The following is a 72089-nucleotide window of genomic DNA, read 5'->3' on the forward strand; positions in this document are numbered from 1 at the left end:
CCGTGATCTTCAGCATGATTGATCACCTGAAGCTTGAATCGGCAGGTGTAGTTTGCGTACTTGCCCATTCTGGATGCTGTTATGGCCGCATGAACCGAATGGAAACTAACACACCAGCACGTGCTTCTTCTCAGGCAGAGCAACTGTTCATGAGAGGAGGAATCCAGAGAGGGCTCTCCTCACTCTCTCCTTGCCTCCTTCCTTTTTGTGTAATCTGCGATCTTCTCACCACTTTTGACCTCTCCCTCGTCCCCCTTCACGTGGTGATGCGTGTTGTGCCGCGTCGTTCGACAGCTGTTATTCGCGGCTGTGTCAGGCCAAACTCAGGGTGCGACAAATATGTGAGAAAAAAAAAATGCTGGTATACTAGCGCCAAAGTTGGGGTGCGACAATTTCCCGAGTAAATACAGTAATAAGTGAGAGTAATAACGGAGATCTAGTATCACAGAAATCTCACATTATGATGGATATTGTTGATGTGCCAAAAATCCAAATAATCATAGTCACCGTATCGGAACTGTGCGACTGAGGTCCACCACAGAATTCTCAGACGTACCTAGTCCATGATCGTGGAAAGTGTCCTTTTTCGAATAGGTGATGGAATTATACATCACACCACCTGTTCCATTCAAGAGAAAATTTTTTAGGCCAACAGGATTAGGTTTCCCTGGCACATACTGCTTGAGGTGGGCCTTGCAGAAAAATGGCATCATCTGGTCGTCAGTACAGAATACCCTGGGCCGAGACAGGCTTTGGCACGCTTCTGTCATACTGTCAGTGACTGGACAGCACCACAGCAACTTGTCCTTCATGTTGTTCTCATCACACCTGACGTTCATCAACCAATGTTACACTGCTTCTAATTGAGAAGTATCTCTCCCTGCTGATATTGTCCCCAGTGACGAGTACAGCTGTGCCCCGCTTGCAGATATACTGTATAAGTCATTTCTTTGGCGTGGAAATATTTTTGCCCCCAGAATTGCGAATTCGCGAAAAATCGCGAATAAGTTCACGCGAACATGCAACCTATATGATGCTCAGAACGGAGAAGAAAGTAAGGACAACGGTAGCGGCATTTGTTTGGCACTTACAAGGGATTAAAATAACTGATTATTGAATTGATTATTGAAGTTTGGGATCTGGCACATGTGTACTGTACAAAATAGTTCTCCAAGCTGGTCAAGTGGGCATAATGCTGATGATTGGCATCTGCCACATTTAGTGCTCCCCTAAGTGTGTCCAATGCTGGCATGACTGCATATCGTGAGGGGCGGGGTTCAGGTTCTTTTTCATCATGTTTATCAGTTTCATCTTCCACGGGGTTTTACCTAGGTAAAACTTGCAGTAGTATTTGGCGCATGATTGCCTTAGTAGCTAATACGCCAGAAAAACCCAAATCAAATCAAAACCTTCCACAGGGGCCTCTTGCCTCGCTTGGATGTCATGCCAGATCTCTTGCTCTGTGAGCTCACCAGATGTGGCAACATCATGATCCCATTCCAGGAGCTCTTCACAACTTATCTGACTAGCCGCACTCAGCCTTTGGACACGACCAGCTGCAAAAGGCAGTTGTCATCTTCAGTTGCAGTGTCTTGAAGAGGGCGCTTAGGATCAGATGAAATCTGGACACCCACCTTCTTGAAGCAAGCAGCAATTGTCTTTTTAGACACAAGGTTCCATGGTGCAGACATGTAGTCCAATGCCTTCACCAGGTCCACATCCACCAGTTTTGTGTTATCTACATTTTTCTGTCTGAAAAGGACAAACTGTGCGGCCATCCTTCTATAGTGAACCTTATGGAGAACTTTCTCACTCTCTGGGTTTTACCCACCCACCCACCCGTCCGCCCAGCCCGCGAAGGGACAGAGACATTCAGCGAATTCAACAAACAACCAAAGTTTATTTCACCTGTGCTTATGTGCTCCCAGCAACCACAAATACTCGGCCAGACTCCCAAGGAACGGCCTTTCTAGGGAAAAGACACTCCCCTGTCCTTGACGTGCCTTTTTATGTACATCATGCATCAACAACTGCGCCCTCCCGCGTTAACATGGATAACCATACAGTACATAGTACGTGGCGCCTCCTGCCGAGTGTACCCACGACCTTCATCAATCTTATAAATGTTTTTGAAGCACTTGGGATTTTGAAACTTGCCAATGACAAGGCGTGTCCATTTTTCTGTCCCATCCGTGTTGCAACAAAGCATGGCAGTGACCCGTTCCTCCCTTGGTTTCCCAGCCACGCACTTGGTTGCTTTGAACTTATAGGTGTGATTGGGAAGCATCTTGTAAAATATAACATTCTTGTCACAGTTGAAGATGTCTTGTGGTTCATAATGGGAGCAGTTCCTCGGTCCATTCTTCAACAGTACTATCTGAAACTGCACTTTGAAGCACTCAAACCATCCATTTGATGCCTTGAACTCTCACATTTGCGGCATGCGCTTGACGAAACCACTCCAGCAATGCTGCTTCAGCATCCTTGTTTTTGCACCCTCTCAGCTTTTTCTCTTTTCCCGCTTGGGCCGTCGGATATCACGTCCTCGATCCGCTTCCTGTTCTCAAGAACATACACAGTAGCTGCGACACACCAAACTCGTTCGCAATCTCTTTCCAGTTTCCGCATTCCCTGGTTGCTGTCCACCATTTTCAATAGACTTGCTTTTTAGACAAGGGTTAAAGCACTCCGCTTTCTGTGAGGGCTCTTGTCACTCATGTTTTTGTTGTTGATATGGTGTAGGGAAGGTTAGCTTTCCTAATAGAGGCTTGCTATAAAAAAAAAGTTGTCTATGGGGCTTGGCCGATGGCGAGCCAAGCGTTTCGGTTCGGGATTGGTTGCTTCCCATCGGGCTGCTGAGGTGTTTGGCTCGCTGGAGGTACGCAGAATGCCAGGTGCCCTTCAAGCTTTGGACGTTGTGCTGGCCTCCGGCTTTTCCGCGACTGGGAGGCTGTGGGCAGCCTCGCCTCTCTTCTGGCAATGCTTGTGGCCTGATTGGGTTTCCGGGACAGCCGGCGCTTGCTGTAGTCCGTGGCCCTGGCTGCTTTCCCCCGGCGGTCCTCGAAGACATTCTTCTTTCTCCATTGAAGCACTGCCTTTCTGGTAGGACAGCTCCCATAGGTCGCTGCGTGGTGACCACCGCAGTTTGCGCATTTCGTCTGAGTGGGGTTTGGACAAACCTTGTGAGTGTGCTGTGCACTGCAGCGCACATCACAGTGTTGGGCGATGTGCCCGTACCTTTGGCAGTTAAAACACAGTCAGTGGGATATGTCGTAAACCCTGTAGCAGTTGAATCGGAGTGTAATCCTGTCTTGCATATGCACATCCAGATGAAAGGTCAGCAACACGTTGCTGGTGGGGGTCTTGTTTTGGGCGCCATCCCGTCCAGGTCGCTAGCAGAAGAGGCACTGCACTTCCACGACGCTGTCCTGACGTAGAAGCTCCAGCAGCTGGTTATCTGTGTAATTGTATGCCATGCCACTGATTCGGCCGATGTTCCGAGTGTACGACACAGGGACCTGGCATGTCAGTTTTATACCAACGAGGATGTCGATGATGCAGATGGCTTTTGCTGCTGCTGGGTAGGCCACGTTGATGATCATGGTTCTAACGGCATGGATATTACGTGGAAGCACTTATGAATCCGTAAAAGTGTGCATGTTCTTAGCGATTTGATTTGGGTTCACTTGGAGGAGCGACCCAAACAGGTTGACTGGCCGGATGGTTACGGGGATGCTGGACTTGCATCCTTTCTTGTATTGAGAGGGGGTAGCGCTGTCCATGAACCTCAGTGGATGGCAATCAGTGGTAATGGTGCCTGCAGGCCGCAGGAGATATGGCGGATATTCACGACCGCAGCGCCATTGCGCCTCCAAAAAGTAATACACAAGCGGCAAGGAACATGACATGATGGCAGGATCCGACAATCCGGCGTACGTAAACTTACATTTTAAATGTCCATTCTTTACTATAAGCAGTACCCTGGATTTTTTGTTTACTATATCAGAAAATTAAACCCATACTACACTACGTGTAGTACGTACACTGATGCTGGCGCCATATATTGGTAGTTTACAAACACAAGTGCCTACAATTCCCCTGCCTTTAACAATGGTACAAATATTCGTTGACTAGAAATCTCCCATATCCAGGCACTAAGAAAGACCCACTACGCAAGAGCACTATGATGTAGCAGTTCAGTTATTCCTGTATTCAGACTGCATCCAGTCTGACCAACATACAAAAAGCCACACACCAAAGCAATAGACTGTAACATTTAGGCACTCCACAAACTTAGCTCTGCAGTTCACTCCGCATTAAGCTACAGCATGCTATGTAAACCAGGTTAATCAGGACAACCTGAATGCATTGCAAAAAAACAATTTGCACATTAAATTTCTTAGCAACGGCCATTATATTATGGGGGACGACATGGTAATAGCAGGTGGTGGGGAAGGTTATCATCTTTTTTTGACTTTGGTATGAATAAGGAAACTCTGTTGACGGCAGATTTGCCCAAGGGTTCATGAAAAGTACAGGGGGTGATTTCTCTTTTGAAAGTGACGTCATTCGTTGGGCGTGTTTTCTGAAGTCGTTCTCATCAGAACGAATCTGTTGGGACTGAGGAACCTGCCAGAGATATGCTGTATTTACTCTTGTATAGGACACACATTTTTTTATCAAAACACAGAGCCATTGAGGGTGTGCATTTAATATGTGGGGGGATTGGAACCCAACAGACTTAACTCTACTTTTAATCCAAAAGATCTGCAAATAGCTCCCTCTGCGTCGATTCTCACTTGTGTCATGATTGTTCCTTGTCATCTTGATTCTCCTACAGCAAATCCTCTTTTGTTCCATCAAATGTGAACGAAGTACTCCTCTATATCCATCACATTTGTCGGTCATTATTCTGGTGGCAGGCACTCGTTGTCGTTGGCTCAGTGGCTGCACGAGAGGCTGGCCAGCATTGTGCGAGATGCCAGTTGTCTTCGTCAGTCCACACCTATAGCGCTTCGCTTCGTAACATTTTAGGAACATCTTCTGGAACGGCGGTCACACGTGGTCGCTTATGCTCCGCGGCTGGTCGTGCTCAACCAGAAAACACGTGAAAAGGCATGTATGAGGAACACGTGGAGGTATTTCTTCTGTATGGTGAGTGCCATCAGAGGAGAGTAAACTACTGTACGAGACTGAATTGATTGTAGAGCAATAGTGAGTCTTCTCGAGAAACACTGATACAATGAAACACACAATCTGCTGCGACCTCCATCCATGGATGGTCATGCCACGAAACACATGTTACGGGTTGTCTAATTCTTCAGGAATATGTGCTTGCTTACATTACATGGCTGAAAGGGAAAACAAAGCTTTCCATTCTCACGTCCTTGGAAATCACGTTATAGCTGTGCATTGCTTTGGCTTGGCTGTTCGCCAACAACCAAATGCTTGGGTGAGTAGTATTTTAGGATACAAGATGTTTTCAGTGTTGCAGCAGTGGATGTCCTAGCACAAAGGTATACTGCGGTGAGGGCTGAAAGTGCAGTGTGGTTGGCTTATGATGCGTCTTGTGTTCAATACATTGGGCAAAGAGAAGCCATAGATTGGGAGTCTCCAATATTTCGAACAGGAGACTGTTCCACTCGGCATCGTCCTTATCACTTGCATTGTATTCAGGGGCATGGGCATTATACATTAGAAAAGCATGGTTTGCTTCGAGACACGCACTATGTACGTAATGCAGAAAGATATGGAGCTCATTGCCTGCTAATGCAACTACGTGGAGTTGCGAAATTAATACATGAAAGTAGAATTTTACAGCCACTTTGGAGAGCCATCAGTAGACTAGGAGAGCCAGGTTGTGCACATATTCACGTCACATAAGATTAGGAAACCAAGTCCACATAACATCTGATCACGTGGAGAAGCAGTGTTTTGCAAGAATAGGATGAGAGGCATGAAAACTTCGAGTTATCTAAGGTTCTGGAGACTAGAGGGCTGTAATCCCGAGTCATGCAACAAAAAAGGGTACTGATGCTGCTAAATTTAGGACCAGTGTTGGATGATGATGATGATGATGCTTCTTTCACCGCTTGAAGGTCCTACATTCTCTAGTGATATAGCCAGTAGTCTTCTCAGCCGCAGTCCCTGTCCTCCTGTTGTGCAGTGATTGCAGTGTCGGATTCGTGGCCTTGAGAACCTGTGTACTGCATGTAGCTCACGCTTAATAAAAGGAAATAATTATCTATGGAGCTGCATGGATCACCTACATGCACAAACACATACAAGACTGACAGCAGAATAGGGCACAGTACCTGGCTGAAGAACCATAGTGAGGCTAGAGGGCTCGTTGGAAACAGAAGGCTAGACGGGCAATCTCCGGTCCGCGGCTCACATGGTAGCCATCATGGGCCAACAACGAAGGTATCATTGCCCTGTTTACTTGTTTATCATCACTTGTTAGACAAAACAGCTAAGTTGAAACGAGTTGAATTATATGACCATGAAGCCAAGAATTACCTCCGTGGTGATAACCCTAGCTCTAGTGTTCGCCTCTTTCTTGACGAGGGAGAGGACCTTGCAGTTCAGCACTCTGCTTCGCTGTGAGGGTTGCGTTGGCGCAAGGCATCAGTTGGAAGATGAACACCGTGCCGCAGAAATCGAGCAGATGCTTGGCGAAGTCCTAGAGGCAATGAAATATTAAAAATGGACAGTGTATGCACATAGCATGACTCTTCACACGCGATTGCTCAACAAATAGCACACTGTTTGTTTACCGTTGTTGCCTCAGCGACGATCCTTTCGTCCTCTCATTTGTCAACGTTGTTGCCTCCGTAGTGCAAGTCTATGAAGTCCAGACCAGACGCTGCCTGGAGGTCCAAAAATCTCTCGATGAGGTCTCTTATAGTCGCACCACCGATGGGAAAACATGCATACCTTGACAGACTGCGGCAAAAAAGCCTTTCACTTGACGACAACTTGGTTTGACTGTTGCCAAGGACGATTCCCTTCATAGTGCTGCTGCTGCAGTTAGCTTCTAAATCAGGCAACAGAAGCTGCGGTTTACGTACCTTCCAGAATGCATTTGAAAAGCCCAAGGATGTCAGACTCTTTTACAATGTGCCTCCGGGCCTGACACAAAGCGTGTGAGCCTTTTGAAGTGCAGCAATGACGTCTTTGATGACATATCATGTACTATGACTTTGTACTGGGGCATATTGTTGGGGTTCAACCACCCAGTGGAGTTCAAATGTACCATCCTTCAGCAGAGCCTGTTGTTGGACAAAGCCGTTGGAGGTTGTCTCTAACCACTTTCTCCAACTTTATATTTTTGCACCTTTCATATATATAAATATATATAAGTGAAAGGGAAGGGGACACAGAGAGGGATTAGGGGTGTTAATAGAATATAAAGAAAGGTTTATTTTACACAAAATTAAAACATTATTTAGGAAATGGGGAAGAGTCGATGTTTCAGAGGGAAGCTCCTCCTCCTTCGGGACAGGATGCCTGTCCCGAAGAAGGAGGTGCTTCCCTCCGAAACGTCGACTCTTCCCCATTTCCTAAATAATGTTTTAATTATGTAAAATAAACCTTTCTTTGTATTCTCACCTCACATCCGTCACTGTGTCCCCTTCCCTTTCGTTCATATTCCACGTTGCGACTGTTTGATTTTTCATCTTCTGCAATTTAAATATATATACAGATATATGAAATGAAATGGGGTTATAAACCATTCGTTACATATTTTCTATATATTTCTATTATTATTTTGTGGCTGTTTGTAATTCTGGCCTTATAAAAATCTTTTTGGTCCATCTACTGAAGTCGGCCAAATTTCTATTTCCTGCCTTTTGGTAGGAGTTACCTGGCAATAATGCATCGTTGGCACTGTGCCGCTGTCACTGACGATCCAGTGTTCTCTTACGATCCAGTTTTTGCAATTTGGTAACATGTAACTAAGCCAAACAAACCAACTGTAACTAAACTACAACTCCCTTTAAGTCAAGATAGGGCTTACATATGAAAAAATTGGAAGCCCTACCTAGTATTAAAGGGAGTTGTAGTTTAGTTGTAGTGGGTTGTTACGTTAAGTTACTTGTTTGTAGCTACTTTGTCAGAAAGTTGTAAGCTGTTGCAATGAAAGAGTGCAAAGATATGTGAAGGGCTATATTGAGGAGGGAGAAGTGTTATGAGGGCAACCTGCTGGTGATAGTCATATTGACATCGGTAAGGAGCGCTGAAGCGTGTGGATGTATGCATGTTCAGTTTGCGTGTGTCTTTTGGAATAAACTAGTGTTCTTTTGGTGATGTGACGTGATCCTTCGTATCATTTCGTTGTAGGCCTACCTCAGCACCATATTGATTAATATTGATTTCAAGAATATCGAGCGAGGCACTAGAAAGGTTGAATACTATTCTGGTGGTTGCGGTGGAAGAGCCAACTCTTAACACCATACTAATGTCAGTTCCGACTATTGTTACATTGTAATATTATCATGCTTACATTTGTGGAAATTTGTGTGATGTAGTACCTTAAACCTGTCAGAAGAAAATGTGGACGGGGTAAATTGATCATGTGGTCAAATATTACTGGCCAGCTGCTTGAGTTTATTGTTTGTGTTCATCATAATCTATGAGCTTTCATGTCACAAGATTCTACTAAGTTGAAGTGATGCATTTTTCAAGTAGTTGTCCTATTTGAGAACGCTGCCAGATGCCAACCCTTTGGGAACACTTGACCAAATGGAAAAAGACACATACAAAAACTAACACACACTTTCGACTGTTTTATTATCGGACAGACACAGCTCACAACAACATCCCTTTCCCCGCAATAACGGATGCCGCAAAAGTCTCCCATTCGCTCTTTTTCGAATGCTTCATCCTAGCTACAGTTCCTTAGGATAACCTGTTGCACTTGTGCCATGGTTGCTGGAACATCGACAAGGTCGCGACCATATCAAACATTGCATCCATCTTTACAGCAGCAGTATATGCTATAGTCCTTGCACTGAATTACATTCTCGACGGCTGCATAAAATCAGCAGTTGTATTGCGGGGCATTGTCGCAGCGGCAGTAAAATCATCGTTGTTTAACTCGTGCCACCATGAACTTTACCTAGGACTGTCGCTGTGGTACCCTACATGCATTGTTATTCCCACCATATGATCCAGAATGCTCGGAGGTTCTCCGAACAGCTGCCAATTCTTTCAGCAGTATATCAGGGAGTGAAATGTTGCTCCCCGAAAGGTTGCTTTTGGTTTTTCTTTGGGGTTTGGGGCTCACGCTTGGGAACGACCCTTGCGAACCCATGTTGTCATCATAATCCATGGAGCTAGGCTCCGAGTTATGACCTGTGTTGTCACTGCGCTACAAAACCCCCAATCATTATCATCATCATCAGCTAGGCTCCGAGACTAGTGGTGCCTGTGAAGAAGATGCCACCGAGCCCGTCCATCTGTTTTAAAAATACTAGATCCTGTACACCATCAAGGACTTTGTCTGATAACTGGCACTTTCAGAACTTCACCAGTTGAAAGTTTGTATGTTGGATCTCATGAATACTCCTTGGCGAGATGGAGATTTTACCTTGGGGCATCTTATGCATTAAGAATAAGAGTCAGAAGAGGGGGGGGGGGATCATGTACCAGATGATCGGGATGTGTCAGATCGATCTTTTCAAAAATGTTATGTCTGCACATTCAATTTGGTGTACTATTTATGTTTAAGTGTGTTTCTTGAAGACAAACAGGCTGCACTGTACTTGTCGAAAAGATGATTGACATAATCTAAATTCAAAAGTAGCCCACGGCAGTTTCATTGAAGGATCTTCCCACCCATGATTATAGCAGTATTAAGGATAAATAATATGTGTACAATAAACTTCTGCTGGCTAGGAAAACTATACTTCATTATCAATTTGTTTAGGGCTGTTCAAACAAGAACATTTCTTCTTTGGGCCTTTTATGGGCTGCTTGAAATGGTCTACCGAGAATGGTTTTAAGTTCTCACCAGAGAAAGCTGTACGTGTTCCTTTCTCGAGACTTAGAAACATAACAGAAACGGAATGGCCATGACATTCTTGTAAGAAATGAACACAAATTCCTTGGTGTTACATTTGACAAAAAGCTCACTTTTTTGCCACATTTTAAAAACTTAAAAGTCTAATGCATGAAATCAAATAAAATACTTAAAATCCTTTCTCACAAGTCCTGGGGTGAAGATCAAGAGAGGTCCAGTAGGGACTGCAGACGCTACATGTTTTCAGACGCTTATGGCGCCCCTGCCTGTTTCGCGTTTTCAAAGCTCGCTCTTTGTGAATTGCTTGTACTCGAGTCTAACTTGCATGCGGTTCTAGACTGATTTTTTCTGAAAAAGTGCACGTTAGAATCTGGAAAATACGGTATGTACTTCCGTATTCTCAAACACAAGAAAACATTTGCTTCTTGAAGTATGCTCTTCTAACTGATACTATTGAATTGAACCATTTGCGTACTCTCGAAGTCGTCTATTAAGCACCTAAATGTCTGCCTGATATATACTTTTTTTACAAGATAAAGGAATTTCATAAACTACATTAGTATTACATTTCACATACTGTATTTATTTCTTGGAACAAATGCACACCACTTTCTTCTGCATATACATGTATATTCCCGTCATTTTCAATGAAGGTTGAATCTATGTACTTCCTGAACAGCTAACTGAACGGGTCTACAGTCCACCCTGTAGAATTCTGGAACCAGACGTATCCAAACTCCACGATGTGCTCTTTCAAATCTTGTTCACTGGCAAATTGTAATAAAAGTCTGGGATGGTCAAGGGAGAGGAAGTACCACATCCCATGCTGACCGACTGTAGGTAACTAACCACTTCTCCAGAATTCCTCACTAGAAACTGGTCGTCAAGGAGGATAACTTCAAGTCAGTCCTGTAGTGCCCTACTAACTGAGAAACCGTTGCCGTGTGCGATGTTCAGAAACCATTGCCCAAAATGCTGTGCTTTTCTTGAGGGTCTTGACAGAGTAGGCAATTTCTAGGTGAAGGCTGCTAGCTTCCTCAATTGTTTTTTCCACCTTAGTGGGGCTTAATAAGCCACACCACTTCCGGACTTCAGCTGCCATTGAGCACGACAGTTTACTTTTCTTCTTCATAAAATCCTTCAAGGCCTCAGCTGCTCTTTCATTGAAGAAGCCCCAGTCCAGTATACAAAAGTTCTGTAATTTATTCATTTGAAGAATCTTCAGTTCCTTTGAACTCGGATCTTGTACTGTGGATGATCTGTGCAGAGGTTGTTTTTTCGGGTTTCCATCGAAGAACGTTCAGCGCAAACGAGATGAATCTGTCCCAGCTATATCAGTAATGCAACTTTATGCACTGAACCATCAACTGTTATTGATGTAATACCATTTATGTATAAATTATATATACATAGGTGATATTGCATGATGTACATGATCCGGTGTATAAAGTTTCTACTGATACTGCTGTCCCGGTGTCGGTAGAGTGTAATCAAATTAGTTCGAACTCGTTTCACTTTACGACCTCTCACTTTTAACACTTGATGTGCGTATGTAGTTCAAACTTGTGAGGAAGGCAGAGATTCCACTGACATTTGACACTGTCTATTTGCATAATTTCTGGAATCCTATATATAATATATTGTACAAGTAATTACCCTCATGTCGCATTCACGTAAAGTACTAGTCCTCTAGTGGGCTGGAAACATTGCCCCATGTCTCGCATGTATGAACATATCTGTTTATATTCAAAACCACCAGCTCCCGTGGCATAGTGGTTAGGATGATCGCTTTCCACGCCGAGACTGGGAGGTGACACGGGTTCGAATCCTGTCACCGGCTGTGCTGTCTGAGGTTTTCCCTGGGTTTCCCGAATACTTTCCAGACGAATATCGGCACAGTTCCCTCTGAAGTCTGCCCAGGACGCATACTAACTCCCCTGTACCCCACTCCTTCCTGCTGTTCTCTCTCCATCTGTCCTCATCTGTACGCCGCTCATAGCCACAGTTGCTTCGCGGCTAACCCGGAATATAAAAAAAATAATTAAAAAAATTCAAAACATAAGAAAGTTGCAGTGTTGAAATTACTGCAGGGAAAAGTTGGCTTTACAGCATCAAAGTGCGTTACCTGGTTTTTGTATTCATGCCATAATCACGTGAAGCATTTAATGTAGGTGGAAGTTAGGGTGCGTAGTGCCACAGGGGGATTTAGCGTTACTGAGTAATGCATTGGGCATTGTGTACACTTGTGAGCATACTGACTGTATGCAAACTGTGCAACTCGTTGTTTTTATATCATCTTGTATAGAAACTCTGTGACATAGAAGAGAACGACATTTCCTGAAGTGTACCCAGTGTGTCTTCTCTATTACTAGATGCCTGTCTGCTTGTCAGCTGACCCCTCTGAGCATGCGAGAGATAAAGGCAAGCAGCGGCTGCTTCGGCATGGCACCACATCTTGATACTCATCACTACCAGCCCGTCTCAGATTGAGTACGAATAGGGCGCATTTACGGAGACACTCAACTTCAATCAGAATTGCATTCAATGTGACAGTGTTTTACAAATTGGTTGAGCGACTGTACTGAGAACCTGCACTCTGCGTGAAGGTGGCTTGTGGTGGTACATCTTCATGGTGCTATTCCTGTCTGTAATACCTGCAGAATATGCATGAGTGTGAACGAGTTCATGTAGGATGTGCATTTGTAAACGTTTGTTTAGAGGCTTTGTCAATAATTGAACACTGTTGTCAGTGTGGATCTTGATGGTTGGTGGTGTGCAATATATGCAAGATTTCATACTCACATGAGCCATTTAGAAACGAAACATTCCCTCTTCCACTGTTATTGGAGAATGAAGTGAGCAGAGGCCACCACTGGGATCCAGTTTGGTTTCACCTGTCTTGCTGATGGATGAGCACTTCGTGTCCTCAGGCCAGGTGTTCGCTGTGCGTTTACACTGCTTTTTCATATCGTGTGATATTTCGACACCGTGCACTAAAGAGGGTTCTGTCGCGCTTTCAGAATGGCATCTGTTGACCGTTGGAGCTCATCAGTGCCGTGTAGCGGGATATTGTGGGTGCTAAGAAAGCAAGAAAGTGCCATGTACAACATATATACAGATATTTACAAAGTATTTACAAATGTCTTTCAGTGATAGGTTGGCAATGTTCATGAGAAGTCTTTCGAGCTCTTTTGCAGTTTGCTCTCCACATGTACTCGGCGAGGTGTTCTGCCATGTGGCCGTTTCAGATACCGCTTGTTTACCTGTGGCATAGAGGACATCATTGGCTTTCACTGTGGTTGGCAGCATTTTTGCCACAACATGTGATCCCTTGCCCATCCAACACTGAGGAAAGTTTGCATCAGGCTACTCATGCACATAGCTTGAGAAACGTGCTGGTGCATCGTTGTGCATAAACACACACACCTTTCATTGCATGTGACGTTGTTCTGGACTCCCCTCAATTCCAGACTTGAACATAGGGTTGAATGGATTAATCCCAGCATGCACCTGGCACTTGTCCATAGCGCCGCCCCCCCCCCCCCCCCCCCCCGTCAGGAAAATCCTAGATCCGCCCCTGCCTCTCTCCTCAGATAACTGGAGGAAGAGAAAAACTAGATTTATTTAGATGTATATCATTTAGATAGTTAAATTAAATCGCTGATTAAATAAGCAACGGTTCATTAGTGACTAAGAAAAACGGAACGCCGACACGGGTTGACCGACTGGTGTAGGTATTGATAATAGCGTGGTTGTCGACCGCTTGTCCACTTCTCAAGTGGATACTGACAAGTATTCACTTGAGAAGTTACATTGAGTCAATGAAAGCCACGCGTCTTTCTTTCATTTTTCTTTTCTTTTCTTTTCTCTTCTCTCTCTCTCCCTCGCTTTTCTCTCTTTTCTGTTAGATATGCCGGAGCAGCACGAATAACTTGTTTAGTTTTAGTTTAGGTAAATTTAGTTAGGTTCCTTAATGATTTATTGCAGTTCACCCTTGGAAATTTGGTGTTAGACTATACCTGTAATTTGCTCATTTTAAGGCGGAAAAGTTGCAACGAGAATTTCGCGACCGGGAGTACCGAAGTACACCCGTCTTCACAGTTGCACGATAATGCGAGAGCTTGCGCACTCATTGTAGCACGATTCCTTGTGAAACACAGTGTGTTTCCAACATTCCCGCGGTACATCTCAACGTGGTATTTTTCCGTTTCCACATTTGCAGAAACACTTAAAGGAGCTTGATATGTTTAAAACGAGTGAGACACATGACACATGTACTTCTTACACAATCTGTATTTCGCTTTAATGTTTTACACGTTGCTGGCTTGTTTCGGGTCCGCGGCTTCATTCTCCAGGGCCTCTGCTGCCTGCAGAAGGGCCTCGATGAGACACTTGCCACGGAGATGCACCATGTGGCTGGCGATGTGCCCCCAGCATGTTTTGCACACTGGAAGTCCGTTTGCCATGGGGGCATCAAATCTTGTGACGAATCTTGTGACGGGGTCCGGGGTTGATGGTGAGAAGAGATGGAGGGGACACCAAAAGGGGTGGCTCCCCAGCCACCCCTTTTGGTGTCTCACCCCACGTCTTCTCCCACGATAGCACAGTTATGGCCCCAGCATCGTGTACGACGAGCGTTCATGCGTCCCTTGTTCTTGGTTTTGGTCTGTTGTGATCTCGTCTCCACCTTTGGGAACATTGTGTTGGCGGCATCTGAAACAAACAGTTAATTTGAATACGACAGAAAGTTCGTGTCAGCAGAAAAAAGGAATCATTGCTTAGGATTGACAAAACCCTCAGTGCAGGGGCAAGTACCTCTCATGTGTCTCCCCCCCCCCCTCTAAAAGGGGGGAAGTTAAGTGTCATTTTTTAAGCGGTCAAACATGTTGGCAATGCTAGAATAAAGCTTCACTTCGTAGCAAAACGTCACTGTGATAGATTGACGAATACAGAAACCCCCTCCAAAATTTTTGCAACTCCCCCTGTGCTTGCTATTCTGGATCACTCTTAAAAAGAAGGGTGTACTTTAAGTCCTTTCCTTGCGGCATATATCACTCCCCTTTTGGAGAGTACATTTACTCACAAAAAGGAGACTCCTTTTTGAGAGGAAATGTACTCTCCAAAGGGGGAGTGATATATGTCGCAAGGGAAGGAGTTAAAGTACACCCTGGAAAAAACACTAGATTCCCCACATCCAGAGCGAAAGAATTGATTTTACTCACGTTCGGGGCCTGTGGAAGTGCTCTCACGATGTTTTCGTTCCCCGAAACGTCCTCGCTTTATATAGTCCGTGCTTGTGGAGGAGAGGAGTGCCACACAAAAGTCAAGCAGGTGAAGGAGAGGGGTCCTACTCTACGAGAGCTTGTTCTCTCCCGTGCGCATTTCGTGTGGGTTTCCACGTGTTTCGGGACATTTCATTGAATGCCATTTCGTCAAAAAATAGGTGGTTTATCAAACGCCAAGTCATCGAAATGCGTTTCATGATCATGGCGACATCCTTGGTGTAGCAACGCAGGGCGGACTTCACAATGGAGATACCATACAGAGAGCAGACAGCCAGACCTGGAAAGGAAGCAGATTGCTCACATCCCACGCAACCACAAAGCAACATTGCACTGGACAGTTATTGCTGTACGTAAAGAACAGAAAAATGATTTGCTTAGAGCCACCGAGAAGGATTCCAGAAAGAAGGTGAAGGACCGCCACAGGCTTGTGGGTAGACTTCGTCAATGTGAAATACAAAAGAAAGTAAAAAATGACACATTAAAGGGACCATGAAAGGATATTTGACAAGTCCACGATCATTTTTAATTTGTTTCCCTGTACTAACGCATTCACTCTGAAATATCAAGTTAAAAATGGTTCAAATAGCGAAGATAATCTATATTAACCACGGCCGTGAACGGCAGCTGCTACGGCCGGCCTCCGAGGCGATCTGGCTGTGACATCATACACAGAACATGTTGCCGATTCGTGAACAGGCTTTCGCGAGCAAACTGCAAAATTTGCAAACAAGCTTGCATACTTCGCCATGAACTATGTTTTAATTTGACCTGGAGACAAGATTGTATCTAACCGTTGACACAGAATCCTACGAAAAATGTAATATAGCCGTTGACTGTCAGCATGGTTATCGGAGCACGTTTTCCCTCTTTGAACTTCTTCTTCGTCATAACATAGCTCCGTCGGTGACATTTTACGAGCTGCTGAGTACCGTACGATCCACAGACACTGTGTGTGTTGCATAATCTCTTCCTCCATTGCTGACAATTTGCCTTTCGCCATATTTCGAGTGATTTCGACGGCAGATATACAACGTCGTCGTTGTCCAAACCGAAACCATGCACCCACGTGGTCCCGCGGGGTGTGTCCTCCTCATCGTTCACGGTTGAATGAGAGAATTGGATGGCGATGACGTAAGCCCGCTTCGAAGGCATATATCCAGCGGTCACGCCCTGCTATTTTTGTCTGATAACTGCGCCCCCGTTGTACTGAATACAGTAAAAAGTCGATGTGTGTACGATAGTGAGAGATCATGAGAACGGTTTCCTGCAGAATACTCGGAATTCGCAAAAATCATTTCATGGTCCCTTTAACCTCAGTATGAACTAAGCCCTCAAGTGAGACATGAGTGGCTGCGGAGCTTCTGAGAGGAGGAATGTGGAACAGTTCTCAGCATGTTGGACACTCGTACCCCTGTCACACGGTCAACGGAAAATGACAATCGACTAGAAGGCCTTCGGGATTTTATATCGCCTTTGAACTCAAATGGATTTTCTCGGTGCCACACGGGAAGTTTTTGATGGCCGTTGAAAGCTTCCGCATTTGGCCTTCAAAATGCTGCAGCGTGCCAATCGCGATGTAGCTCCTTCAGCTTCTTTTCGTCTGGCCACATTGTTTGTTGTTTATTGTTATTGTATTGTTTTGTTATTGTTATATCTTTGTGCTGTGGTTTGACGCCGCGTATCCTCTCGCAGGCGCCGGTGAAAAAAGCAGGGAAATGCATAATATGCAGACTAAATACAAACGTACCTTGAAAAAAAAAAAAGAATATGAAGCTTCCAATAAATACAAAAGCAGAAACTGCGTCAGGAAGTGTCGTCTGATGCAAAGAAATCTCGTTTACAGCGCATTTAAGGCGAAGACAATGTACCCGAGAGTGCAGGGATCCTCGTCCCGACGGCCTTCGAGACTTCGAGGGAGTTCTGTGGCTCTCCCTTGACCCACTTGACAGTCCGGCCGAGGGCCATCCCGAAACGCCGTGTGGAAGCGCACAATTGGCAGCTGAGTCAATTGATAACAGCCCCAAAGGCCTTCGAGATGCCCGTGTGACAGGGGTATCACCCACCGATCTGATGTACTCAAACTGAGAAGGCGCAGAACGCAACCAAACATGCAGGAACTGCCTCCGACAGGAGTGGTCAACACTAGGGGGCAGACTGCCGCCCCAGCTGCAGTGAGTCAAAAACTAAGAAGGCGGTGTAAAATGCGTGGTGGCCATGAGTGATGCGTTAATGCGATCAGTCACAATACACTCAAGTGCTCTCCGTAAATAGGAGGTGGTGTGAATGCTCCCAGACAATGTGCAGGGCATCATAAAGAATATTGTGACACACACTAGACATACTTGTACTGATTCCTTTGTAGAGAAGTGTAGCGAGCACTATAGTATACATGCATTACACATGAGAGCAGAAATTTTGAAACACTTAAGCAAAGCACGGATTGGCCATTTCCTGCAGCGATTACTGCTGTCCTTCTTGAAGACACTGGCAAGAATATGGAAGCAAAGCACGTTGTTATGAACACAAAAGCTCAGCAAATGAGGGCAAAGATTCAATCAGAAGTCACCAGAAATGCACTGATGGGATGAAGATGGGCTCTTCGACACTACAAGGTCATCTAGTTAAACGGAAACCTGTAAGTGGAAAACTTGTTATGGCAGTATCACATAGAATACTCAAGGCAATTAACATCAGTTGAATTGCACTTTTCGTTTCCTCTTGGCTGCAAACAGGTAAAGCAATGTGAAAGCATATGCTGTAGAATACAAAATGCTTTTAAAATGCTCTGCACAGCACCATGAGCAAGACTGTCGATTCGCTGCTTATGCACAGGTCAGCAGGGGTAGACTGCACACAAAAAAGTCATCTTCCTGCCCAATAAACACATAAGCACGTAATAGAGAGCAAATGTGACAAATGGAGTCCCTTACCTACTCTGTGCTGTGGTAATTGTATAAAATTCTAGGATTCTAAACATTTTGTAACTTCTTGTTCTTGCCGACCAGTGTGGGATCGTGTTTAGTATTACCCAGACAGAAGAGCAAGCACAGCAACAGCAGTGGTGTTTACCAAGGAACAAGGGTGCACAATGTGCAACTCCTCAGAATTGATGTAGTTAATTAACTTAATACATTAATCTATTTATTGTTAGCAGTATACACACAGGGTTACAAAGAAAGGAATATGGGCTTGGTTATGCATTAAGGAGGTGGAGATCAGTGAGAAGTACAGTTCGGTCATATTTCTTGCTCCTTTCCAACTCGCAAGGTGAAAGTAATTGAACAATCATGGAGAAACGTTGACAATCTAACGTAGGACAAATATTGTGGTGCAAAGCTAGACTTATGAGCTTACAAAGCAATATGGTGGGTCAAATTGTGCAGGTCTGTTTCAGTGAACCAGTAAGCTCCAGATTGAGGTATAAAAAGGTTGTGGTATTAGCCAATAGCAAAGAAAGCAACATCAGAGGGTAACGTCTTTCCTGTCTGGAAGTATAAAGTGCTATCTAGAAGCAAGAATACCCTTATTGTGCGACAGAATCCCTAATAACAGCTGGTGGTCCGTATACAAGGTAAAGGGCCTACCGTACAAGTACCTGTGGAAACGTTTTTGCCCAAACACTATAGCAAATGCTTCCTTTTCTCCTTGGGCATATTTCCGCTCAGTTTCCGACAGCATTCGTGACACAAAAGCTTTTGGACGTTCAGTGCTGTCTTCAGCAATATGAAAAATAACAGCACCTAGTCCATACACGGACGAATCGCAGGGAATCCCAAGCGATTTGTTCACATTATAATAGCATAGAACACTACTGTTCCCAAGCAAGTCTTTCGTTGCCTCGAACGCCCTTTCGCACTTAGAGTTCCACATCCATTTCTGACCTTTCTTTAAAAGTTTATGCAAGAGTGCAGCATATTCTTCAGAAACCTTCCATAAAAATTCAGCATTCCAAAGTATGCCTTTAGCTTGGTAATACCCCTGTCACACAGGCATTTTCGATCCTGTTCGACCGAACCTGCTTGAACCCAATGCAGATCGGATGGTGCTACACGGCCGCTTCCAAGCAGGATCGAACTTTGATTCTGCTTGACTCAAGACAGTTCCCATAACAGGATTGAGAATTTCAAGACTGCTCAACGGCCGCCATTTGCATCCTCGACCCCGGTGAACTGTCATAACTTAAGACGGACATGCGCGCGAAGCTACAAATGATGCTTACATCGGTATACGATAAATTACCACTAATATCGCTGTTATATAGGAAGCGCGAAATTAATGAGTTCCGTTTATTCATTTGCACAAGTCAACCATTCAATGCGCATTGAAAGTGGCCGTGTAGCAGCTTCAAAACTCGAGCGTGCTCGGGAAGTTCGATGCAGATGGGATTCGAGAAGGATCGAAATGCCCGTGTGACAGGGGTATAACATTTGTTGGCTTTGGTCCTTTCGTGGGCCTTCACCTTAGTATCAGTGGGATAGATACCCTTCGTGGTTATCTTGTGGCCTAAGCACACCACACTAATCTTCAAAAAATTGGCACTTTGATTTCTTGATTCTGATGTTATACCGGCTAAGCCTTTCCTGAACAGTCTCAAGAAGCTTACTACACTCTTCGATATCCTTTCCGGCAATAATGACGTTGTGGATGTAAATCAAAAAGCAATGATTGCAAAGTCTCAGCTGATGCTGTTTTTTTGGACAGGATGTACAACAGGGGCTGCAACCAATTTTTTTGAAATGCCAGCAAGCACAGCAACAAGTGCTGAGTGTGCAAACTCTGGCAATCTCTCAGTTCCAGAATCAGCATAGCTATAAACCACGTCGGAGCCTCTATCATACTGCAGATGTTGTTTGATAGACGTATCGTGAAACATTATGATGCAGGCTCTGTCCGTCAGTGGTGTGCCCTTGAGCTGTGTCTGCAGTGAGTCTAGAGCACAGCAGGCACAACTCCAGGTTGCATGGCTACCTCCTTAAACCAGCACTTGACAATAGCAAGTAGTTACTGAGGAACCCGTACGCTTTTTGGGCCTGTGAAATACAACTTCAGACCAAAGCGGCTGTACCGTGGGGCCCTCTCCTGCCAAATTTGCATAGAGGCTGCAGTACAGCATTGTCCAGAATATCTCCAGGGCCTCCCTGGAAAGTTGCTGTGACGCTGCCTGAATAATCTGCGTATGAGAGAGGTTGCCACTGGGACTGCTTGGACGCCTGGCTATGCGCCTTGAATAAGGTCCTCCGCAAGCTGTCCCTTCTCCACCTCAGATGGGCAATTTCAGCCAAAGTCCTTGGGGTGCACTTGCTCGGAGGCCTACCACTTTTGTATGGCCGAGGAGGTGTACATTCTAAAATAGGAATTACATGGTTTAGGAAAAGAAACAAGTACCATAATGAATGTACTTTACATTGCCCTCAGATGGTACTTTTCCATTGGGTATCCAGCATACCAAGGACAGTTTGTGCATAACTCAATGAAGACGTGTACAATCCTATATGGCACGCCTAAATATTGAGGGATCTTAGAGACATGTAGAGACAACAACAATCTGTAGTAGTAGAACAAAGCTGATAAAATAAGCCAAGTTGTAAACCTATTTGAATATCAGATACCAAAGGTGTGTTGATTGTGTCAATGAAGCTTTACAGCAAACATTAACGTGAACCTGCTTTGAGTAGACCACAGAGCTGCTTCCAAATTTCATCTTACTGCATGAAAAGTATACAAGTCAGATGTGAGCTTTGGTCTCATTTGCTACACAGGCGATTACTTTGCATAGGAAAACTTCATGGTTTGGGGTACGACCTGTTGTAAAAATGCATACTAGAAAGTAGAAATTTGTGATAAATGTAGGAGCCACTGTTTGGTTTGGAACACCATCATGTCATCGACTCTTATTATTTGGACTCAGTTGTTATGAGACAATCATTTAGTCACTGTCTTGGGTCTGCTACTTGACAGTTCTGTAAACTTCCACTCACATGTAAAAAATATTATCAGCCCTGCTATGCATAAACTTATTATCTCACTTAGTTAATCTATCTTGGCTCTTTTGGTAGTATTTACTCTTCTGAGTAGTAGCTCCATTCTTGAATTTGCATCTGCTGCAGGGACAGTTTGCATAACACCTTGCAAACAATGCCTCATCTCAGTGTGTACACATTCGTCACCTTCGAAGTACTGCATAGCAATACACAAAATACGGATGGAACATCATGGAAATAATATTTCATCGACGAGTTTATAGCCTTAGTTGCTCATGCGCCATAAAAACCCGAATCATCATCATCATCATCGACGAGCTTCCATGTAGAAGCTACACATAATCAGGTAACAACAAATATCATTAGCATTGAATATGTACCCTACTTCCAGCGATGAGGTGTCAGATGCCTACTGGGAGGAAAGAGAGAGAAAGAGGTTGAGGATGGGTAAACAGCAATGTGAGACCAGAGCTGCAAATTTTTCCTTATCACTAATGTTTATATCTGTTGCTACACACTATGTACACTTTTGTCCAATATTTGCTGTCACTATATTTTTAACATATTACATTACGTTTCAGTTTAATTATGTATTGAGATGCACCAGTCAGAAGATCCTATGGTGGTTTTTGGCCACAGTGGCATAACTAAAATTATTATTGCTGTTATCTGCTGAAACATAAATATGCATACTTTTGATCGTTTTAAGGAACGCAGAAGTTAGTTCCATGAGAAAGTAAGGATTTTCACAGCACAGTTATGCAAGTGCTCATTAATAGTATGATGTGCATGGACCTGATATTTAACTTTGTGGGACCCATGCCTGCCGCGACATGTTTACCACCTTCGGAGCCCCAGACTCGCTCGCATCAACCGCGCATGGGAAAAGCCACAAAACTGGTTTACTCACGACCAACCTCGTTTATTTGCCGACATCCTGGACAACTCCGCCAGCGCAGTGGAACGGGTTATCTCCCCAGGGCTGCGTGGCAGCAACTCCCCGCTTCCCTGCTGCGCCCGCGCTTCAATCCCCGCGAACCAACAAACAACTAGTGCCCCCAAGGTGCTACATCCACAGGGCTACCAGCGCCCCCACAACTTGAATGTGAGAGTAGTCTGATACATTTATGCAAGTGAACACACATGTAATGTGCTGGCCATCCAGTGGTGAAGTAGCACTCTCAGGGTAGCCATGGGGGGTAACCCATCAAAGAAAGCTATCAGGAATGCACCTGTTCAGGGGCCAACAAGTATAAGGCCTCTCACAGAGGAGCCAGAGGGTGTTGGAACCTGTGGGGCGGGTGTTGTGTGCCTGCCGGGCCACAGCTGTGACTCTGTGGAAAAGAGGGCCACAAACATGGCTGTCAAAAGCAAACATTTGTCAGGTTCTGCGTGGTTCCGTAGGTTCTCCAACGTTATTTATTCCGTCTGGTTCAGCAACATGCCCGAAAATACACAGTCAAGGCGACTAATAGCAACAAAATGGGTACACAGCACGATACACATTCATAAAAACAGTCCCACAGGCTACCTTCAAACGTCGCGGCTGCCCGCCGCCCAAGAGTCCTGTCTTCCGCCTTTTCCCGTCTCTTCACGCCACCCTCACGCCATCTCTCTGCGCCCTCCGAAGCTCCGTCTTTCCTCACAACTCCCCACCCTCAAGCTGTGACGTATCGTAACGGACACCTATGTGCCAGTGCTATTGGCTCCACGACGCAGGATGTAACGTTTCAGATGCTTGACATGGAAACGTCCAATAGGCTGATCACCAACGAGGAGACCATAAATATTGTTCCCACCTATTCACCACGGTTGCAGGACAGTCCCATGATTTGGACAGTCATGAAGTGATACCCTTTGCTTGGTCAGAGATGATGTGACCGATACAATATGTTGTCACCAACGTTGAATGATGCCTGTCCTCGTGAGGTGTCGTAGTAATGCTTCCTCTGCGTAACCTGGTTCTCCATCTCGACTCGTGCTCTGTTGAATCGCTCCTCAACTGCACCTCTTGGGTGACCTGGGCATAGTCCAACTGGCAAAAGTGGGTCTCCCAGTGCACGTGGCATCTGGGTGAGAACCAAAGAATATGGTGCAGGTCCTGTGGATCGGTTCTTGGCTGACCGCAATGCAAAAAGAAGTTCTGGTAGATGTTCATCCCACCTTCTGTGATTTCCTTCAATGTAGCTCTTCATCATGGTTTTAAGCGTCTGATTATAACGCTCCGTTTGATTGGCTTGGGGGTGATAGAGGGGTGTGAAGTACTGCTGTACACCCCACATGTGACACAAGCGCTTGAGCTGAGGTTGCATGCTTGCAAAATTTTGCCTCATCTCTGCTCACTTCTCTTGTGCTCCCTTTGCATTTCCAGAATGCTCCATCCATCTCCCTGTTGCCAGATATGCTAGGAGTGACAGGGCACTGGAACGGCTTGTCACATTTTCACACAGTTGAATATTTTACTCCTACGCAGTCACAGTGATACCACTGCATGCACGTGTCGCACTGTACCCATGTGCGGTGCTTTTCTTTGTTCTCACAGATGATACACTCCTCATCCTCCATGTGGCTGCATTTCAAGCAGCCACCGACAGTGGTGTGAAAGATGTGGTGGCGCATCTTTATGGTGTCGCATGCTCAGAGTCCCTGTCCACATCTGTTGCCTGCAGCCACCTATACTGTCATGCCTGGCAGCTTGCATGATGGAGGTCGCTCCTGAGGGCGTGGCACGCATCTACTGCGTACCTTGTGAATGTGCTTGCATAAGGGGTTTACATCATTACAGTTGCAAGAATGCATGTGTGCACAGATGTCAGTGCACACAGTGCTCGAGCAACGCTGGTAACAAAGGTCCTCTGTACACGGCCCAACGTCCTCGTGTGCCACTACTTCATAGTGGTCACTCCCTGTTTGGGATTCCACGCACCACGCAGAATGACCTATTCTAGTGACATCATCATCAGGAATTTGCATTCCCCGTTTGTGGCATGCATTATCTCTCCTTCCTGGGCCTCCACGTTGTTGTGGGAGGTCAGATACTAAATGCCTCATGTGCTCATGATACCAATCCCGTTCAACATCCAGTAGTGCTGCAACCAGCCTTTCAATTCTTACGTTGGTTTTCCTCTCGAAGTACTTTCACTTCAGCACACTGTGGAAGCTCTCTGTGTGATTATTCATGTCCGTGCAAGTGTGTGGTTACATCCTCTGGCACATAGCCCACTCGTCTACTCTGCTTAGGTATTCACACTCAAAGTAGTTGGCAGAGTTTTCGTCCACTTGCCGCACATCGTGGAGAAACGACATAGAAAGTTCCGCAAACTTTTCTTCATTTTTTTCTCGCAAGAGAACATCTAGCAGTCTCAAGATTTCACCTTTTGTACCTTTGCTCTTGTGCTTCCTTGCTGTGACATTCAGCTTTCTGTGCCATGCATTTTTAATGTGGTAGTGGCACAAAATGTGCTTTATTTCCTGACCCTTGAAAGCACTTCTGAGTGCCTTCATGTAGCTGCGCTCATCGTCAGTCATCACGGCATTGAAGACAAGACTTGGGCACTTCCTTTTCAGAGCGGCAAAAAACATGCCCGTAGTTTTTGTTGTCATTCTGTTGCTACTAAGATATGAGCTATGGGGTATCCTCTTCCCCGCTCGTCAAGTACAACAACGTTTACCAGGTGAAATTTGTACATATGGGTTCCATGTGTGTAATCCATGCACACAATGGGGATTGGCACAACTCATCAGAATGTCTCGCTGTTCGTTTGACATTCCCAGTAGGAACAGGTCCCTGTTACGTGAATGGAACTTCACTTACTTGATGCCACAGATATCAGCTGTATCATTCCCTTGTGCTTTATACAGGATGATGGGATTGTGGTCCTGCTGACTGAAGAACTTTACTGAGAGGGCAAGTGACTGTGCATCTTCTCGATGTCACTGCGCTGCAAGGCGTGCATGGTACGCAGCCTGGTTAATCTGTTTCTGTGTTATGTACACACGTCTGTCACGGCTTCATACAGGCTGCCTGGACCCCAGTGATGACACCGACAGAGTCACTTTCTTGAACACCACTCTTGAAGGAACTCATACAGCAGTTTGAGTTTTTATCCACCTTTGTACCCCACGTGATTGGCGCAGGTGTTCCCTGTTTGTATCACTCAGTTTGTGACTGTGTGTCACAATGTACTTAACTCTAATGCCATGTCTTGTCACATTCTTGTCTAATGTCTTGTCACATTCATCTTGGATATGCATGGGATGCCACTAGCAACTGTTCCTTTTACATTCCTGCGCATTGTTTTTCGCTCAGTCACACAAGCTTGTGTCTGTCAGACATAATGCAGGTAACGTACCTGTGGCTTATGCCCTTCTGAGGCCTGTGCTGTGGCAGACTGCCTCAGGAAAGCGGCACGCACCTCTAAGGCTTGTGTTAGGGAAGAGTGCTTCAGGGAAGCAGTATGCCCTTTTGAAGCATAAAGCTCCAGGCAAGCGGCGTGCCCATCTGAAGCACGAGGCTCCAGGCAACCAGCGTGCCCATCTGAAGCATGAGGCTCCAGGCAAGTGGTGTGCCCATCTGAAGCATCAGGCTCCAGGCAAGCAGCGTGCCCATCTGAAGCATCAGGCTCCAGGCAAGCAGCGTGCCCATCTGAAGCACGAGGCTCCAGGCAAGCGACGTGCCCACCTGAAGCATCAGGCTCCAGGCAAGCGGCGTGCCCATCTGAAGCACGAGGCTCCAGGCAAGCGGCGTGCCCATCTGAAGCATGAGGCTCCAGGCAAGCGGCGTGCCCATCTGAAGCATGAGGCTCCAGGCAAGCGGCGTGCCCATCTGAAGCACGAGGCTCCAGGCAAGCGGCGTGCCCATCTGAAGCACGAGGCTCCAGGCAAGCGGCGTGCCCATCTGCAGCACGAGGCTCCAGGCAAGCGGCGTGCCCATCTGCAGCACGAGGCTCCAGGCAAGCGGCGTGCCCATCTGCAGCACAAGGCTCCAGGCAAGCGGCGTGCCCATCTGAAGCACGAGACTTCAGGCAAGCGGCGTGCCCATCTGAAGCATGGGGCATCAGGCAAGCTGTGTGTCCCTCCGAAGCACGTTTTGTAGTACGCTGCTTCCGGTAAGCACTATTCCTTTTGGTGTCATGTTTCTTTATGGACTGCTTAACGTAGGCATAACCACACTTATCTTCCTTGCTTTCCTTCCATTTCTCGAAGGCTGCAAGGCTATCAAAGTGGTGGGTTTCGGTTTTTACGCTCAACTTATGACAACGCAAGGCATGTTCTGCCAGCCTGCTTGCATGGTAGAATTTCATATTGCATTCCGATACTGTACATTGCCACTTTCCCACCTTACTGTGTTCTTTCCTTTTGCAGACTCTGTTGAGATGTCTCTGAAGATTGTGCTTAGAGGCAAACTTGCCTTGGCAGCGTGGACAATTGTTCAGTCACATTCTGGGCAATCAAACGTCTGAAACTAGAGCTTATTTCAATGCAAAGTGTTTGATCACAGAGAAGAAAACAGACATTAATTCCAGAACTTTGACAGAGTAACTTTATTGCACCTTTACTGCTCCCTTTTCAGCACCTCTGAATCTCCCAGAGCTTCTGTGCCAGCTCCAGCAGTATCTGAAAAGAAAGAATCAAGTGATCTCATAATCTGGAATTGTGAGACTGCGCAACAGCTAATGCAAAGCACATTTCTCTGTCGTTTGTGCAGGAGTGCAAGCTCAGGTTGACCCATGCAACCATGTTTGATGAATGTGTTCCAAAACTAATTAGTTCCTGCTGCATAAAGATAACCATTTTAACATCACCCAGATCATATAAATACCTAGGTCTTCTGGCACACCCTCACATGGGTGACTCCATAGGTCGGCGAATTCACTCATGATGTCCATCACAGACATCATTCACCATCACATCACTCAGAATGATGTGATGTTGAGTGATGGGCAATGATGTTATGTGATGTTGAATGATGGGCAATGACGTGATGTGATGTTGAGTTTGATGTTGAATGATTCAATGATGTGATGTTGAATGATTCAATGATGTGATGTTGAATGATGGGTAATGATGTAATGTGAATTTGAATTTTATGTTGAATTATGAGCAATGATGTGATGGTGAGTTTGATGTTGATCTATGTGCGAAGATGAGATATTGAATTTGAAAACCCTTTGATGGGTTTTTCAAGTTGAAATCTGCGGTGTAGGGTGTGGGGTTGACATCAGTCGTGGGTGGGTGGGTGGATGGGTGCATACAACTGCCCATAGAAGTATGCATTGCAAGTATGCATTACTAGACATGAATATGGTACCCCATTTTCAGCGTACCTGTTCTCGTGCCCTGTGATAATCTGAGCTTAATGGTAGTGGCGGGAAGGCTTTCTAATTGAACAGCATTATCTTCACACACTGGTAAGAAATTTTTACAACTAGAAAATTTTCCCCGTAATAGATGCAAGTTTAGAGCAAACATAATTAACACGATCATCCCAGAAAAGCGACTCTTAAAAAGAAACGCCAAGAAACTTGACCTTATCCACAATCTCTACCCCCTGGTTACATATTTCCAAAGGTACCAAATCGAGATCCTTGTTGTCAATGCGCCATTAAACTCCCAATCATCATCATCATCACCAAAGCGATATGTTCCTGGTGTTTCCTGGTCTAAACATGATTGCCTTACTTTACTTGGCTTTTTACGAATCATATTACGTTTTATACGTCCTACGCCTAGGTGCAGTTATTTATCCAGACCCTCACTACACCTGCCTAAAAAAACTCATAAAATTTTGCAGTTGAACCTCTATAGTATAACGAATTTGTAAATGCTCTTTCTTTTGATAAATAGAGAAATTCGTTAAATGGAACACGCAAAGTGAAACAAAGATGGCCGCCGCCACTACCTGCGACGCACGTACTGCAGAACGCCATTTGTCATAAAACAGGTATCAAGCTAAGAAGGGCACAAAATATCAAGCTTTATTCATCACAGAACGCTCGATAATACGTAACTTGTGTACAATATCGCACTGAGTGTCCACAACTTTCGTAATTCCGGATGACCTCTACAGCTTTCTCCTGTGCACTCGCGTATCGACGTTTCTTGGTTGATTCACTTGCACTCATGACGTCGGGGAAAGAACGAGAGTACACCCCCGTTGAATGCTGAAAAGAACAAGAAATGGGTACATATCACGTAGACGTCTGCGCCGATGGAACTTTGAACAGCAGCGGCATCATGCCCATTTTACCACCGTCAGCGGCGCGAACAAAAACAAGTAAACAACGGCACAAAACTGCAACCTACTGTCATGGCCATCAGCAACAGCAAATTAGACTTCAGGAAAAGCCAGCAATGCGTGTTTTCTTGTCCGAAAACAGGTACGAAAAGCCCTCAGCCTCTTCAGGCCCTCGCGCCGATTTCTAAACGGCGTCGGCGCACCGAAAATTGCTGGCAGCGCACATACGCACATGTCTACACGCTCGTGCCCACAGCACGTGACAACCGAAAACTCGCGTGAGGACAACGGAGAGGGGAAAGTTTCTCCTTCCCCTCTTCTTGGTGGTGAAGGGGAAAGACACGTGCAGAAGGCTTTCGTTGCCCAGAGACTTCGTTAAATAGAGGAGAACAAACGAATGTATTTCGTGAAATCAAGCGCAAAAATACATTGGCGTCTACGGGGACGCATACGTGCAACAGAAATTCTTTATTAAACAGAGGAGTTGGTTAAATTGACGTTTGTTATTGAGAGGTTCAACTGTATTACACTATTTTGTCAAAGAATGGTGGTGTCCGCATCTTGTTACCTTACACACCCCCAGGCACGAGATTCTAGGTAAACGACTGCTTAAGTGGGCGGGAGGGAGCACATAAATTGATAAGGCATAATAAGTCAGGACCGTAGAAAGTATGATGACAACCTTATTTGGTGATAGTGAATGGTGATCGAGTGTCATCACCAGGGAAAGTGGAAAGTGTGTCTAAATGTGTGGAAGTACTGTGTATTATTTTGTACAACAAAATACCATCTCTGAGTTGCCTGCAATGTGAAGGTGTTGATAACCCACATTTCATTCCAACATGTTGAAGTATGTGCTGGTGCCATTGTGTCTTATCATACAGGGTAGATGAATCAAACTTGTTTGACTGAACTTGTTTATGCAGGGCTGGACAGAGAAACGATGGGCCCCGTGGGTGACTCTGCATGTGTCCTGGAGGGGCACCCCTCCTTACGTCTGCTGGTGCTGTATAACTATCAGGTTCTGAGTTGCGTGGGTGCCGGCCCTGGGTTTGCAGTGCTACAGGTGACTGAAGAGAATTGAATAATGCAAATGACAACAGGAACAAATAGGTGAAACAAACAAGAGCATTGGTAAAAAGTATTTGTATTCCTGGAGACGATACCGCACTTCTGCAATATTGGTTATGTGCGGATCATAAAAGTCAAAAGTGAGCGTTGTCGTTGCGTCACAAAACTCCCAATCATCATCATCATCAAAAGTCGGCAAGCTATCAAGAACAACACCAAGATCCCTCATGGTTCCTGGATGCAAGGGGACGTGAATAAACCATATGATTTCTTTTCCTAGAAGAAGATGTATAATAAGTCTTCGGAGCATGGAGCTTAGAGCACGCTCCAAGAACACATCCAAGATGAAAGATGTCCTTTCTATGTGTTCCAGCCTCAGAACATCAATTCCCATCACGTATCCAATATGTATTGGCTTTCTCTGTCACAGAGAAATTAAGCGTTAGATTTTGATCACAACATTGTATTCCAAATGATGAAAGATAGAAGTCACTGAAAAGGTTGGCCAGCTGTAGGACTCGAACCCACATCTGCTGATTACCGGTCCAGGGCTCTACCAAATTGAGCTAAGCTAACACACCTCCAGAGCGACTTCCAAAGGTGCATCATATGAAGGGACAAACGAACCACTCTCTCACTCATCCCACTTTCACATGTTTTCTCACTCACACACATTCATACAACAGGATCGGGCAGTGCAGGATATATACATTTCCTTCAGTGTTAGCCACATTTTGTGACACTTTTTCCTGTTATAACATTTCCGGGTGTGACTTGAGTTCAAATGGTACGAAAAAAAAAAAAAAAAAAAGATAAAAGGGTGATTCTATCTCAACTCGGGCAGGGTGGTCCGGACACCATCACAGATTTCCTTTGAAAAAATATATGTTGTACCGCAACACACATGCACAGAGGAGCAATAAATATTTTGGCTCTATGTGCTGTGGTCCGTGAGTAAAAAAATCTGAAAGAAATTGACTCGGCGGCGGAGCTTTCTGACGAAGCGACTGACATTTTATTCCTCGCCAGTGGACGGTCTCAAACTATAGATTTTTTTTTGCGCTATATATCAGGTACAACGGCTTTCAGCCTGCGTAAACAGCACGGGTCAGTTCTGTTTTAATCTTCAATTAAAAATCGCCAAAGTTGCCCCAAAAGTTCAAATTTTGGTCGTATTTGTCTCTACGCTGTACTACTCCTATGCAAGCAAACGAGATATATGAAGTACCGGCGTGTAGGTTGAAGCGTGCTCTTTAAATTGATATCAAATTTGCATGTCTGCACCTAGCCCCCTTTTGGTGAGACGGTGTAGAGTACAGCTATGGTCTCAAAAATTTGGTTTTTTGGACTCTCGTTTCTCAAAAACCCCATCTCCGATTTCCTTTATATTTCGTCGTTAAGACCAGATTATGACCTACATGTTTCTGCGAAACGGAAGGTTCCCTTTCAGCACAATTCAGGGTAGCACGCAACAAATTGGGAATGCCTTGGACTACGACACCATCAAGATATAACAATCGCGTGCACTAAAACAGAACTCTACACTCTTTTAGCACTGAGTCCTCATGAACTGCTTTATTTGTATACAGTATCTTCCAGAAAAACGACAATACAGATCACGTAACCCCGGCGTCGGGAACTTGGCGCCCCCATCGCCCGGCAGCAGCCGCAGTAGCCCCCTCCTGCACTCACCGGTGGGTCGCCGCAGGAGGGAGACCCCCACGTATAGCTGTGCGTGGCTTTCCCGTGTCTGGGGAAACGGGGATCCTGGCAGTTGAGTGGACTCGGAGGTTGTTTAGGACCCTTCGGGGCCCCTCCGGGAAAACAACACACTGCTTTGGCCTCTGCTTCCCATAGTCGGGTGGTCCTGGAAGGCCCGGCCAGGACTATTCAGCTAGTCGCCATCTACTTTTCACTACTTTTTCTTTCTGCACTCTCCTCTCTTCTCCTTTCTTATTTCACCTTCTTTGGCGGCAAGGGTCAACCGTGTGCAGTTCTTTCACCTCTTGCGAAGCTGCACTTGGGTATAGTGCGAACGTACCTGTTATCGCGTGGAGCGCGATCCTGTGGTTGGGTTCCGTGGTGGACGACAGGGCATTTGCACAGAACATTGTGTATTATTTTATGGCATCACGTAACCCCAAAAGAAACGATCGGGACCGAAAACGGTTCCGCACCGAAGGACGAGTAGTGGATTTTTTAGAAACACCTGCGGAAACGTGGTTTCCAAAGTTTTTGATAATTCATGCTGAAAATGACACTGGTACTTTAGGCAAGTTATCACCATTTGTGACAGCCAAAGTTATCGAACAAGCAATAGGGAAGTCGTATCAGGCCAGGAAACTTCGTACAGGGGATATCCAGATTGAGGTTCAAACCAAGCAGCAGAGTACAGCTTTAGAGTCACTGAAACAGATTGGCGATATACCTGTGACGGTAACGCCTCACAGAACACTAAACACAGTGAAGGGCGTGATCTCCCAAGACGAGCTGCTGGACTGTTCAGAGTCTGAGATTGAGGACGGTTTGACGGAAGAGGGTGTTGTTTCTGCAAAAAGAATAACCATGCGCAGAGAGGGCAAAGAGATTCCCACTAAACATGTAATCCTTTCCTTCAGGCGTCACACGCTCCCATCGACCATAAAAGCCGGCTATCTCAACTGTCACGTTAGACCTTTCATTCCCAACCCGAAGCGCTGTTTCAAATGCCAGCGCTTTGGGCATAGCTCGCAGACTTGTCGGGGACAGTCGACATGCCCGAAATGCTCTGGAAAGGATCATATGTCAGAAACCTGTCAGAATGACTTCAAATGTGTGAACTGCCAGGGTGGGCACCCAGTATATTCCAGGTCCTGCCCTCGATGGCAAGACGAAAAACAAGTCCTCAAGATTAGAACGGAACAGAACATCTCATACAAAGCAGCTAAGGCCCAACTAGAGTTCCAGAAGAAAGGTTCTTTCTCTGAGGTGGTGCGCAGGGGAGTGGCGCCCCTCAGAGTGTCCGTGGAGACCCAAACCGTTGGGCCTCCACTCCACGCTCCCCAACAAAAGGAGAAGGACATGGAAATGTCCCCTCCTCCAGTATCTGCTGCCAGCCAAGTGGCTGGTAGTACTAACGAGGTGGCAACAGCTTCCGTAGAGGCTGCTGGCAACCTCTCCATCTGGGAGGACAGCACTCAGTGCTCGCCTCTAAATGCAAGCCATAGTATGGACGTCGACGACGATGACTGCTCGTCGCAGAAGTCGTCGTCAAGTCTTCCTTCTTTTTCCCAGGCTATGGAGAAAAGGGAAAAGGGCAGAGGCAGGGGTACAAAACCCAAAGATCAGCAAAAGGTACCTGCACCTAGAGTACAGCCCCCTTAACCACAATAGAAACATGAGAAGACAGTCAATGTCCGCACACATCCGAGGTACTGTTCAGTGTTATGCACTTCTCTTTCTTTTGCCCGTCCTTTTCCCTGCTATGGACCAGGTTATCTGGCAGTGGAATTGCCGAGGATTCTATTCCAATTTAGAAGATATTAAGGACATTCTAGACAAGAATAACACTATTTGTGCATGCCTACAAGAAACCTATCTGAGTGCACAAAACATGAATCCCCTCAGGCACTATAACATGTTTAGGAAAGACCGCATGAACAACGCACGAACAGCTGGCGGTGTGGCTGTGATCGTACCACGGTCACTTCCGGCTAAAGAAATATCTGTTGCAAGTGAACTAGAATCTGTTGCAGTCCAAATCTGTCTAAACAAACTTGTAACTGTCTGTTCTGTGTACCTCCCTCCTTCAGAAAGAATAGTACAAGCGGACATTGAGAAAGTATTAGAGCAACTCCCACCTCCTTTCATTGTCTTGGGAGACTTTCATGCACACAACTATCTTTGGGGGAGCTCTAAAGTCGATAGTCGGGGGAAAATGTTAGAGAGGATCTTACTTGCTCGACCCATATGTCTTCTTAACACAGGTTCACCAACATACCTCCATACAGCCACACAATCTTGCTCCGCCATTGACTTGTCCTTTTGCAGCCCATCGCTGTTCCCAGACATTGCGTGGGCAGCGATGACAAATCCGATGGGCAGTGATCACTTCCCAGTGAAGTTGACGTATGTTTCAAGTACAAGCACAATAGCAACACGTCAGCCTCGCTGGAAGCTCCGAGAAGCCAACTGGAGTTTATTCAAAGAACAATCAGAGTTCACTCCAGTATCTTTTAATGGAATGTCGATCGACGACACCAATAATTTTATTACCAATGTTATGTTGGAAGCTGCTGTTCAGAGTATCCCGCAGACCTCCTCCCGTCTACCAAGGCATCCAAAGCCGTGGTGGACAAAGGACTGTGAGGACACACGGAAGCAACAAAATCGCGCTTGGGGTGTCTTTCGTAGGTATCCCACAGCACAGAACCTCTTAACTTTCAAAAAGGCACGTGCTAAGGCAAGGTGGACACGGCGCCAGGCCAAACGGTCCTCCTGGCGCAATTTTGTCTCGTCTTTAACGCACAAGACCCCATCAAAGATAGTGTGGGACAGAATCAGAAAGATCAAAGGAGAGTACAGAAGTTTTTCTGTCCCTCTGCTTGAGGTAAATGGAATTCCATGCCAGAGCCTAAATGAACAAGCTGATGTATTGGGTCAGCACTTTCACAATATATCAAATTCCTCCCATTACACAGACAAATTCTTAAGTGTCAAGCGACGTGAAGAACAGCGAACTGTCACAACAACGGGAGATAACCAACCTTTCACTGCCCATGAGCTCCTGCAGGCACTATCATCAGTAAATGTTAGTGCTCCGGGCCCAGATCGAATCACCTACTCCATGCTTGTCCATTTATCAGAAAAATCCAAAGAAGGTTTGCTCAAGTTTTTCAATGACGTCTGGGGTAGTGGGCAAATGCCGTCAGCATGGAAGGTCGCTAGAGTAATTCCTCTCCTGAAACCAGGAAAGGACCCATCAAACCCTACAAGCTATAGGCCCATTGCTCTCACTAGTTGTATTGGAAAAACTTTTGAGAGAATGGTCAATAACAGGCTGGTGTATTACCTCGAAGTGAATAACTGCCTAGACAATAATCAATGCGGTTTTCGAGCTGCGCATTCTACTACAGACCATCTTGTCCGCTTGGAAACCGCAATCAGAGAGGCATTTGTCAGGCGGAGTCACTGTGTCTCGGTATTTTTTGATCTAGAAAAAGCGTATGATACTGCATGGCGGTATGGTATCATACGAGATTTGCATTCCTTAGGCATAAGAGGCCGACTTTTACGTTGTGTCGTCAATTTTCTTCACGGGAGAACCTTCAGGGTACAGTTGGGTTCCACCCTGTCAAGGCCATTTGTTCAGGAAAACGGAGTACCTCAGGGTTCAGTTCTCAGTGTGACTCTTTTTATTGTGAAAATGAATTCAATAGCTACCGCAATTCCTCCTTCTGTGTCTTACTCGCTGTACGTCGACGATGTGCAAATCTCCTACTCCTCGACAAATTTGAATACATGTGAGAGGCAGCTCCAGCTAACGATAAACAGACTTGTCGGATGGGCTGACCAAAATGGATTTAAATTCTCCCCAGAAAAGACTGTGTGTGTCCTATTTTCCAGAAAAAGAGGACTACTTCCAAGCCCAACACTGTCCATCAATGGTCGGGACCTTGCAGTCCAGGACGAACACAAATTCCTGGGAATGGTCTTTGACAAAAAACTCACTTTCTTGCCACACATCAAAGAACTGAAGACAAAATGTATGAAATCGTTGGCTTTGATGAGTTATATCACACAAAACCTGGGGAGCAGACAGAGATATGCTGCACAAAATATACATCTCAGTAATTAGGTCCAAGATGGACTAGGTTCTGTAGTATATGGTTCCGCTCGACCGTCTGTCCTTAAATTAATTGACCCTATACATCATCAAGGGCTACGGTTAGCTCTTGGAGCTTTCCGAACCTCACCAGTGGAGAGTTTGTACGTAGAGTGCAACAGATGGTCTTTGGAGAGACGTCGTTGCTACCTCAGTATTCTCTACGCCCTTAAGATTAGAAGCTATCATCAACACCCTGCATTGTCTTGTGTCCAGGGCACACAGTTTTGTCGACTTTTCATAAGTAGATCATCAGTTGTACGTCCGTTCAGCATGAGGGTATCACACTATCAAGAACTGTATGATTTCTCTTGTCGGGATTCCTGGATCTTAGAATCCGGACTGGAAGTTCCCCGTGGCAGCCAAAACCTGGCTACAATTATTCCCTAACAAAGTATGACAAGAAGGCTACTTTGCCCCTGGTTTTTCAACAGGAGTTTGAGGAATTGAAACACTCCTTTGGGGATCACGTGGAAATATACACAGATGGATCACGAACCTCTAGCAGCGTTTCGTGTGCCATGGTCTCTGCAGCAGTGACAAGGTCGCATCGCCTAAATCCAGTCGCATCTATTTTTACGGCCGAAGTGTACGCAATTATCTTAGCCCTCAATTTTATCTTGCAAACTAGCATTAGATCTGCTGTAATCTACACAGATTCTCTGAGCTGTCTACACGCCCTGCACAGTCTGCAGAGAACCAAGAATCTGTTGGTTAAGAGAGCGCTTTCCTTGGTAAGTAGAGTCATAAATAGAGGTTACAGACTAACGTTTTGCTGGGTGCCCAGCCATATGGGTATCCCAGGAAACGAGCAGGCAGATCGAGCTGCTTCAGCAGCCCTTACCTTAGACATCAGTCCATTTGACATGCCCTTTCACGACTTCAGACGGGTGCTAAAATGCGCCATTAACGCAAAATGGCAAGAATTCTGGGATTCACAAACTTCACCTGATAAAGCCACACATCAGTCATCACACGCACACATTGGAACACCGCATCTGTGATGTCCTGTGGCACAGGCTCAGAATTGGACACACTTACCTATCACACGGCTTTCTACTTCGTGGGGAGGAACCGCCACAGTGCACTCTCTGCGATGAGCCCATTTCTATTGTACATATTTTGATATCGTGTCCAAAACACGAACCTCATCGAAATCGTCACTTTACTGAGTGCTACAAGTACTTTTTACCTCTTCACCCAACTCTTCTGCTGGGTGATGAGCCTTTTGTTCCTTTCGAGAACATTTTGAGTTTCTTGAGAGATATAGGAATGCTTAGGAACTTGTAACTTTTAGCTAAATTTTTTATATCCACTTCTATGTCTAGATTTGCTTCTCTCTCTTAATTCCATCATTTTTACTTTTACTTCTAAGTTGAGTCATTTACAACCATAGTTTTTGGCGCTCTATGGCCTCAGTCGCTTTTGCGCCAAAAACATCCAATTATCATCATCATCATCAACAGATCACGTAACTCGTGAGGTATAACCTGGCTGGACGCCACCGTTAATGTTCATTTTCTACTCTAGCTGTTCCTCGGGAACTCTGGACATCTTGACAGTGACGCGTCCATCTCCTTCTCCTTTTTTCGTTCACATGTGGCAAGACTGGACTCTGACGGCCACCCGCACTGTCTTCCATTCTCCCTTTTTTGAGGCCCGGTACGTTTCTAGGGAACTTGCTTCTAAAAACAAAATAGTTGTACTCTTGATTTTTTGGCTTAGTTTGGCTACCATAGCACCGCATAGTCGGCAAAGTACACGCGATTCATACTGTACTTAATGTTCATGTTCGAAACACAAGCCACCGACTCAGAACGTCGCTGAACTTCACATGCACAGTACTGAGATTCGACTGTGGGAAAAACTGGTTCGAAAGACTCAAAGTATATTGCGAGCACACGATTTGCTGTAGGCCTGCATCCTGAGCTCTGTCATTCAAGGAGATGTCTGCAACAGCAGACACCAATAATCCTGTTAACTCTCTGGTGTGGTTCTCCCGAACGAGATGTATATCGTGTGCTCCACACACCACGTTTGTTGCTCGCTATTCCGAGTTGTGTTGAGACGGAACCTTCTATTTTGCAAACACATGTAGGCCATAGCCTGTGCTATATAACTACAAAATATGAAGGAAATAGGAGATGGGGCTTTTGAGAAACGTGAGTCCAAAAACCCAATTTTTTAGAGCATAGCTGTACTCTACACCGTCTCGCTGAAAGGGGGCAAGGTACAAACATGCAAATTTGATATCAATTTAAAGAGCCCCGGCGTCGGGAACTTGGCGCCCCCCAGCAGCCGCAGTAGCCCCCTCCTGCACTGACGGTTGTGCGTGGCTGTCCCGTGTCTGGGGAAAGGGGGATCCTGGCGATTGAGTGGACCCGTAGGTTATTTGGGACCTTTCGGGGCCCCTCTAGGAAAGCAACACACCGCTTTGGCCCCTGCTTTCCATAGACTGGTGGTCCTGGAAGGCCCGGCCAGGACTATTCAGCTAGTCGCCATCTCCCCTTTCCTTACTTTATCTTTTCATCTCCTCCTCCTCCCTCTCTTTCCTTACTCACCTTCTTTGGCGGCAAGGGTCAACCTTGGGCAGTTCTTTCAATCTCTCATTGAAGCTGGACTTGGGTATAGTGCAGAGACAAGTGTTAGGGTGCAGGGCACACTCCCTCAGTTGGGCTCGATGGTGGGCGACACATCTGCTGCACTGAACATCCCTGTATCTTTTTATGGATAATATCAACTCCAAAAAAACTGATCGGCACCTAAAATGGAGCCGCACCGAGGAAAGACCATTGAATTTTTTTGATATAAGTTGTCCAGAACCTTGGTTTGCCAAGTTCCTGATTATCCACCCTGATAATGAAACAAAACCTGTGTCTAAAGTATCTCCATTTACAGTCGCAAAGTCACTTGAACAGGTGATAGGAAAGGCTTTTCAGGCAAAGAAATTGAGTACAGGGGACATCCAGGTCGAAGTAAACAACAAGAAACAAAGTACAACACTCCTGTCACTAAAGAATATTGGAGAGATACCAGTGACCATCACAGCACACCGTACACTGAACACTGGTAAAGGAGTCATGTCAGAAGTTGATCTAATCAAGTGCACTGAATCAGAGGTTGAAGAAGGGTTGAAAGACCAAGGTGTTGTCTCCGCCAAACGAATAGTCATGCGAAGAGATGGCAAGGAAATCGCCACAAAACATATTGTCCTTTCTTTTAAACTCCACACACTTCCTTCAAGCATCAAAGCCGGTTATGTGAACTGTCATGTCAGACCATTTATTCCTAATCCTCGCCGTTGTTTCAAGTGCCAGCGTTTTGGCCACCGTTCTCAAGTGTGTCGAGGACACCTGGTGTGTCCCAAATGTGCAGGAAAAGAACACGCTCCTGAGTCATGCACTAATGACTTCCATTGCGCAAACTGTGACGGCGGCCATCCATTATATTCTCGGGCCTGTCCACATTGGAGAGAGGAAAAACAGATACCGAAAATCAAGACAGAACAGAAGATATCTTACAATGCAGCAAGAGCACAGCTCGACTTTCACAAAAAAGGCAGCTTTTCCGACGTGGTGTGCAGGGGAGTGGCACCACTGAGGAAGTCTGTGGAGACGCAGACCTGTTTTCCGGGTCCTGAGCCTCCACTCGACACTCCCCAACAGAAAGCTGGAGACACTCAGGTGTCCCCTGCTGTAACGGAGGCCAGCCGTCCAACTGGCCACAAAGAAGCCGCCACGACCTGCTCAAAGGTCGATGGCGCACAGTCAATTGGGGACGGGGGCGTTAAAGCCACCTCCCAAAAGGGCTTACAAAGCATGGGGGTAGATGATGACGACAGAATGTCTCAAAAGTCATCATCAAGCCTCCCTGATACACAAGGTAAAGAAAAAAGGGAGAAAAAGCCAGTGACCTCTCTGAATTTTTTTCTCTGCAAGCACTAGGATTTCAAGGTCCGGACTTGTGACGTTCTTCATAATAAAGATTTGGTCATAACATAAAATTATTATTGAAATCGATGACCCCATCGGGACCGGCTTGCCTGAATTGAAATGAAATCACCCCACTCAGATAACATAATCGAGGGCTGCCCTGGATAGGTCATGTCAGCATTCGATTAGCTCCTCATTCATCTAGCAACATAAACGGTTAGTTGATGCTGGATACCCTGACGACCTTATTGTGGGAATTGTAGAGTGGCTCTTGCCATGTATCCTTGGAATTGAAAAAAGAAAGGAAGGTAGACCCCCAGGGAGACCAGTTGTACTACCATACGTTCACCGTGTAACACACAATATTAAAAAGGTTGCTAACAGATATTTTGTTCCCACGGTCTTTTCAGCACCAAATAATAGTTGTCTGTGCGCCATAAAAACCGGTATCAGCAGCAGCAGCAGCACCAAATAAGCTAGGTGGCCTTTGCTCCTATCGAAAGAAAAATGATCTGGCTAGAGTGTGCGATATCAAGCACACTCAGAGGTTTATTCCTTGTATAACCGGTGTGGTATATTCAATCCCACTCTCATATAAAAAAGTGTAAGACAGACAGGTAGATGTGTTAATATTAGATTACAAGAGCACCAGTGTACCTTAAAAGGTATGCCTTCGGGAAACTTAGCGGTTCACTGTAGCAGATGTGGATGTAAACCTGACTTTGGAAGCACCACTATTTTGGGGAAATCTAGATTGCAGACTACTCCATATTTGATAATGGAGATAACTGATCAATTTGTTTTTATTACTTGTGTCCTTGAACCTGTGAGATCTGTAGTGCTGTTTGTGATTTCTTTTCTTTATGGCCTACATTTTGTGTCAGTGAAGTTGGAAGTGACGCTTGTCCTGTCTGTTCCTCCGTCCCTTTGTCTTTTGCGTCGTGTTTACTTCATTATGCTGTAAACTTAGCTAATAACACAAATTCTGAGTTCGCATATGAGTATCATTTGCAGTATAAATACCTGGCTTAGTGTTGCTTAATGACATCGGTAAGGGAGGATCTCTCACCATACGTGGTTGAATGTGCTGGCTGAGCCTCTGAGAGCATTGACCTTTTGGCCAGTTCAAATGTTGGATAGCTCTGTATGTGGCTCATGACCGCGTTAGTCAGTGTTGTTGCATAGTCTGTGCAACACAAGAGGGTTTGTAGTTATGCTTCCAATGCATCAGTGTTCTTTGCAATAATCACATGCTTTGAGCATGTATATCTTACTGTGTGTGGCATTTTCCTTCAGTGGAACAGCACCTTGGAAGGTTTCAGCCGGTACTTATTTGTGCCATCCTCTGTCAGCTGCAAGCGGTCCACATTTTCGTTGTAATGCAAGACAGCTAGTTGAGTTCTGACAAAAAAAAAAAGGAATGCATATAGCTTTTCATTTAACCTTGTGGGCTTCTTTCTCTGTGATATCAAAGTGTTCAAGTATATCACCTTGCACGCATCCCAGCATCTGAGAAGCTGTTGTTGCTGCGCCATAAAAACTCTAATCATCATCGTCATCATGAGAAGCTGTTTATTTTTGGCACAAAATGAAGAAGAACGCTGTGAAACGCTTCCAAGCCGAATGTCTGGTCTGTTGATGACAGCTTAGGAACATCCTTGAGCAGTGTAGGAGCCATCAAGATGTCATGCAACCGCGCGTCGGTCTCACTGTCTGGAATTATGTGTCATGAAAGCTCACATCATTCTTGGTACATTTTCAATTCCTTACCTTCCTTCAGCCACTCCCTTGGTGAGGACACTGGACCATGGTAGCACACAGGGTAAAGAGGGTCTTCATGTACTGTTGGGGACATGGTTGTCTAAAATCTCCAGCCCGCGGCGGAACGATCCCCTATCGGCGATGTCGCGCACGAACTTCCCGAGGGGAGGCCGCGCTGGACTGCTCTCCCTAGCAGACGGCGCTGAGAATGCGATGGTACTCTCTCCCGACAGGTGGCGCTGCATGGCCTTACCTCGGAGACTGTAATGGTATAGTTCCTTCGTGCGCGACATCGCCGATAGGGGACTGCTCGGCCACGGGCTGGAGATTTTAGACAACCGTGTCCCCAACAGTACATGGATGTCAACAACGTGATTCATTACTGACACCCATTTTGCCAGGCAGAGATCCCCGTCATCAGCGCCCGTTTTGAGGCACGCCGGGCAATACTTTCGATCCACAGCTGCACCACTTGGTGCTTTGCCTTGCGACCGAGAGCAAGAAGTTTTTTCTTGATGCCTGATGTAAACAAAAATGTAACAATAAACTGCAAGCTTTATGTTCACTGTGATTTCACCTTTGACAACATGCTTTGTAGTCGCTGCGCCATAAAAACTCTAATCATCATGATTGACAACATGCCACACATCAAATCGATGCATTATGTGGCGGCACAAATCACGCATCATGGCTTTGATTCCCGTGTGGCGATCTGTGACAAGTGGCTCGACCACCATATCGTGCGCCTCGAGGAATGCCAGACACCTCTGTAGCCCATGCTTTTCCATTGCATTACTACTGCTTGCCACCTCTGTTACCTAGTAGTTAAAAGTAGTGCAAAGGAAACAACTGCAACAAACTGCGTTAGCCGCAGTGGCTAGCGTTACAACAACGGTAAAACTAACTGGCTGTTAAAGTTACAACAACGGTAACACTAACTGGCTGTTAAAGTTACAATAACAATAACGGCAACCGCCTGTTGCAGTTACAACAACGTTAACACTAACTGGCTGTTAAATTTCCAACAACGGAAACCGCTTGTTCCGACAACAGTAACGGCATCCGCAACAACCGCCGCAAACAAGCGATCGTCAGTGCATCGTTTGTAAAAATAGGCGAGAGGGGCGGATGACATCGATACCATTTCTGTTTCGTCGCAGCATTTTCTAACCCAGAACTTCAAAGTGAATGATCGTCGTTGTAAAGTTGCTATACAAAAAGGTTCCTCCCCCCTCCCGTAGGCGTTGCCATTCTGGAAGTCTGCTTCACCTAACTCCTGGGTGCATGTGGGTGAAGCCAACTTTACGAAACGTCCACTATTTCCGTTGACTGATTTTTCTTCCTTATGTTGTCTTTTTAAGTGCAATATATCATAGAAACATTCATGGTTAGGCTGGGTGTTTGTGAGGTTAGATTGGATTAGGTTTGTCGCCTGCCTTTGCTAGTGCCAATATTTCATTTAACCTACCCAACCCAACCTTACGTTACACGTTCCTTTATTATATTTAATCTAAAAAGAAAAAAGAAAAGACAACACGTCTCGTAAAGTTGAGCACTACGGTGGTCACCACTCAGCTATGTAAAAAAAAACCAAGCTGCTATTTTTCCACTGCGAACAGGGGTATCATGATTGCAGTCTGCTGACAGTGTATCAGCAAGATAAGCCTTGCAAGCCTCCTGTCACGTGTTGCTCACAGTTTGTTGCCCCAAATACTTATACGCACCTATGAGCCACAACAACAACAAAAATAATTTTACTGCATGCATGCAGAATGCACTACACAAGTTTGAACTGAAATGAATGTGGCATGAGTATGGTATGAAATGAATGAACAGCACAACCTTTATGTACAGGACACAAATATGTACATGAGCTATATACAGCATACAGCATATATGGCATATTGAATATGCATCCATGCAGAATATGTAATGCAGTTATATACATATATATAGAATGCACCTTCAAACGTGAGAGACCCCGGCGTCGGGAACTTGGCGCCCCCATCGCCCGGCAGCAGCCGCAGTAGCCCCCTCCTGCACTCACGGTTGGGTCGCCGCAGGAGGGAGACCCCCACGTATAGCTGTGCGTGGCTTTCCCGTGTCTGGGGAAAGGGGGATCCTGGCGGTTGAGTGGACCCGGAGGTTGTTTAGGACCCTTCGGGGCCCCTCCGGGAAAGCAACACACCGCTTTGGCCCCTGCTTCCCATAGTCGGGTGGTCCTGGAAGACCCGGCCAGGATTATTCAGCTAGTCGCCATCTCCCCCTTCATTACTTTTTCTTTCTCCACTCCTTCACTATCTTCCTTTTCCTCTTTTCACCTTCTTTGGCGGCAAGGGTCAACCTTGGGCAGTCCTTTCACTCTCCAGAAGCTGCACTAGGGTATAGTGCAGAGGCAGGCGTTAGCGTGTGGGACACGTTCCCTTGTTGGGCTCCATGGTGGGCGACGCACCACTGCACTGAACCACAACATTTCTTTTATGGATTCTTCAAACTCAAAAAAACATGATCGGTACCGAAAGCGGCACCGCACCGATGTACTAGCAACACAATCACTGGACCTCACACCAGAACCATGGTTTGCAAAGGTCCTGATCATCCATGGAGAAAACGAGTCTAAGCCCCTGAGCAAAGTATCACCATTTGTGATCGCGAAGGAACTGGAAAAAGCCATAGGGAAGTCCTACTCCGCGAAAAAGTTGACTACAGGAGACTTGCAGATCGATGTCCAGACACGACAGCAAAGCTCGACTCTGCTTTCCCTGAACAGAATTGCTGACGTACCTGTTACAGTTTCGAGGCATCGTACGCTGAACATAGTGAAGGGCGTGATATCTGAGCATGAACTTCTTGATTGTTCAGATGCTGAAATCGAAGAAGGTCTAAAGGATGAAGGTGTTGTGACAGCGCGGCGAATAACTATGCGTCGAGACGGTAAGGAGATTTCCACTAAACACATTGTCCTTTCATTTCAATTACATAAGCTTCCCACTACCATTAAAGCAGGGTACATCAACTGTCACGTCCGGCCATATATCCCAAATCCGCGGAGGTGCTTTAAGTGCCAACGTTTTGGCCACGGCTCGCAGGTCTGTCGTGGACAGGCCACCTGCCCGAAATGCGCAGGCACGGATCACGCTGCAGAGACCTGTGAGAAGGATGTCAGATGTGCAAACTGTAAAGGTAATCATCCTGTCTACTCTCGCTCCTGTCCACGGTGGAAGGAAGAGAAAGACATACTGAAGGTCAAAGTGACACAGAATCTTTCGTACAGAGATGCAAAAGCGCAGGTTGAGTTTTCAAAAAAGGGAACCTTCTCCGAAGTGGTGCGCAGGGGAGTAGCACCACTGAGGAAATCTGTAGAGACCCTGACTTCTGGGTCTCTACCCCACACTCCCCCCACACAAGAAAAGCCTGCGGAGAGCTTGCTTCCGCTGGTACCAGCTGCTCAGGGGGTAGCCGGGAAGTAGCGGCCACAACCTCTACGGAGGTTGATGGCGAGCTGTCAGTTTGGGACGGGCTCACAGGGGGCTCATCCCAGGCTGCCACACACACGATGGATGTTGACGACGATGACTGCATGTCGCAGAAATCATCGTCAAGCCTTCCCCCCAATCCTTCCCCATGGAAGGAACAGAGAACGAAAAAAGGAGGCCGAGGCAGGGGTAGTATGTCCCTAGGGAAACATAAGCCCCCAAGGGTTACACCTCCCACATAATGTACAGTCTCTCTTTGTTGCTATTTATCACTACTTTCTTTATGGGACAGGTAATCCTTCACTGGAATTGTCGAGGCCTCTTTTCAAATATAAATGACATTCACGACCTTTTTGAAAAATACAATGCAGTCTGTTTTTGCTTACAAGAGACATATCTGAATGAACAAAGTGTAAACCCATTTCGCAGACACAATGTTTTCAGAAAGGATCGTATTAACACCACACGTACATCTGGAGGTGTGGCTGTGGTCCTTCCACTATCCACACCTGCAAAACAGATCCCACTCGTGACACATTTGGAAGCAGTAGCTGTCCAGGTATGCCTGGACAGGGTCATTACGATATGTTCACTGTACCTGCCCCCTTCAGTGGTAATAGAACAGAGAGATTTGGAACAGCTCTGTGACCAACTTCCTCAGCCATACCTAATTCTAGGTGACCTGAATGCCCACAATCCCTTGTGGGGCAGTTCAAAGGTAGATAGCCGGGGAAAAATGGTAGAAAGGTTATTCCTTTCACGACCAGTCTGTCTACTAAACACAGGATTACATACATATATAAACTCCTCAACACAAAGTTTTTCATCCTTAGACATATCTCTTAGTAGTCCTTCCATTTATAATTGTATTGACTGGACCGTTGAACAGAACCCTCGTGGGAGTGACCACTTCCCCGTAGTCCTGACAATTCGTGGTTCCACAAACACTTTTCTTACACGACCACCACGATGGAAACTGTCCAAGGCTGACTGGAACTTGTTCCAAAAGGAAGCCAGTCTTGTGGCATCATCCTTAGCTGGTAGGTCTGTTGAAGATGCAAACCGTTTTGTCACCGGGATAATTATAAATGCTGCTGAGCGATCTATCCCGCAGACATCTGGCCGTCTCCCCAAGCGTCCCAAACCTTGGTGGACAGATGAATGCGGGAAAACGCGGAAAGATCAAAATCGAGCGTGGGGTATCTTTCGTAGGTACCCGACTCCAGACAACCTGATCCAATTTAAGAGAGCTCGAGCGAAAGCTAAGTGGACAAGAAAAGAAGCTAAACGTGCATCGTGGAAGAGCTTCTTGTCATCTTTGAACAGCAACACTTCTTCTAAAGTGGTTTGGGACAGAGTTAGAAAAATTAAGGGCGATTACACAGGATTCACAATACCACTCTTACAAGTTAATGGAGTACCTTGCAAAAACATGAGTGAACAGGCCAATGTCCTTGGCGAGCACTTCCAAAACGTCTCCAGTTCGTCACATTACAGTAAAGACTTCATAAAAATTAAGAAAAGTGCTGAAAAAGCAACAATTCAAAGCAGTGGAGGTGACAGGTGCCTCTACAACATGCCTTTCACAATGATTGAACTCTTGAAAGCTCTGTCAATAACAAAGCAAACATCACCTGGACCAGATCGTATAACATATTCCATGCTCCAGCATTTGTCTAAAACTTCCCAAGAAGCACTACTATATTTCTTCAATTTAATTTGGCAAGAAGGGCACCTTCCTTCCAATTGGAAGACTGCAACAATCATACCGCTTTTGAAGCCAGGGAAAGAAGCTTCAAACCCAACAAGCTACAGGCCTGTAGCACTCACGAGTTGCTTAGGAAAGACATTCGAACGAATGGTGAACAGCCGCCTCGTGTATTACCTAGAACAACATAACCTGCTTGACAGATACCAGTGTGGATTCCGGGCTGGCTGTTCTACCACTGATCATCTTGTTCGTCTGGAAACTACTATTCGCGAAGCCTTCGTTAAAAAACAACTCTGTGTATCAATCTTTTTTTACCTAGAAAAGGCATATGACACGACTTGGCGATACGGCATATTGCTTGATCTCAAATCGTGCGGAATACGCGGCCGCCTTTTCCAGTGTATTTCGGACTTCCTCACTGGAAGAACGTTTAGGGTGCGACTCGGTACAACTCTTTCCCGCCCGTTTGTACAAGAGAATGGCGTACCGCAGGGATGTGTGCTGAGTGTCACCCTGTTTCTTCTCAAAATGAACTCTGTTGCCAAAGCGTTACCCGCGACTATCACATACTCAATCTATGTCGACGATTTACAGATTTCATGTTCATCCTCTAACTTAGCCACATGCGAAAGACAGTTGCAACTTGCCATTAACAAACTGAGTAAATGGTCCACTGAGAACGGCTTCAAGTTTTCAGGAGACAAAACTGTGTGCGTGCCCTTTTCAAGGCGGAGAGGGGTGCTTCCTGATCCATCTCTTCATATGAACGGGATATCTCTGGCAGTCAGGCCGGAACACAAATTCTTGGGTCTCATTTTTGATAGGAAACTCACTTTCTTGCCACATATAAGTAACCTGAAAGTGAAATGTACAAAATCTTTGGATCTGTTAAAAGTCCTCTCGCACAGGTCTTGGGGAGCAGATCAACAGACTCTTCACCGTATTTTCACCTCTGTTGTCCGATCAAGGCTAGACTATGGAAGCATCGTCTACGGATCGGCACGCCCCTCCACATTGAAACGTCTGGACCCCATACACCACCAAGGGCTACGACTAGTCCTCGGGGCCTTCCGGACTTCACCAGTACAAAGCCTATATGTTGAATGTGATGAGATGTCCCTCGAGAGGCGACGCACTTATCTCGCTATCCGTTATGCGGTGAGGACGAAAAGTTACCCTCAACATGCGGCGCTTCCATGCGTCAAAAGTACACGTCTTAGACAGCTGTTTCTTAACAGACCCTCTGCTACATGTCCCTTGTCCATGCGTATTGCACACCAGGTTCAATGTTATGATTTCAATGAATACAATTCCTTGGTATCCGAATCTGGCAAAGATCTTCCTCCATGGTCAGCACCAACACAGTCCAACTGCTCATTAACCAAGTACAGGAAAACCGATACTTCCTCAGTTGTGCTACAGCAAGAATTTCAACACCTGAGGAACAGTTTTGGTGATCATGTGGACCTTTACACAGACGGATCAAAAACAAGCACAGGCGTATCGTGCGCAATGGTAACGACGACATCGACAAGGGCACATCGTCTAAATCTGGTGATGTCGATATTCAGCGCTGAAGTTTATGCTATTATTTTGGCGCTTAACTTTATCTTGCAGAACCATATCACATCATCAGTCATCTACACTGACTCTCTTAGTGCCTTGCAAGAGATATGTAGCTTCCACAAAACAAAAAACTTCCTTATTCAACGTGCGAGACACTTAGCATCATTGATCACTAGCAAAGGATACAAGTTAACCATTTGCTGGGTGCCCAGCCATGTGGGCATTGCAGGAAATGAATGTGCTGACCGGGCTGCAGCTGCCATCCTGCAGTCCGATGATGTTACTCCTTTTGATGTGCCGTTTGAGGATTTAGTTCGCGTGCTAAAATACAAAATGAAGGCAAAGTGGCAGCAATTTTGGGGAACTCAAGACAATAATAAACTCCGTCTCATAAAAGGTAAAATTGGGAGGTGTATTTATCCTCTTGAAAACCGGCTTCAAGAGAGAACACGCTGCCGGCTAAGGATAGGACACACACATATTACACATGGGTTCCTACTTGAGGGAGAGGAGCCGCCGCATTGTATGAACTGCAACACACAACTTTCCATCATACACATTCTCATAGAATGCCCATTGTACAACACTCATCGCCAACGGTACTTTCAACACTTCTATAAGAACTTTATTCCTCTTCACCCAGCTCTTTTACTGGGTGATGAACCTCTTGTTCAATTTGAGAACGTTTTAAAGTTTTTTAGAGACGTAGGTATTCTCGACAAGTTGTAAATTTTTAATCCCCTTTGTTCTTATTCTAATTCCGTTATTTTATCTATGCTACCTTGTGGTTTTAAGTACATCATTACAGTTTTAACTTAAGTTACATTACATCACCAAGCTTGGCGCATTATGACCTTCGTTGTCGCTGCGCCAAAAAAAAATCCCAATCATCATCATCATCAAACGTGAGAGACTACTACGAGAAGAACTGGAGAACGTGTAAATATGAATGGTTTACTGGGCCGCAGTTCATGGAGGGCACTTTCAACAGCACCACAAACAACCGGCTGGAAAACTTCAACGGGCAGTTAAAGAGTATTAACTCCCTACGAGAATTTTTCATCCAGCTTTTCAAGTTGCCCCGGCGTCGGGAACTTGGCGCCCCCATCGCCCGGCAGCAGCCGCAGTAGCCCCCTCCTGCACTCACGGTTGGGTCGCCGCAGGAGGGAGACCCCCACGTATAGCTGTGCGTGGCTTTCCCGTGTCTGGGGAAAAGGGGATCCTGGCGGTTGAGTGGACTCGGAGGTTGTTTAGGACCCTTCGGGGCCCCTCCGGGAAAGCAACACACCGCTTTGGCCCCTGCTTCCCATAGACGGGTGATCCTGGAAGGCCCGGCCAGGACTATTCAGCTAGTCGCCATCTCCCCTTTCCTTACTTTCTCCTTCATCTCCTCCTCCTCCCTCTCTTTCCTTACTCACCTTCTTTGGCGGCAAGGGTCAACCTTGGGCAGTTCTTTCAATCTCTCATTGAAGCTGCACTTGGGTATAGTGCAGAGACAAGTGTTAGGGTGCAGGGCACACTCCCTCAGTTGGGCTCGATGGTGGGTGACACATCTGCTGCACTGAACATACCTGTATCTTTTTATGGATAATATCAACTCCAAAAGAACTGATCGGCACCTAAAACGGAGCCGCACCGAGGAAAGACCATTGAATTTTCTTGACATAAGTTGTCCAGAACCTTGGTTTGCCAAGTTCCTGATTATCCACTCGGATAATGAAACAAAACCTGTGTCTAAAGTATCTCCATTTACAGTCGCAAAGTCACTTGAACAGGTGATAGGAAAGGCTTTTCAGGCAAAGAAATTGAGTACAGGGGACATCCAGGTCGAAGTGAACAACAAGAAACAAAGTACAGCACTCTTGTCGCTAAAGAATATTGGAGAGATACCGGTAACCATTACAGCACACCGTACACTGAACACTGTTAAAGGAGTCATTTCAGAAGATGAGCTAATCGAGTGCACTGAATCAGAGGTTGAAGAAGGGTTGAAAGACCAAGGTGTTGTCTCCGCAAAACGAATAGTCATGCGAAGAGATGGCAAGGAAATTGCCACAAAACATATTGTCCTTTCTTTCAAACTGCACACACTTCCTTCAAGCATCAAAGCCGGTTATGTGAACTGTCATGTAAGACCATTTATCCCTAATCCTCGCCGTTGTTTCAAGTGCCAGCGTTTTGGCCACAGCTCTCAAGTGTGTCGAGGACACCTGGTGTGTCCCAAATGTGCAGGAAAAGAACACGCTCCTGAGTCATGCACTAATGACTTCCATTGCGCGAACTGTGACGGTGCCCACCCAGTATATTCTCGGGCCTGTCCGCGTTGGAAAGAGGAAAAACAGATACTGAAAATCAAGACAGAACAGAACATATCTTACAAAGCAGCGAGAGCACAGCTCGACTTTCACAAAAAAGGTAGCTTTTCCGACGTGGTGCGCAGGGGAGTGGCACCACTGAGGAAGTCTGTGGAGACGCAGACCTGTTTTCCGGGTCCTGAGCCTCCACTCGACACTCCCCAACAGAAAGCTGGAGACACTCAGGTGTCCCCTGCTATAACGGAGGCCAGCCGTCCAACTGGCCACAAAGAAGCCGCCACGGCCTGCTCAAAGGTCGATGGCGTACAGTCGATTTGGGACGGGGGCGTAAAAGCCACCTCCCAAAAGGGCTTGCAAAGCATGGAGGTAGATGATGACGACAGAATGTCGCAAAGTCATCATCAAGCCTCCCTGATATACAAGGTAAAGAAAAAAGGGAAAAAGGCAGAGGAAGAGGTTCAATGACAGGCGAATCGCAGAAGCAACCCCTGCGAAGGGTCCAACCTCCCTAAATGGAACAAGTTTTTCTTAGTCGGCGTAACCAAGTGCTGCGCTCCCTTCTCATTCTCTTTGGAGTAGCCACTATTATGAGCCACTTCCTCCAGTGGAATTGCCGCGGCTTGTTTTCAAACCTGGATGATGTTCATGATCTTTTCGATACTTACAATGCAGCATGCATTTGTCTTCAAGAAACTTACTTGAATAGAAGCGCCCCAACTCCTTTACGCAGACACAACATATTTCGAAAGGATCGAAATGATACAACTCGCGCATCCGGTGGTGTGGCGATTGTCACACGAGCATCTATTCCAGCCAAGGCAGTTAATCTCGCTACAGATTTGGAGGCTGTCGCGGTGCAGGTGTGCCTCGACAGAATACTCACCATTTGCTCCATTTATCTGCCACCAACAGCAATCATTACAGAAAAGGACATACAAGATTTATGCAGCCAACTACCAACCCCTTTCATTCTCTTAGGCGATTTTAATGCGCACAATCCCCTCTGGGGTAGTACAAGGACTGATTGTCGGGGCAAGATGTTAGAGAAATTTTTGCTCTCATCATCCATCTGTCTTTTGAATACAGGGGCACCTACGTATGTACACTCCGCTACACAGTCTTTCTCGGCATTAGATCTGTCTCTCTGTAGTCCATCTCTTTTCAATGATTTAGAATGGGCAGTGCAAGAAAATCCATTGGGAAGTGATCACTTTCCAGTAGTATTGAAGTATATGCCTCAAGTAGATATCTTGACAACGTGCCCCCCTAGGTGGAAACTTCAAGAAGCCGATTGGAACACTTTTTCTGATAAATGCAACCTCTCTTTAATCCCTGTTACTAGGATGACGACCGACGAAGCAAACCGTGTCATTACTAATGTCATCCTAGACGCAGCAACACAATGTATTCCCGTAACTTCCGGTCGTTTGCCAAAGCGACCGAAACCTTGGTGGAACAAGGAGTGTGGAGAAACACGAAAAGCCCAAAATCGTGCGTGGGGTAGATTTCGAAGATACCCAACGAGTGAAAACCTTCTTCTCTTTAAAAAGGCGAGAGCCAAGGCCAGGTGGACGCGCAAGCAAGCAAAGCGGTCCTCTTGGCGCAGTTTTGTGTCCTCCCTATCTTCTCACTCACCTTCTAAACTTATTTGGGATCGACTTCATAAGATCAGAGGTGTAAACATGAGCCGTGCTACCCCTCTTTTAGTAGTTAATGGTCAGCCATGTCAAGGCTTACAGGAACAAGCCGATGCTCTCGGTGAGCATTTTGAAAGCGTTTCTTCTTCCTCTAACTACACCAATGAGTTCCGTAAAATTAAGCGTAGTGCAGAGAAGAAGAAAATTTCAATGCATTGTGGAGACAGTCTGATGTATAATCAGCCTTTCACCAAAGTAGAACTTAATCGCTCCTTACAGCACACAAAGGCAACTTCACCAGGCCCAGACAGGGTGATGTACTCTATGCTGAGCCATCTGTCTGAGGCATCCAAAGATGTTTTACTCCAATTTTTTAACCAGGTTTGGGTCCAGTGTGTATTACCCTCAGCGTGGAAAATTTCTACTGTAATTCCTTTGTTAAAACCAGGAAAGGAACCTTCAAGCCCGGCCAGTTATCGACCCATCGCTCTCACCAGCTGCATCGGCAAAACGTTTGAGCGTATGGTCAATGCTCGGCTGGTCCATTTCCTAGAGGAGAACAAATGTCTTTCTCAACTGCAGTGTGGTTTTCGCGCGGGTTGTTCCACAACTGACCACCTCGTACGAGCCGAAACAATGATCCGTGAAGCTTTCGTCCGTAGACAGCACTGCCTGTCGGTGTTCTTCGATCTTGAAAAGGCGTATGACACCGCTTGGCGGTATGGTATCATACAAGACATGTACTCTTTTGGAATCAGGGGACGCCTTCTTAGCTGTATAACAAACTTCCTCCAAAACAGGACATTTCGAGTACGGCTTGGAACAACACTATCCCGTCCTTTCATCCAAGAAAACGGGGTGCCGCAGGGATGCGTCCTTAGCGTCACTCTGTTTCTGGTGAAAATCAATTCAGTAACTAGCATAATCCCACCTACCATGTCTTATTCATTATACGTGGATGACATTCAGGTTTCCTTCTCTTCCACGAATCTAGCAACATGTGAGCGACAGGTGCAACTAACTTTAAATAAGCTTACAAAATGGTCCCATGAGAATGGATTCAAGTTCTCACATGAGAAAACGGTATGCGTTCACTTCTCGAGGGTCAGAGGACTGTTTTCTCCACCTACTCTTAAGCTGAACGGACAGAACCTCACTATTAAAAGCGAACACAAATTTCTTGGGGTCATCCTTGACAGCAAACTGACATTCTTATCACACATCAAGAACCTTAAAACTAAATGCATTAAGTCCCTAAACCTTTTGAAAGTGCTGTCCCACAAATCTTGGGGGGCCGATCGTGACACTCTACATAGGATCTATGTGTCCACAGTGCTGTCTAGACTGGACTATGGATGTGTTGTTTTTGGGTCTGCTCGGAAATCTGTCCTGAAGATATTAGACCCAGTACATCACCAGGGACTGCGTCTGATAACTGGTGCTTTCCGCACGTCGCCAGTGGAAAGCCTCTATGTTGAGAGCAATGAATGGTCGCTCGAAAGAAGAAGATTTTACTTATCTGTTTTATATTCTTCGAGGGTAAAAGGGTATCCCAATAACCCAGCCATTTCCTCTGTTGAAGGCACACGCTTCAAGCAGCTCTTTCTTAATAAGCCCAGCGTTATTCCCCCATTTAGCATGCGTGTTCTTCAGGGATGTGAGGATTACAATTTCCCACATAATGATTTCACCGTAGTACAGGCTAGCCCACGGGTCCCGCCCTGGCAATCTCCTCCATGTTTTAATCGTTCCCTGTCTATGTTCAAGAAACATGACACACCACCTGTTGTGCTCCAGCAGGAGTTTGAGTCCCTTAAAGAAAGTCTTGGGCAACACAGAGCTTTTTACACTGACGGTTCCAAAACACGCACCTCAGTCTCATGCGCAATGGTAACCGATGGACGCACACAGTCATTTCGTCTACCTCACATGCTCTCAGTTTTTAATGCCGAAGTATACGGAATAATCCTCGCACTGAACTACATCTTAGAAAGTCACACCAAGTCGTCAGTCATTTACACAGATTCTCTGAGCTCTTTTCAAGCAATAGGCAACATAGTGATCTCCAAAAACCTCCTTGTGCAGAAGGCACAGTGCCTTGCTGCTAAGGTAATAAAAAAGGGCCTATCTTTGACATTCTGCTGGGTACCCAGTCATGTGGGTATAGCCGGGAATGAACTCGCTGATGCAGCTGCTACAGCTGCTCTTTCATCTGAGGTCAGTCGTTTTGATGTACCCTTTCAAGATCTCCGACCTACACTTATGAGGGTCATAAATAACAAATGGCAACAGCACTGGAATACGCTGCGCAGCAACAAACTTCATCTAGTTAAGCCCACCATTGTAAAACGGACAGAAATTTTTAACAGTCGTCTTCATGAGGTTGTTTCTGCCAGGCTGAGGATTGGGCACACGCATTTGACCCACAGCCACCTCCTCCGCAATGAAGAGGCTCCGAATTGCATGCAATGCAATGAGACGAAATCTGTCCTTCACATGCTGATTACATGTCCATCATACGATACACACAGACTTCACCATTTTCGCGAGCTGTACACCTACCATACACCTCTACATCCCTCCCTTTTGCTGGGGGATGAGGCTCTTTTACCATTTGAACGGGTTTTTAACTTCTTTCAAGACATTGGCATTTTAACTGCATTGTAGTTTTATTATTTGATTTTTATGTCATTTGGTACTGTAACTGTAAAGTCTTGTTTTAACTAAATCACTATACTTTTAACTTGTACTTTTATTACCATTGTCTTGGCGCATTATGGCCTTCGTCGCTTATGCGCCAGGAAAACCCGAATCATCATCATCATCATTTTCAAGTTGCTGCATGTGCTCAAAACTGAGCACACACATAGCTACTGCTATGCACTGTCAAAGCGACCAACAGATTTTTCCAGCTGGGATATGTCCCTTCAGCGCTACTACGAGAAAGCCACACCGTACGCATTCAAGCACATTAAGAAGCAGAATGAGCTCTCCAAGAAAGTTACGCTCCCAGAGGAAACTGGAGGCATCTACATATACCAAAGCAGCACTGGATCGAGCTTCACTGTCTACAGAGGAATGCCAGTGCACATATTTTTTATCTATGCGGCTTCCATGTAAACACATTTTTGCGGCAAGGAGTCACCAATGCATGAACCTGTTCCGTGAGCATCTCCTGGATAAAAGATGGACACGGGTATACTATTTAAGAGGGCTGCATCAGTCAGAGGAGAGAAGCACAGGAAATGATAATACAGAAGATACCTGCATTCAGCTGCCAAATGAGATTTACATTTTGACATGTGCACCTTTCTTTAATTTGTACAGGGGAGGAGGATGTGGAAGTGTTTCCAAGCAGAGTGTCGGAGGTTGTCCTTGACGAAGGAATTCACCTTAGTGATATATCGAAATATTTCACAGCTGACGGTTGGGATGCAGTCTGTAATGTTGTCGACACCAAAAGGTCAAATATAATATGGAAGTGTAATGTATGTAGGGATGTTTTAGATGAGGAGTGTGTCTCGTGTGATGGTTGCTTGCTGTGGTACGACGTCACTTGTGTGCGTATACCCAAACCAAGTCTAGGAAGTTAGGCACCATGGTTTTGTCACAAGTGCCACAGGAAATGAAAGTATCCAGTAGCATATTGAATGCTTGATCCATTGTATATCTTGCTGCATTCTGTATACAGTCAACCCTCGATTTATGAACACCCTCGGTTCCCCGAAAAATCGTTCATAAATCGAAAATTCCGTTAAGTGAGTACTATCAGTAGTAACACTTGCTAAATTTTCTCATGCCTGTTATATAATAAGCTGTTCAAGACAAGAAAGCAGTATACATGAAAATTTAAGCACAGACATATTGGTCATACTTATGTCTTATGAACTGGGGAAGAACGCTGCGACTTGGGTTGCCCCTAGTACTCAAATGTAAAAGAGCATAAGCAATTCAAAAATAGGTATAAAATTCCATAAATTTTAGTCACATAAGCTAACTCATCAGAGTCTGTGCTTCCCGAAGCATTGGACAGCTCACAAGTTGTCATGTGGATCAGGTGGATCTGTTTACTATTCAGCAATAAGCACACACTTGTGCATGGTATTCGACAGTATTCGATTCGCTACTATTCGAGGATTTTACTATTCGATTCGTATTTGATTCGAACCCAAAAATCACTATTCGCACAGCCCTAGACAAAAGCAATTTGCGCACAACCTTGTTGCTTTGCTCGTTAGTTTTCCTGAAATGTTATTGTCCTACTCTGCAGCCCACCTGATGACTGCTGAGTCTGAATGGTAAGTAGTGGAATACAAGCCGTTTTATGGTACAGCATGTACGTCAACTGGAGAAACCCAAAAAACTACACACATTGATTGTAACTCTCTTGTTCAACATTGATTGTGTTACATTAAAATTATTTTTAACAAAACAGAATACACATCATGATCTGACAAAACTGTAGGGCTGTGCGAATATTCGATATTTGTACCGAATAGCGGTACCGCGCTATTCGTAGTCGAACCGAATAACATTTTGTCGAATACTCGAATATATTCGAAATTCCGCAAGCTGGCTTCAGCTCATGCCTTTGAGCATTGGGCGAAGCCTACTTTACATTTCTGCGACTCAAATATATCCTGCGAGGTGGCTTCTTCTCCTGCCCCTGAATGTTAGGTGAAGCTTACTTTACCCACAGACACGAAAAAACAGCGCAGAAAGGGAGGTCAAGTAGACAAACGAAGCGCTGTTTTTTTCGTAAAAGTATGTACCAACTCGCCCACAGCGTTGCTTTGACTTACTTTACACTTATGCGCGCGTGCGGACTTGAATATATCCTGCAAGTTGGCGTCGCCTCATGCCTCCGAGCGTCAGGCAAAGCCTAGTTTACACTTCTGCCAGTGGTGCCGGGTTGCAGGCATGGTTTAAAAGTACGATTTGAGGGACTACTGAATATTGCCACTTTTGAGAAATATTTTCGCAAATGTTGGCAGGGAAGTTCAAGTTAGCCACTCCACCCAGCCCTTCTACTGGGTGACACTCCTCTTGTGACGTTTAATAATGTCATCCAATTTTTGACCATGTGTGGGTTAGTTAGTCAGATGTAGATGTTTAGTATTGCTCCGCTTTTATCCAATATCACCGAACTCCTCATGTAAATATCTCATCCTGGATCACCTGATCACTCACACTTGTAGATAGCTTTAACTGCCATACTCACTTGTTATCGTCATCCTCCTCTCTCTCTTATCCTGGTCCATCTCATCGCTCATACCTGTAGATAGCTTTTAACTACCACACACTCTCTCTCACACACATCATCATCATCTCTCACATACTCACCGTAGTTTTGGCGCTCTATGGCCTTTGTTGCCTTTGTGCCATTAAACCCATAATCTCTCTCTCTCTCTCTCAAGTTAGCTTAATTATTTTGAGCTTCAGCTGGACCAGCTATGACACCATAGAAAAAGGATTTCATCACACGGTCGACTATGTTACGTCTGGGTACTAGATTCCATCCAGAATTACAATTTTCAGGACAATTATTTCAAACTTTTGCGCTTACAAGTGATGGCAAGTTTGAGTTTCCTGGTGTAGCAAAGCTAGCCAGGACATAGTTTGCAGTCAGAGTCTCACAAACTACAACTGAGCACCTGGTTTCAACGCAGACTTCTCCATTGGTATTGGCGTTGAGGACCGAACCGATGGCGGGCTGTTGTCAACAGTTGAGCCTGCAACCTCAGGGTTGGACGTCTGTGGTGGTGGCATCTCGAGGTAGCTGTTCATCCCGCTGTCACCACACACATCCACGTAACTGCTGTGGCTGCTGGATGATACGTATGGGACTGTACTGGAGGGATGCACCGAAACTATTGTTTGTGCAGATGCAATAGGGCGATAGCATATGCAGTTTGTAACATCCGCAAACAGAAATCAGTTCAAACGAACAGTACATAGTATTTGAAGTACTTAGATTGCATACCAAGTGTGCAAGATGAAACACTGGTTTGTGTTGCCTTGTTCGCAGTTTTGGCTCCTTTCTTTGGTTCATATGGCACAAGTATGTACATAAAGCCGTACTGGCTAACAGTTCGGTATGGTGACAGGGATTCCAAGTGCAAACCATCCAGCACCAGCACGTCTACTGTAAAGTAGGTGGAAATCTATAGTTACATAATAGGCAAGCCTGAGCAATGAGCATCATGTTGTCCATTGCTCAGATTCTCCTGTCATGGAGTTTCTCCACCAGCTAGCTTGCATCTATGGCATACATTAGGAAATCTAGAGTTATGAGCAATCTAGAGCAATAAACACAGCTGATCTATTCATATTCTGTTCTGTCAATTTCTGTGTTTTCCATCGCATTTCTTATCTGATGTACATTAGTATGTGTCTCATTGTCAATATTTGATAAGTAATATGCATTTGCAGCACTGCTTTATTAATGTTTACTGTGTATCAATAAAGTAGTTTCTTTTGTTATTATAACTACCATAATTATTTATATTAAGGAAATAATATATTTATACACCGATATTATTCTATGTTCATGCCAATGGCAGAGGGAAGTAAACGAGCTGCTGGTGTTCTTTCTTCACCTGCCATCATTCAGTTCAAGCAAGCACTAGTCACATTTTAATCACAGTGTTGGCGCATTGTGACCTGTGTTGTCGATGCGCCATTAAAACTCCAATCATCATCATCATCATCATCAGTTCAAGCCCGCCATACTGTGACTGAGTTGCTACATACCTGCTGAGGACACAGCATCATGAAATGCTCGTCCTGGCAGAGAAAGAAAGCCCCCCCCCCCCTGCTCTCACAGTTCCATCCCTTTGAAGTGTCATTTACTGAAAGGGTAAAAAGACAATACACAAATAAATGAAAATAAGTGAATCAGCTGCTTGGCCATTTGACACAAATACCCCGTCGGCCGTTCTATATGCGGTTATACCGGGTGTTTCAGTTAAATCCCCGGGCTAAATAATTCGCGAACCGGTGCACCAATCGAATAACATTCTTTTTACAAGTATCTGTCCAATACCGTCTACAAGATGCGCACTGCGTGAATGAGCGGGAGGCGCTCATTATTTAAATAAAAATTCAGATGAGTTTCGTGAAACAAGCTAACTTCTAAAGCAGGGCGCCGTCGGCATTAAAATGGGTACCACCCCTTCTGGGACCTTCAGTAGATACCTTTTAGAGAAAAATTTGCAACCGAAGCGGGTCATTTGTTGCAGTAATGAATTGGTTTCGTTTTACATATTTTTGTCGCTGTGAAGCGCAAAAGGACGCTCTTCCGCTCCCTTATCCACCAAAAAATTACGTGCTTACACCAATGAATCACGTCCTTGTACGCTTTGCCGCGACCAGCCGCGACAAAAATACGTAAACCGAAACAAATTAATTGCTGCAAGAAATGACCCGCTTCGGTGGCAGAAAAGGTGTCCACTGAAGGTCCCAAAAGGGGTAGTACCCATTTTAAAGCCGACGGCGCCCTCCTTTAGAAGTTAGCTTTTTTTCACGAAACTCATTTGAATTTTTATTTAAATAATGAGCGCCTCCCGCTCATTCACGCGGTGCGCATCTTGTAGGCGGTATTGGACAGATACTTGTAAAAAAGAAAGTTATTCAATTGATGCACCGGTTTGCGAATTATTTAGCCCGGGGATTTAACTGAAACACCCGGTATATATGCAACGAGGTATGTTCATTAATGCAAATGCAAAATAAGATTCAGAAGTTCGTCTGGCGATCCAAAATGGATATGAACTGTAGCAAGCCATAACGTTTGCAATCGTACGCTGATGTGAAATACAAACCAAGATGCAAATGTCACTGATGTATACTTAATTGTCATATGTGCGTATATACCAGCGAGTTTTTGTACATTGGAAAGTGGTTCACGCGACACTTCCGAAAACATAAGCAAATCACCGTTTCTTTGAAGTGAATGACATCACAGTCGTATCTGCATCTTTTTTATATTTTTTTTACCTGTCGCAGTTCTCCGTGAAAAACAATAAGTAAACACTGCCAAGCTTGGATTTGATTATACTTCTTTTATCGTACCGTGTTCGCAGGGCTGTTCCGACGTACTAAAATTTACAACGATAAGAAGCGTGTGCCCCGGCGTCGGGAACTTGGCGCCCCCATCGCCCGGCAGCAGCCGCAGTAGCCCCCTCCTGCACTCACGGTTGGGTCGCCGCAGGAGGTAGACCCCACGTATAGCTGTGCGTGGCTGTCCCGTGTCTGGGGAAAGGGGGATCCTGGTGGTTGAGTGGACCCAGAGGTTGTTTTTGGACCCTTCGGGGCCCCTCTTGGAAAGCAATACACCACCTTGGCCCCTGCTTCCCATAGACGGGGGATCCTGGAAGGCCCGGCCAGGACTATTCAGCTCTGTCGCCATCTCCCACGCTCATTGCTTTCTCCTTTGTCTTCTTCTCTTGCTTGTCATCTTTCCGTTTCACCTCCTTTGGCGGCGAGGGTCAACCTTGTGCGGTCTTTTCTCTCTTCTGAAACCTGCACTAGGGTATAGCGCAGAGGTACGTGTTAGCGTGCTGGAGACGTTCCCATGGTTGGGCTTGGTGGTGGGCGACACCCCTACTGCACTGAATCTTGACATTCTTTTATGGAAACATCACAATCAAATCTGATCGGCGCCTGAAATGGAGCCGCACCAAACGACAAACACTGAATATCACTGACTTATCGCCAGAACCCTGGTTCCCAAAGTTTTTGATTGTTCAGCCAAATTATGAAAACATGTCCTTGGCAAAAGCGTCGCCATTTCTTGTAGCAAAAGCTCTTGAACAAGTAATAGGCAAATCATATCAAGCAAAGAAATTGAGCTCAGGTTCCATCCAAGTGGAAGTACATACAAAGCAGCAAAGCGTATCACTTCAGTCACTGAAAGAGATAGGAGACATACCAGTAACAATCAGTACACATCGTACACTCAATATTGTAAAGGGTGTAATATCAGAGGAGGAACTGCTTTCCTGTTCGGAATCAGAAATTGAAGAGGGCATGAAAGATCAGGGAGTTGTGACAGCAAAAAGAATAGTCATAAGGAGAGATGGCAAAGAGATCCAAACTAAACACATTGTACTCTCATTCAAGCTTCATTCACTACCCTCAAGTGTCAAAGCCGGTTATCTTAACTGTAACGTGAGACCGTATGTTCCAAACCCAAGGCACTGCTTTAAATGTCAGCGCTTTGGGCACAGTTCACAAGTCTGCTGCGGGAATCTTGTTTGCCCAAAATGCGCCGGAAAAGACCATACTCCGGAAAGCTGTAGTAATGAGTTCCATTGTGCAAACTGTGAGGGAAACCATCCGGTGTACTCAAGATCATGTCCCCGTTGGAAAGACGAGAAACAATTCGAATCAAGACCGAGCAGAATCTCACATACAAAGCTGCAAAGGCACAACTTGACTTTGCAAAGAAGGGTAGTTTTTCCGACGTGGTGCGCAGGGGGGTGGCACCACCGAGGAGGTCTGTGGAGAGTCAGACCTGTTTTCAGGTAACTGAGACTCCATTCCACACCCCCCAGCAGGATGTGGGAGACACGCAAGTGCCTCCCACGTTGCCAGTGGCCAATCAAGAGACTGGCCACAACAAAAGAGCCACGACCTCGTCGAAGGTCGATGGCGCACAGTCTGTCTGGGACGGGAACTTAAAGGTCCCTTCCTAAATATCTCATATAATGGACGTCGATGAGGATGACTGCATGTCGCAGAAGTCTTCCTCGAGTGTATCCAGCTTGCCTGGAAAAGAAAGAGAGAGAAGCGATAAAGGGAGAGGTAGGGGCTCTAAGCCTAACGCCCCTTCCAATGAGCAGCGAAGGCCTGTCCCCCACAGGGTGCTGCCACCTTAAGCATAAGTTATGCTTCAGGTAGTAACTCTTAAGTTGTTGGTCCCTTTAGTTACCTGTATAATGGGCATCTCTATATTGCAATGGAACTGCCGTGACGCTGCTCAGTGATGATATTTGTGCCCTACTGGATATGCATAGGCCATATACCTTCTGTCTGCAAGAAACCATGTTGAACAAACACACAAAACTATTTAAACATCACCCAGTCTACCGTAAGGACCGCATAGGTAGCACCGGCGGGGGGGGGGGGGGGTTGCAATTGTGGCTAACTCTGGTGTAATCATAAAAGAGGTACCTCTAAATGCATCTTTGGAAGCAGTGGCTGTTAGGGCACAACTGAAAAATCTGACAACTGTAGTCTCTCTTTACATACCTCCAAGCAGCAATCCCACACTAGGCGATTTTCTTGACCTTATTAATCAGTTGCCAGAGCCAGCCATTCTTTATTCTGGGAGACCTAAATGCACACCACCCTCTCTGGGGCAGTGAAAGGAGAGATGCACATGGCAAATTAATTGAGGAAGTATTAGACACCACGAACATCACCATCTTGAACAATGGTGACCCTACATATTATAACAGTACACACAAAACATTTTCATGCATTGACTTGTCTTTAGCTTCCTCAGGAATGTCGTTGGACTATACCTGGTCCGCAATTCAGAATCCGTATGGGAGTGACCACTTTCCTATTCTTATAGAAACACGGTCGTTAGCACCAACGCTGGAGGTGCGTCCACCTCAATGGAAACTGGAACACGCAAACATACACAGAGAACTGGCAACAATTGATCGTGAACGTCTGATGTACTTATCAGTAGATGATGAAAATGAAGCGATTACACACACCATAATAGATGCAGCATCAAAAGCGATCCCTCGGTCCAGTGGACGACTACGTAAAAATCCCAAACCATGGTGGAACGAAGAGTGCCGCAAAACACGTCAGGCGCAGAACAAAGCCTGGAACTCTTTCAAGCGCGCTCCAACAACAGAAAATCTGATTGTGTTTAAAAGGTCAAAAGCCAAGGCCCATTATACTAGAAAACAAGCCAGGCGAAAATCATGGCAAGGGTTCGTTAGTGGAATAAACAGCCAAACACCAGCCAAAGCTGTTTGGGAAAAAATCAGAAAAATGGACGGAGAGCATAGGGCATTTACAATTCCTCTTCTTTCTATGAGTAATCCAAATAGCACGTCCCTTAAGGATCAGGCAGATCTATTAGGTGAACACTTTTTCAGAGTGTCGAGTTCTGCGGGATACACAAGTAAATTCTTAAAGCACAAAGAAAAGGCTGAACGAAATAGGCTTTCAAGCCCAAAGACAGAAGAAGAATATGACTGTGAGTTTACGATGTGGGAGCTTGAGGCGGTATTGTCGAGCTGCAAAGCAACAGCTGTAGGACCTGACAGTATTCATTATAAGATGATACAAAAGCTACCACATCCTTCACTGCAGGCTCTGTTGTCATTCTTCAATAGGATTTGGGTGGAGGGCAAAATCCCTAAGGATTGGAAAGTAGCAACTGTGATTCCGATTCTCAAACCCGGCAAAGACCCGAGCTGTGCAGAAAGTTATCGGCCCATTACTTTGACGAGCTGTCTTTGTAAAACATTCGAACGGCTTGTTAATAACAGATTGGTATATATTCTCGAAAGTAATGAAATGCTAGACCGCTTTCAGTGTGGGTTTCGTCGTGGCCGATCCACACTTGATCAGCTGGTTCGTCTGGAAACGCAGATAAGGGAGGCTCATATTAAGAATCAGTATTGCTTATCTGTGTTTTTCGACCTAATGAAGGCTTATGACACCACATGGAGGTATGGAATTTTACAAGACCTCATAAATTGCGGAATCGGAGGAAATATGTACCATTGCATTCAAGACTTTCTTTCTAACCGAACTTTCCGTGTGCGCCTCGGAAATACATTATCAGACCTGTTTGTACAGGAAAACGGAGTCCCTCAGGGCAGTGTCTTGAGCGTTACGCTTTTTGTCCTGAAAATCAATTCAGTTGTTGGCGTCATCCCTCCTACAATCCAATACTCATTATATGTAGATGATCTACAAATAAGCTTCCGCTCGTGCAACCTTGCTATATGTGAACGCCAAATGCAGGTAGCTATTAATCGCCTTACCAAATGGGCCGATGAGAATGGTTTTCGGTTTTCTTCTGAGAAATCTGCTTGCGTCTGTTTTCATCGCAAGCGTGGCCTGCCTCCACAACCCAACTTGCTCCTTAGCGGGGAAGCTATTCCACTGAAAACAGAGTATAAGTTCCTTGGTTTAACATTTGATGCAAAACTCACATTCGGGATTCATATTCAGAAACTAAAGTTGCGTGCACGGAAGGCATCAAATATCCTGAAAGTTCTTTCACACAAAACATGGGGTGCAGACAGAACGTGCCTCTTACGTGTGTACAGATCACTGATACGTTCAAAGATAGATTACGGATGCATAGTCTATGGATCTGCCCGATCGTCCACACTGAAATCTCTTGACCCTGTTCATCACTCAGCCTTAAGACTTGCAACTGGTGCATACCGTACATCCCCAATACAGAGTTTGTATGTCGTCGCAGTTGAACCGTCTCTAATGTTTAGGAGGAAATTCTTAACCTTGTCTTATATGGCAAAAGCTTTCTCACTTCAAGACCACCCTTGTCAAGGTATTTTGGAAGATGATCACATGAATAGACTATTTGAAAACAAGCCAAGGTGCATTCCAAGTTTTCCAATTCGTGGAAAGCAGTTTGCGCAAGAGTGTGGAGTTGAGCTTATAAAAGAACATATAATTCGTCCTCAAAATGAGATTGCGCCATGGAGGAAAAAAGAAATTCTATGCAATTTCAAGTTAGAAAAGTACAATAAGAAATCTACCCCTTCCATTGTTATAAAACAGGAGTTCTTGAGAATAAAACACAGCTATAGGGACTTCGCTGCATTTTACACGGATGGCTCTAAATCATCAAACGTGGTAGCAGCTGCAGCCGTCAATGAAGTGGGTGATGTGCAGCACCTTAGCCTTAACCCAAGAGCAAGTGTCTATACGGCCGAGTTATATGGGGTCTTTTTAGCACTCGATAGAATATCGAGCGAAAACAAAAAGAAAACTGTAATTTACACAGATTCAAGGAGTCTAATGATGGCAATGAAAACAAAAGAGCAAACTAAAAATGCTCTCTTTCATAATCTAATTTTACGCCTTCACAGACTCTCTGCAAAAGGGCATGACATACACTTTTGCTGGGTCCCCAGCCACGTGGGGATTGCTGGAAATGAGCTAGCTGATGCTGCAGCAAAGGCTGCATCACTGTCTCCTCCGCAAACTATGCAAATTCCCTTTCAGGACTACAGACCAGCTCTAAAAAGGGCTCTCGTATCACGGTGGCAGCTGACATGGGATACAGAACTTAATAACAAGTTGCATTTGGTAAAACCAATAATTAAAGAGTGGGAGAGTTCCTATCACAGAAATCGCTTCTTTGAAGTCACACTTTCCAGACTAAGAATAGGGCACACACACCTAACACACCAGCACCTACTTCTTGGACAACCGCAGCCAGAGTGCCAATACTGTCAGGAGCCTTTAACAGTTATTCACGTTTTAATAGCATGCCCAGCGTATGAACAGTACCGTTTTACCCACTTTTCACGATTCTATCGGTATTGCATACCATTACATCCCTCGCTTTTGCTTGGCAATGAGCCTATAGTACCCCACGTGAATGTTTTAAGGTTTTTAGATTGTATCAAGATCTTACGAAATATATAAGTATTTTAGTCATCATTGGTATTTTACTCTTCACAAGACACCTCTAGAAGTTTTACATATATGCATACATTTTAATGTCTTCCTGATTTTAAACAAATCACTCATTACATAATCCATGAATTTTTCTTATCAGTGACTTGGCGCTCTTTGGCCTAAGTAGCCCTTGCGCCAAAAAACCTCTAACTACATACATACATACAAGCGTGGCCTGCCTCCACAACCCAACCTGCTCCTTAGCGGGGAAGCTATTCCACTGAAAACAGAGTATAAGTTCCTTGGTTTAACATTTGATTCCAAACTCACATTCGGGGTTCATATTCAGAAACTAAAGTTGCGTGCACGGAAGGCATCAAATATCCTTAAAGTTCTTTCACACAAAACATGGAGTGCAGACAGAACGTGTCTCTTACGTGTGTACAGATCACTGATACGTTCAAAGATAGACTACGGATGCATAGTCTATGGATCTGCCCGATCGTCCACACTGAAATCTCTTGACCCTGTTCATCACTCAGCCTTAAGACTTGCAACTGGAGCATACCGTACGTCCCCAACACAGAGCTTGTATGTCGACGCTGTTGAACCGTCTCTGATGTTTAGGAGGACATTCTTAACCTTGTCTTATATGGCAAAAACTTTCTCACTTCAAGACCACCCTTGTCAAGGTATTTTGGAAAATGATCACATAAATAGATTATTTGAAAACAAGCCAAGGTGCATTCCAAGTTTTCCAATTCATGGAAAACAGTTTGCGCAAGAGTGTGGAGTTGAGCTTATAAAAGAACATATAATTCGTCCTCAAAATGAGATTGCGCCATCGAGGAAAAAAGAAATTCTATGCAATTTCAAGTTAGAAAAGTACAATAAGAAATCTACCCCTTCCATTGTTATAAAACAGGAGTCCTTGAGAATAAAACACAGCTATAGGGACTTCGCTGCATTTTACACGGATGGCTCTAAATCATCAAACGCGGTAGCAGCTGCAGCCGTCAATGAAGTGGGTGATGTGCAGCACCTTAGCCTTAACCCAAGAGCAAGTGTCTATACGGCCGAGTTATATGGGGTCTTTTTAGCACTCGACAGAATATCGATCGAAAAGAAAACTAATTTACACAGATTCAAGGAGTCTAATGATGGCAATGAAAACGAAAGAGCAAACTAAAAATGCTCTTTTCCATAATCTCATTGTACGCCTTCACAAACTCTCTGCAAAAGGGCATGACATACACTTTTGCTGGGTTCCCCAGCGACGTAGGGATTGCTGGAAATGAGCTAGCTGATGCTGCAGCAAAGCCTGCATCACTGTCTCCTCCGCAAACTATGCAAATTCCCTTTCAGGACTACAGGCCAGCTCTAAAAAAGGCTCTCGTATCACAGTGGCAGCTGACATGGGATACAGAACTTAGTAACAAGTTGTATTTGGTAAAACCCGTAATTAAAGAGTGGGAGCGTTCCTATCACCGAAATCGCTTCTTTGAAGTCACACTTTCCAGACTAAGGATAGGGCACACACAACTAACACACCAGCACCTACTTCTTGGACAACCGCAGCCAGAGTGCCAATACTGCATAGGTGGGGAAGTTACTTTTATTTTGTAGTGCACTACCGTTACTCACTACTTTTTCGAAAAGTAACGCGTTACGTTATTCGTTACTGTTGCGGTAGTAGGTAACGCGTTACTAACGCCGTTACTTCTGATAAGTAATGCCGTTACTTTTGCATTAGTTCACCAGTTGTCCTTATAATATGTACCATTTTTGGTTGAGTCACATAAGTGCATTGCGCAAATCAATACAAGCGATGTTGGGCACAAACAAGGGTCACGCATGAACACAACTTACATGCACGACTTACTGCAACGCAGGAGTAGTTGATGTTCAAAATTTTCATCGGTGAGCTTCGCAGGTTGGGCTGAGAGGACGCCTAATGACCAGTGAGTGCTCCTTGTCAAGGTTGATAGAGACGGTGACCTTTTATCTCATACAGTACAAATCCAAACAACCAATTCCTTGGTACTTTGTTACTTGCTCAGAGGGTACAGGCTATTTTTCTGCCGCTTTTGCCCTATTCGTCCGAAAAATACCAGAGGGAGTGAAAAACAGAGGTGGTAAACAAAGGTGACACCTCAACCAGGGTAGGTCAACAACCCTTCTTTTGCGTTCTTCGTGGGTGTCGATGTGACCTTCTTGTCATTGTTGAAGATGAATAGAAAAAATCGGAGATTTTCCCGGATTCTGCAGGCACCGGTCCTCGCTCAAGCTTTCAAGTTTCCAAACACGCAGTAACGCATAACGCCGTTACGCGTTTGTTGTTAAAAATGCAATGACGTTACGTTACTCATTACTTTTCTCCCAAATGTAATGCGTTACCATATTTTACTACTCGAATGTAACGCGTTACCGGTAACTCACTACTTTGTAACGCGTTACTCCCCACCTGTGCAATACTGTCAGGAGCCTCTAACAGTAATTCACATTTTAATAGCATGTCCAGCATATGAGCAATATCGTTTGACCCACTTTTCACCATTCTATCGGTATTGCATACCATTTCATCCCTCGCTTTGGCTTGGCAATGAGCCTATAGTACCTCATGTGAATGTTTTAAGATTTTTAGATTGTATCATGATCTTACAGAGTATATAAGTATTTTAGTCATCATTGGTATTTTACTTTTCACAAGACACCTTTAAAGATAAGTTTTACATATATGCATACATTTTAATGTCTTCCTGATTTTAAACAAATCACTCATTACATAATTCATGAATTTTTTCATCAGTGACTTGGCTCTCTTTGGCCTAAGTAGCCCTTGCGCCAAAAAACCTCTAACTACATACATACATACCTATGCATTGGGAGGTAAGGTATAAGGGGTGGTAGGTATCTGACCGAATGGCAAGATGCAAGCTTGCTAGTAGATAGCTTTGCGTAGCGAAACTGCGCATGGGATCGGTCGTTTGAATCCTCCACGTTGACAGATGCTGCTGAACAGGAGCGTCTAATGAGCAGAGAGGATGTCTAAAGAAGACTTACACTAGTATTTGGCACATTATGGCCTTAGTAGCTAATGCGCCAGAAAAACCCAAATCAAATCAAATCAAGTCTAAAAAGGGACACGCATAGGACAGGTAGATCTGTACGTCTACTGTATTTATCGCATGGGAAGACGTTGACCCGATTGTGGAAGAACATAGGTGGTTCTTCCCCATGACTCACAAAGCTTCAAAAGCTTCAGTTTCCACCACACTGGTCTGGAAAGAGATTAGGGAGAGACCCTGAAATTCCAGAACTTTATTACAATGACCCGCTTGCTATAGTACAACGGTCCAACAAAGGCTGACCGCAGGAGGAGATTGACTTGTGGCAGAGCATCTGAAAGATAAGTAATTAATGAGTAATCGACCACTCAGAAAAGTAACTGATTACTAAAAAAATTACTAAAAAAGTAATTGGTTGCTAGTAACGTGCTACGCACAAGACTACCGTTATGGGATGGACATGAGATGAGAATGTGTAGCACGGACAGAGGTTCACCACGATGAGTGCATTGAGGAGGCTTCTCTCCTCGAAGCAGAAAGCCATATGAGTCAAAAGGGTATGGCTGATTCTTAGGCGTTATCGCACCACACATTGCAGCCGGTCCTCTACGTACTGGGTGCAGCATTGAATATTGGGCTTTGCTCTCTGCAGTTTATTTTCCGTCTCCCGTTCCCAAAATTCTTGCCATTTCAGGTTGACCGCCTTGTTCAACGCTGACCTAAGGTCCTGATATCGCATTTCGAAAGGAAGCACCTCAGCAGAAAGGGCTGCCGCAGCAGCAGCCCAATCTGCACTCTCATTACCCCGTATACCAGTGTGGCTTGGCACCCAATAGATTTTCTAATGATAACCCTTGCTGAGCACCACACTAGCCAAATATCGTGCTCGTTGTACCAGCTGGTTTTCCTCTTTATGTACGTTGCATATGGCCTGGAGAGAGGAAAGAGTATGTGTATACTATAGCGGATTTTATGTGAGTTTGTATACTGAAATTTAAAGCTAAAATGACTGCATAAACCTCTGCTGTACATATTGATGCCACATTCTTCAACCGATGAGATCGTGTACATGTACCTGAGACCATAGCACATGCTACTGCGGTACTGCACTTTGAGCCAACTGTATATATTTCGACATGTTCTGGAAAGCTTTGTTTGATAGCTTCAAATACCTGCTGCAATACTTGTGTAGGGGTTTTATGCTTGTCGTACTTTAATAATGAGCAATTGTACTCTGCTGGCGACTGCCACGAAGGAATCCCCTTAATTGATTCCATGACAAAACAGTTATAAGGAGTGAAGCTGTAGGTAGTGTTCAGCATCTCTTGCAAGTCGCATGCTGAACGGGTGTATGACACTGGGTCAACTGATAAAAAGGCGTTCAAAAACTGGTGTTTGATACAAGAAAGTGAAGGGTGCTGAGGATAACTTTTGAATTTGAGGGCATACATAGCCCCAAGGTAAAATCGACACCTTTCTATGCACCATTCTTTAGCTTCGACATGAAGGCTTTCAACCAGAGAGAGTATCTAAAGCACATCATATCAGCAGTAGCCCTTGATGGTGTATCGGGTTTAGAACTTTCAATACCGACTGACGGCCTGAACTGTACACAATGCTGCCATAATCGAGTTTTGACAGATTGTTGAAGTGTATACGCTGTGCAGCGTTTTGCTATCTGCACCACAAGACCTGTGTGACAATATTTTTAGTAGACTTAGAGATTTTGTACATTTAGCCTTCAAGCTTTTTACGTGAGGCAGAGATGTGAGCTTTTTGTCGAGTATGACCCCAAGAAATTTGTGTTCGGAGTGAACACAAAGATCATGGCCATCGAGCAGGCTGGGTGCTGGAAACACTCCCCTAAATCTCGAGAATGGGACACAGACTGCCTTCTGTGACTTGGCGCTCTTTGGCCTAAGTAGCCCTTGCGCCAAAAAACCTTTAACTACATACATACAGACTGCCTTCTCTGGTGAAAATTTAAACCCGTTCTCGGAAGACCATTTCACTAGTTTATTTATTGCTAGCTGCATTTGTCACTCACATATTCTTAGGTTTGGGGAGCTACAAGATAACTGAATATCGTCCACATACAAAGAGTACTTTATGGATGGTGGGATGGCAATAGCCACAGAATTGATCCTTACCACAAAATAGTGTGACACTCAGAAGACACCCCTGTGGCACGCCACTCTCTTGCACAAATGGGCATGAGTTCTTCCAAGTTGTACTCGAAATGTTCTATCTTTGAGGAAATTTGCAATACATCTAAGGAGACGACCTTGTATTCCAAAGGAGTGGAGATCTAGCAGTGTACAATGCCGCCAAGTGGTATCATAGGCTTTTTCTAGATAAAAAAATACAGACAGACAAATGCCTCACGGATGGTCGTCTCTAGACGGATCAGATGATCCATCGCTAAACGCCCAGACCGAAAACCACGTTGCAACTGAGCTAGACATTGGTTCTCGTCCAGAAAGTGGACCAGCCGGTTATTAACCATTCACTCGAACGTCTTGCCAAGGCAGCTCGTAAGACCGATGGGTCTATAACTGCTTGGATTTGAAGCATCCTTCCCAGGTTTCACGAATGGAATAACTGTAGCCGTTTTCTACACGGATGGAAGTGTACCCTCTACCCAGACCTAATTAAAGAATCTAAGCAATACTTTTTTGGACTCCTCGGACATGTGACTTAGCACAGAATATGTCACCCGGTCAGGGCCTGGAGCAGTTGCTTTTACAGACGATAACGCTCTCAACAGCTCTATCAAAGTAAAGGGCTGGTTATATGCAAGCCCATCACCACTACTAGAGGAAATTTTTGTTTCTCAGACCTCTTTTTAACTTTAATAAACCGTTTACTATAGTGGGAAGAGCTTGAAATGCTTTCAAAAGTGGTTCGCAAGGGCGTTAGCTTGTTCTTCAAGGCTTTCACATACTTGACCATTAACTTCTAATAGAAGCCTTTTTAAAGAGTAAAATATTTTGTGATGTGGGGTACCGTCGAAACCAACTCCACGCACGATTTTGAAGTTTGCGGATTTCCGCCATTTAGAAAGGCTTTGGACAATTTTTAATTGCGGGAAATTTATTTTTGTCAATTGAACTTCGGAAATTTCCAAGCGGTCCTCACTTTTTTTTACAGAAATATGATGTCCTCCACGGATAACAGCGGACCTAACAAAAACTATGCACAGTATCGCAACAGAAATAGTCGAAAAAAATTAGTGAAATTACGCTTTAGCCCCGCCTGCTTGATTTTCGCAAAGCAGCGCAAGCGAAATGTGCATCTTGAGGAGAATGTGTCCCCGCCCTCATTTGTTTTGCCATCTTTGTGATTTGACGGTCGTTACCAGCATCAAGGTCAAAACGGGGGAAAGAAAGGTAAAACAAACGGCAGGAACACTTCCTCCTCTCCCCGCACCTCCCGTGCGCTCTTCTTTGCAACAATCAAGCAGCAGGGCTAGAGCGGAATTTTTACAAATTTTTTCGACTATTTCTGTCACGATACTGTGCATAGTTTTT

At 45.1% G+C, this 72089-nt stretch overlaps 2 long non-coding RNA genes across 2 annotated transcripts; one reads left to right on the plus strand and one right to left on the minus strand.

Moving 5' to 3' along the window:
* The first annotated feature begins 26021 nt into the window (after positions 1-26021).
* On the plus strand, positions 26022-27226 carry LOC135378516 (uncharacterized). Its single transcript, XR_010418428.1, has 3 exons — positions 26022-26398; positions 26496-26581; positions 26655-27226. It is a non-coding gene; the product is annotated as an uncharacterized LOC135378516 (long non-coding RNA).
* A 1019-nt stretch (positions 27227-28245) lies between these two features.
* Positions 28246-29015, minus strand: LOC135378515 (uncharacterized). The gene is made up of 2 exons (XR_010418427.1): positions 28596-29015; positions 28246-28453 (listed from the first exon to the last, which is right to left on the minus strand). It is a non-coding gene; the product is annotated as an uncharacterized LOC135378515 (long non-coding RNA).
* Positions 29016-72089: the final 43074 nt, after the last annotated feature.

The sequence above is a fragment of the Ornithodoros turicata genome, chromosome 1 (assembly GCF_037126465.1).
Source record: "Ornithodoros turicata isolate Travis chromosome 1, ASM3712646v1, whole genome shotgun sequence".
In the NCBI taxonomy this organism is placed as follows: Eukaryota; Metazoa; Arthropoda; class Arachnida; order Ixodida; family Argasidae; genus Ornithodoros; species Ornithodoros turicata.